The following is a 72,089-nucleotide window of genomic DNA, read 5'->3' on the forward strand; positions in this document are numbered from 1 at the left end:
CAGGATCCCAGGCTCTACTTAGCTGGCACTCATTGTCACTATTCATGAGATTGTCAGTCACTTTTATCTCAATCGATTCCCTTATAACACTGTCTCAATATCTGGGTGTCTGCGCTACAATCTTGGTTTTATTATAATTAATGGCTTATCTAGTTCTAGGCAGTGTTCAGCAATGGTGACTTCGGCATCTTTCTTAACTGGGTGTGCCTCTGATGTTCTTTGCACCTGATAGCCACTGGCCTATGTAGGACTTGCCATACTGACAAGGTATATTACAAAAGCATGGTATCCGTTATCTCAGGTCGTCTTTAACACTCCCCAACACTCCCCCGATCTTGCTGGATGTGCAAAAACACACGAGATGTTGTGTTGACGGTGCTCTGTTGGTCCTGTTCAGGCATACACTGACATCCACGTATTTCCTGTACAAAAACAGGTATTACGACCAAACTGAAGGTGCAGCGATGGGGAGCCCACTGTATCCCACCGGGACACAGCGCTATACCGATAACGCTGCGTCCCAGATGGCGCAGTGACTACAACAACTGCCTAGTTAGCAGAAGATCCAGGGTTCGAATCCTGGTCCTGTACACATTTTCGCTCGTCCTCGCAGATTCCGCTTAATATTCCGCTGCACGTGACAGCAGTGATCCCCCTTCAATTTACATACAGTGCTTCGCAGCTTCGAGATCGGCGTGTTGGCTGTTCATTCGAAGCAATAGACACCGTGCATTCAAATAATTGTTCTTATTATGCCACGTATACCTTGGTAAGTATTAGTTTTTTTCTGTATATCCATATGTCAATCTTATAAAATGTCACAGCCTAAATATCTGAAATGGGCTATCTGTTTTATCGGACTATTATTGAGAACTATTTTTGTTCGTTCTGGGTGAATACTTAAAAGGGCTACAGTTTTATTTATAGATATATTCAGATTGTACCTTGCACTTACCTCATTTAGTTTATGTAATATCATTTATAATTTTTCTTCACTATCTTGTATGATAACTTCATCATCCACTAATTACATCTTGTTAATACGAGGGTTGGAACTTAAACAATGGCAACTATTTACTCATAACCGATATAAAAGAGTTACATGTTTGCACCTGTGACTGTCCTTCAACGTAGTTACCAGCGTTGTGCAGAATCCTTTGCCAGCGATGTTAGCAGAGCCTGTTCTGTTGATGGTACGAAGGGAGCTGCCTACTGCCTGTCGAACCTCTGGAACAGTTCTGAAGCGAATGCCACGAAGTGTTTCCTTCATCTTTGGAATCAAATCAAAGTCACCATCACCTGACACCTTCCGAAAGAAGCGGCGACACGTTCTGCACAACCCACCCATCATTTTGCACGACAGTGAGTGGGCGCATACACCGCAATCTGTGACTGCTCTGCTCGGTCAATGTGACTGGGAAGTACTGTACCATCCACCATACTCCCCGGACTTAAGTCCTTGTGACTTTGATTTGATTCCGAAGATGTAGGAATCACTTAGTGGCATTCGCTTCAGAACTGTTCCAGACATTTGACAGGCAGTAGACCGCTCCATTCGCACCCTCAACAGAACACGCTCTGCTAACGGTATAACGCCTTCCACATCGCTGGCAACGGGTTCTACACAACGCTGGTGACTACTTTGAAAGACAGTCACAGTTGCAAACATGTAACTCTTTTGTATCGCTTGTGAATAAGTGGTTGCCACTATTTAAGTTCCAACCTTCCTAGTTTTATTACTCCCCATAGTTACTCTTGTTGGTCTTCTATATCTTATCTATTCCCCTGAACATGTCCTCTATATAACTACTGAATAATTTTGGTTACAAACTACAGCCTTGATTAAATCGTCGATTTGTTTGTATTTTTACCTCTTTACGTCTGCCCTGGCCTTGACACCAATTTTAATTAATTGCTTTATCTTCTATCCTTATCGAAGATAAAGTTGGGACTCAATGTCCCTCCAGGAAAATTTAACTAAATTTTAATTCTGTTGTTTACATATAGGCTTCCTGCGACATGCATTCCTCTTTTTGTTATTGTCGACCATAGCTTGGCTTGCTGAGTTCTTCCAAACGCTTTTTCATAATCATCAAATGCTAGGGGAGTATCCAGATGAAATTCTCGTCTCTTTCGAATTATTTGTTTGAGTGCAAAAATGTCGTCTATGCATGATCATCCCTTTGGGAGACTTGGTTGTTCGTCTATTAAAATTACATCCAAGATATGTTGCAGTCTTTCATTTATTATTTTGTTGTAGATTTTGTAAGCAGTTTTCAGAACACTTACGCCCTGTAACTAGATGTATTACTTCTTTCGCCTTTCTTATGCACTGAAATGTCCCTTGCCATTTTCCATTCTCATTTTTATCCTGCATATGTTAAAGGGTCCTGCAATTTTAGTTCTAAAAGAATTCCTCCGTGTTTAATCACTTCGGTATTTATCCAATAGAGTCCTGGTCAATTTGTTTTTATTTAATTTTTTTGACAACTGTCTTCAATTCCGTCACTTCAGTTTAGTGTATTCTTTGCAGTTATTCGTTTTTTACTTATTTTTTTGAATTGTATCATAGTTCTTTGTAGTGTGTCCTCCAACCACATGGTTTTATTATATTTAGATTTACGATATCTCTTTCTCCTTTTGTTTAGATGTTTCATTAACTTGTGCACTGTTTCTTGTCTTCCGTCGACATCACGTTCAACTGTGCTTATAAACGCCTCACACGAGGACCTGCGTGCTGATCTTACCTTAACTTTTGTCTCTTTTCTTTTCCGATGGTAATTTTCTTTAGTTTCTAATGATTATTTTTTGTAAATATTCATTATATGCTCTCTGTTTGTCGTTTATGGCTTTTTGTATCTTTTCGTTCCTAATTTTTAAACCTCTTTTCCCAATGGTCCTATGTTTCTCACGCAGCACTTCACTTTCTATCTGTTTTATGCGTTTTTAATGGTAGACCATCCTTCAGTTCTGCCTTCACTAGTTGGTATTTAACTGAGCACTTGCGTGAGCCTGTTCTGATGCATATTTTTTTAAGCTCTGCTCTTGAAACAGATATACCTTCAGTCTCGTGTTTAAATTGTTTCCTTAATTTTTATTTTTTATTGATTACTTTTTATAACTTAAGCACAGTTGCAATTTTGATTTGACAGGATATTAACCTGTATTTATATCTTTACTTCTATATAAACGAGTGTCTGCTGTTGACTGCTGATTGATTATTACATAATCTATTAGTGAACGGTAAGACCCGCGCACATCAAGTAAATTTGTGAAGATTTTTCTTCTTAAGGAAGGCGTTTTTAACCTTCAGTTCATTAAATACTACGAATTCCCTTAGTTTTGCTCCATTATGATTTAGAGTATTTTTCCTCATTAGAACCTATCAAATTAGGAGCTGCCAGTTTTCTAATTCTAGCATTTAAATCGTCCATTAAAATTACATAGTCGTTATTGTTTGTTTGTTTGTTTGTTTTATTCAGATATTTCTGAAATTCTTCGTAGTAATAATCTATTTCTTCCTTGTTCCCTTCCTCTGGTGCTAAGTTCCTACTACTGTTTGATGTCGCCTGCTGACTTTTAATCTTACTGTAAAGAATCTTTTATTTAGTAAAGAATATCTCTTACATTAGCCTCTATTTCCTGTCTCTTAAATTACTTCTCTCGTTGTATGCAAAGCACAACATAGTCTTCACCACGCGGGATTAGCCGAGCGCTAATCCGATCCAGCAGCAGGAACAGACAAGCCTCTCTTCGAACCATTCTCCCAGTTCCTGTGGGCACTGACTCACTGACCACTGCCGTGCAGGATTAGCCGAGCGCTATCAGGCGCTTTAGTCATGGACTGTGCGGTTGGTCCCGGCGGAGGTTCGAGTCCTCCCTCGGGCATGGGTGTGTGTGTGTTTGTCCTTAGGATAATTTCGGTTAAATAGTGTGTAAGCTCAGGGACTGATGACCTCAGCAGTTAAGTCCCATAAGATTTCACACACACACATAGTCTTCCAGTTCCTTTGTGCCCTTGACTCCATTTTGTTTCCGTGATCACGGAAACATTTATTTTACATACTTTCAGCATTCTGTTTAGTGGAATTTCATTTCATCCTAGTCTCTATACATTTCATGTGGACATATTTACACATAAGCGCCAAAGATACTGGTATAGGCATGCGTATTCAAATATAGAGAATTGTAAATAGGTAGAATACGGTGCTGAGGTCGGCAACGTCTATATAAGAAAACAAGTGCGTGGCGCAGTTGTTAGATTGCTTACTGCTGTTACAATGGAGGTTATCAAGATTTGGGTGAGTTTTAATGTGGTGTTGTTGTTGTGGTCTTCAGTCCTGAAACTGGTTTGATGCAGCTCTCCATGCTACTCTATCCTGTGCAAGCTTCTTCGTCTCCCAGTACCTACTGCAACCTACATCCTTCTGAATCTGCTTAGTGTAGTCATCTCTTGGTCTCCCTCTACGATTTTTACCCTCCACGCTGCCCTCCAATACTAAATTTGTGATCCCTTGATGCCTCAGAACATGTCCTACCAACCGATCCCTTCTTCTGGTCAAGTTGTGCCACAAACTTCTCTTCTCCCCAATCCGATTCAATACTTCCTCATTAGTTATGTGATCTACCCATCTAATCTTCAGCATTCTTCTGTAGCACCACATTTCGGAAGCTTCTATTCTCTTCTTGTCCAAACTATTTATCGTCCATGATTCACTTCCATACATGGCTACACTCCATACTAATATTTTCAGAATTGACTTCCTGACACTTAAATCTATACTCGATGTTAACAAACTTCTCTTCTTCAAAAACGCTTTCCTTGCCATTGCCAGTCTACATTTTATATCTACTTCGACCATCATCAGTTATTTTGATCCCCAAATAGCAAAACTCTTTTACTACTTTAAGTGTCTCACTTCCTAATCTAATTCCCTCAGCATCACCCGACTTATTCGACTACATTCCATTATCCTCGTGTTGCTTTTGTTGATGTTCATCTTATATCCTCCTTTCAAGACACTATCCATTGCGTTCAACTGCTCTTCCAAGTCCTTTGCTATCTCTGACAGAATTACGATGTCATCGGCGAACCTGAAAGTTTTTATTTCTTTTCCATGGACTTTAATACCTACTCCGTATTTTTCTTTTGTTTCCTTCACTGCTTGCTCAATATACAGATTGAATAACATCGGGGAGAGGCTAAAACCCTGTCTCACTCCCTTCCCAACCACTGCTTCCCTTTCATGTCCCTCGACTCTTATAACTGCCATCTGGTTTCTGTACAAATTGTAAATAGCATTTCGCTCCCTGTATTTTACCACTGCCACCTTCAGAATTTGAGAGTATTCCAGTCAACATTGTAAAAAGCTTTCTCTAAGTCTACAAATGCTAGAAACGTAGAGGTTTGCCCTTCCTTAATCTAGCTTCTAAGATAAGTCGTAAGGTCAGTATTGCCTCACGTGTTCCAACATTTCTACGGAATCCAAACTGATCTTCCCCGAGGTCGGCTTCTACTAGTTTTTCCATTCGTCTGTAAAGAACTCGCGTTAGTATTTTGCAGCTGTGACTTATTAAACTGATAGTTCGGTAATTTTCACATTTGTCAACACCTGCTTTCTTTGGGATTGGAATTATTATGTTCTTCTTGAAGTCTGAGAGTATTTCGCCTGTCTCATACATCTTGCTCCCCAGATGGTACTGTTTTGTCAGGACTGGCTCTCCCAAGGCCGTCAGTAGTTCCAATGGAATATTGTCTACTCCAGGGGCCGTGTTTCGACTCAGGTCTTTCAGTGCTCTGTCAAACTCTTCACGCAGTATCGTATCTCCCATTTCATCTTCATCTACATCCTCTTCCATTTCCATAATATTGTCCTCAAGTACATCTCCATATACTCCTTCCACCTTTCTGATTTCCCTTCTTTGGTTAGAACTGCGTTTCCATCTGAGCTCTTAATATTCATACAAGTGGTCCTCTTTTCTCCAAAGGTCTCTTTAATTTTCCTGTAGGCAGTATCTATCTTACCCCTACTAAGATAAGCCTCTACATCCTTACATTTGTCCTCTAGCCATCCCTGCTTAGCCATTTTGCACTTCCTGTCGATCTCATTTTTGAGGCGTTTGTATTCCTTTTTGCCTGCTTCGTTTACTGCATTTTTATATTTTCTCCTTTCATCAATTAAATTCAATATTTCTTCTGTTACCCAAGGATTTCTACTAGCCCTCGTCTCTTTACCTACTTGATCCTCTGCTGCCTTCACTACTCCATCCCTCAAAGCTACCCATTCTTCTTCTATTCTATTTCCCCCCCCCCTCCCCCCCCCCCCCATTCCTGTCAATTGCTCCCTTATGCTCTCCTTCAAACTCCGTACAACCTCTGGATCTTTTAGTTTATCCAGCTCCCCCCATTCCTGTCAATTGCTCCCTTATGCTCTCCTTGAAACTCCGTACAACCTCTGGATCTTTTAGTTTATCCAGGTCCCATCTCCTTAAATTCCCACCTTTTTGCAGTTTCTTCAGTTTTAATCTACAGGTCATAACCAATAGCTTGCAGTCAGAGTCCACATCTGCCCCTGGATATGTCTTACAATTTAAAACCTGGTTCCTAAATCTCTGTCGTACCATTATAAAATCTATCTGAAAATTGTCAGTATCTCCAGGCTTCTTCCATGTATACAGCCTTCTTTTATGATTCTTGAACCAAGTGTTACCTATGATTAAGTTGTGCTCTGTGCAAAATTCTACCAGGCGGCTTCCTCTTTCATTTCTTTGCCCCAGTCCATATTCACGTACTACGTTTCCTTCTCTCCCTTTTCCTACTACCGAATTCCAGTCACCCATGACTATTAAATTTTTGTCTCCCTTCACTATCTGAATAATTTCTTTTATTTGATCATATATTTCTTCACTTTTTTCGTCATCTACAGAGCTAGTTGGCATATCAACTTGTACTACTGTAGTAGTTGTGGGCTTCGTATCTATCTTGGCCACAATAATGCGTTCACTATGTTTTTTGTAGTAGCTTACCCTCATTCCTATTTTTTTTATTCATTATACCTACTCCTGCATTACCCCTATTTGAATTTGTGTTTATAACCCTGTAGTCACCTGACCAGAAGTCTTGTTCCTCCTGCCACCGAACGTCACTAATTCCCATTATATCTAACTTTAACCTATCCATTTCCCTTTTTAAATTTTCTAACCTACCTGCCCGATTAAGGGATCCGACATTCCACGCTCCGACCCGTAGAACGCCAGTTTTCTTTCTCCTGATCCTCTTGAGTAGTCCCCGCCCGGAGATCCGAATGGGGGACTATTTTACCTGTGGAATATTTTACCCAAGAGGACGCCATCATCATTTAATCATACAGTAAAGCTGCATGCCCTCGGGAAAAATTATGGCTGTAGTTTCCCCTTGCTTTCAGCCGTTCGCAGTAGCAGCACAGCAAGGCTGTTTTGGTTATTGTTACAAGGCCAGATCAGTCAATCATCCAGACTGTTGCCCCTGCAACTACTGAAAAGGTTGCTGCCCCTCTTCAGGAACCACACGTTTGTCTGGACTATCAACAGATACCCCTCCGTTGTGGTTGCACCTACGGTACGGCTATCTGTATCGCCGAGGCACGCAAGCCTCCCCACCAACGCAATGTGGTGTTATAATCGGCAAAAGAGCGATGGGAAACATTATCTCCGAGGTTGCGATGAAGTGTGGATTTTCCCGTACTCCCATTTCACGAGTGTACCATGTATATCACGACTACGGTAAATCATCAAATCTCCGACATCGCTGCGGCCGAATGAACATCCTGCAATAACGGGAGCAACGACGACTGAAGAGAATCGTTCAACATCACAGAACTGCAACTCTTCCGCACGTTTCTGCTGATTTCAGTGCTGGGCCATCAATAACTGTCAGCATGTGAACCATTCAGCGAAACATCATCGATAAGGGCAGTCGGTGCTGAAGGCCAATTCGTGTAGCCTTGATGACTCGTCTGCGCCCATCAACAACGACACTGGACTGTTAACGACTGGAAGCTTGTTGCCTGATCGGACGAATCTCGTTTCTAATCGTATCGAGCGGATGGACGTGTGCAGGTACAGACACAACCTCATGAATCCATGGACCCTGCATGTCAGCAGGGGACTGTTCAAGCTGGCGGAGGTTCTGTAATGATGTGGGGCGCGGGCAGTTGGAGTGATACTTGACTCCTGATACGTTTAGGTACGACTATGTCAGGTGACATTTACGTAAGCATCCTGTCTAATCACCTACACTCATTCATGTCCATTGTGCGCCTCGATGGACTTGGGCAATTCTAGCAGGACACTCCGACACCCCACATGTGCTACAGAGTGTCTCCGGGAACACTTCCGCTGCCAATCAAACTCTCTAGACATGAACATTATGGAACATATCTGGGATGCCCTGCAACATGCTGTTCAGAAGAGAGCTCCACCATCCACTCTTACGGATCGATGGATAGCCCTGCAGGATTCATGGTGTGAAAACCCTCAGCACTACCTCGGACATTATTCGAGTCCATGCTACGTCATGTTGCAGCACTTCTGCGTGCTCGCGGGTGCCCTGGACGACATCAGGCAGGTGTACCAATTTGGCTTTTCAGTGTAGTACATCCATTAATCCTTTTTTCGTGCCATTATTCATGCCTGGTTGTTTTCAAATACGCCGGCCTTGCTTCGAGGCTCATAGACAGACTTCTGAGTATATACATTTTTAGACGCATGGGTTACCAGCCCATAGCGAAGCCCCCAGCCCGGGGCGGCCAGGTAATTTTTCTTACAGGTGTTTTTTCTTCCAGCCTCTGACTAGTCAATGGCTATCGACTAGGCAGCAGAATTTTGAGGTTGCTTTTAAAATACCTCTTCCGCCAGTTAAGTCGGTCCACAGGACTCCTCTTCCGCCCTGTTTGGGTTCTTCGCTGTTAGATACAGAAACAGATATTGAGAAACACCCTTGACAGAAAAAAGCACGAGTTCACCAGTGTAGGTAGGCAGGAAAAAAAAGAACAGAAAAAAGATGCCGCACACAAGTAAGGTGAAGAAATGTGAGACCTCGTGTGGAACCTCATCCACTGACCATTCTGGCGTGGATGATCCTACCAATAGCATAGCTCCTGCCAGCATAGCTCAGATCCAAACCTCCAGATGTCAGACACTCAGATCGGAACTAAACGTTGTGTGTCGATGGAATATCAATCAAAACACCGATTTATTTTGCGCTGTGTGCTGGTAAACGATGATTAAATGTGACAACAGAACTACGGAGTATAGTGAAAGCGTATATGTGAAGGAGAGGAAAAACTCTGGTAACTGAGTTGGTAGTCCGCAGCTCGTGGTCGTGCGGTAGCGTTCTCGCTTCCCGCGCCCGCCGCTTCCCGGCTGGGTCAGGGATTTTCCCTGCCTCGTGATGACTGGGTGTCGTGTAATGTCCTTAGGTTAGTTAGGTTTAAGTGGTTCTAAGTTCTAGGGGACTGATGACCATATACGTTAAGGCCCATAGTGCTCAGAGCCATTTGAACCATTGTTTTTGAACCGAGTTTCTGGATTTCTGAATCCACTGATGACGATTTTTCTTTTGCGCGTGAAATTTTCATATGGTAGAACACTTTTATAACCTGTAAAACAACCTTTCGAAGTTTGTAGGAATGTCCTTTTGACACTCTGCTTTTGCTTCGTTAGCTGAAACTAGCAAATCTATAAAGTGAATTTGTATAGAAATGTGTGGTGTTATTTATACAAATGTAAGCTATAGGATTGCTACTCTCAAGTAACGAAGCGGAAGCAGGCTGCTTAAAACAGGTTGCAACAGGCACCGAAACGTCCTTTGACATGTCAGAAAAGCGTTCTACCATATAACAGATTCAGCGTAAACTGTAAAGAAATCATCAGGAGGTTACGAACTAAGGACGGTATGTCGGTGTTGCTGTCTACCAACTCCCCTATCACACTCGTTGCACAGAGATACACTTCTGCTGTATTCCGCAGGTCTGGTGTTAATTTTAATTGCCATTTACACATGTTCTACTAGACGACAGCACACAACACGAACTATATCGGTGATTTGGTTGCTACCACATCGACACGCAGTCATTCGTACCGATCTGAGTGTCTGACATCTGGAGGTTTCAGTGTCAATGAATCATCGAGAAACAGAAACCTCTCCGATGTTAAGGTGGTAATACATGAGGAGGGCTGCCTGTAGTAAAAAGTGAAATATAACCTCATACGAAAGATAGGTAAAAAGTCTAAACAATTTTTTAATGTACTAACATCTCGTTGCAGGAGGGTATAACACCGGGAAAATGGGTAAAGGGGAAATGACATCTTCATTACAGCCTGCATGTCTAGTTGTAGGTAGCGTTAACAGTTTTAAGTGTCAAAATTTGATTCTTCTGAAGAAGCGGTTTTTAAAGATGTCGAAACTTAGGTCAAGTGGTTTTCAATAACTCTTGCACTATTGCAACTGATTTTGCTGTTTTTTCACATTTTCCTACACGAAGGGTGTATTACAGTTACTGCCTCAACCCATGTTCACGATTTTAAATAAGTCCTTGTGCTGTGCTCTTAATTATTGTAGGCTGCAAGTTCACTCATTTCATTTGTTTCATTTGAGTACGTCTGTAATTGCACCCAGCCGCAGCCGGTACGCTGGTGTAAGTACGTATAAAACAATTATTCGCCTGCATTTGAAATTTTGCAGGCATTATTGGAGGGCTTTTCCATTCTTCTTCACTAACAAAAAACGAGCTTCTCGTTGGAGAATATAACACTGAAAACGAACTATTTCCAGGCCATTCACAGCGATTGGCTATCAAGAGAACAGTACCGCATGTTACACATCGTCGACCTTTCAGACGATCTCCACAGCTGTCGTAATTTGTGCCAGCTTTGAGAGATTTCCCAGCTCGTAATCGCTGCCCTTTCCAGGGACCCCAGCATGATCCAGAGGGTCCGGCCTCCTCCATCTGTCGCTTCAGCACTGATTCTGGACTCTATTTCTCACAAGTGCCAGGGCGCGCCGCGCCTGCTGGATTGCTCGCATCGGTGTTCGCCTCCGTCCCTCCGCCCCTCCCTCTTCCAATCCGCCGCCCCTAGCGGTGGATGAAAAACGCCCACTGCCGGCCTCGTCCCGGACACGGCTCCCAAAGACGGACAACAGCGGACTGGTAGCAGAAGCGGGGGGCGGTGCTGCCAGAAGATGGAGGGAAGACGCGGCGACGCGGAAGTAGGTTAAGATTGAAGGCTGCCGGGTCGGCGGAAAGCGCAGCTCGTCTCCCTCGACTCCCATTGAGAAGCTTTCCGCAGGCGTCGCCTTGCTTGTGTTTGCTGTTGTCTCAGATGCCAGTGCGATCTGCGGTATTGTGGAACTTCGCGAAAACTGCAAAATACACTGACGGGGATGGAAAGTGTTACGCCAAAGTACTGCTTTTGCTTGTGATGAGATCCACCAAATCTGAAACTTGATGCTGGGTTGTTAGGAGACAATTATTGCAGCCAAATAAAGTGGTATTTGGAAACTGTAGCAGTTTGTAGTGTAGTAGGGGAGAAAATTCAATTGGGCAGGACGGGCTGCGTGCGTGGGCGATTACGTGAAACGACTGAGAAATACGCTCTCTAGTCTCCCATTGATCGTCTTACGCACATTCAGATAAGGGGAACGTTGCGTTTTGTGGCTCTGAGTGGCTGGCGTTTGAGAACACAGATTGCAGGACGGCCTTGCGCGAAGAGTAAACATCTACAGAGAACGACGTACATAATGCGACAGTCTGCTGTGTTGAAACTCAGTAATTACGCTTCTGCTATTGTAACCGAATGAACGTGAAAATAGTATTACGTTTTACTAGCGAACAGTATAGTTTTGAAATTCCGGCCACAGATTCTGACCTGGAATTGCTTTACCTACCCTATCTTCGAGCGTTAACTTAACTGTACTAATTCCTTTCTGTGCGTAATTAAACTGAATGTCAAGAATAATTGTCAACGATACGCAGAATGGCTTCCTCATCAAACAATCACCCTAATGGCTAACTTTTACGTATTAAAAATCGGTCCTATTAGAAAAAAATGCTTCTACACTATTTATATGAGTTTTTTTTGTAAACGAAAACTCATTTTATCTGAGAAGGTTCATTCAGGCTCTACAACATAAGTCTCTTACCCTTGCAATGGACAACTCCTCTCTACTCTGCACACTGCAAGAATCTGAAGCGCTGATATCGGTATTCCTGAAATAAATCATTGCACAGAAAACTGCCTTATATTATTTTATGTCCACTTTCATGAATGAGTGGTCGTCGTTGTGGGATGTCAAGCAAGGGGCCTGGGCTCGATTCGCGGAAAGTGCGGTTCACTGCAAAGATTCACTACAGAGACTTGATCCAGGCGGCCGGGCTCCATGCAGTTGGGGATTCCGGACTAGCTACGCGAACTTCATTTCATTTCGTCTTATTTCATTTCACTTGTATAAATTATACTTCTTTTCTCTTTCCGTTTCGCTGTGCACGGAATGGTGCAAGCCGTGACAGTATACAGGTTTTACCAAATCTGTCTTTCACTTAACGTCTGAAGATAATCTTAAGGAAATATTTATAAATGACAAAAGGAAAGCATTCTGCAGTTATAAAGGATCGGTTTTAATAACTCAGAGATTTCTCGAACTACCATGAGCTTTAACTTTTTCTCAGCACTGTAACACACCATAAAAATTACGTTTAGACACAATATCTGTATTATGTAAAATTTACTATTTACCTTAATAATGCTATTCATTTAACAAACAGCGATGGGAGGAAGCTAATAAGAACGTCGAACGCGTGACTGATAATTCACCCTCGATACCAACACGTACTACCGTTAAACACAATGAAATTTTACACTACAATAATTACTTGGCTGTCGATTGTAGCAAGTACATTTTTTCAAGTGAGCCATCTCTCTATAAAATCCTCTTAAAAATCATCCTTTATCATTAACACTCAGTCACACATCATGGAACACCTCAAATGGAATTCATTCTCATGCGGCCATCGAAACTCCGTCTGACAGCTGTGTCATTTGCTCGCCCGAGCTCTACTCAATAATACAACCACTGGTAGCCAAAAAAATACGCATCACTCACGTGTCGAGTCATGCAAAGATGCTCATAGTGGTAAAAATTCCAAATAAATTGACTAATATTGTAAACAAACTATCATTTCTCATAATATATACATCTTTCATAACCACTCCTCCTAACATATGCGCCTTTCAATATTGTATTCCAACTGTGTGTGTCACTATTTTTCAGATTGCTTCTGATCACACCTGGTACACTCTCCACAAGGATAGCTTTCTCGATAGATAGAAAGTATCATCGCATCCTTAAAATTATTTAAAAGTCCATTAGCAATAGCAAAGCAGCCTATGAAACTTCGACCGATTCCCATCACAGTCAAGGGGATTGCTCACGGCTCTGTTCGGAATTCACTTGCTCGGCTCCGTGCAGCGACCTTTAGGCCAGCACACCATTACAGACACCTCGGCCGTCGCCCCAATCCAGCCCCCTGCAGACGTGCCTCAAGCTTGTCCAGCGCTTCCACCGTGGCGACAGCTCTGGTCTCCGGAGGATGTTAGTGGTTTCACCCGCTGTAACTGAATGGCGACTACAACCTCTGAATCCCAGGCTGCCTTTACGGATGCCTCCACGATCATGCCAGTTCGGCCCCTGGCGAAGCACTGCAATCTTGCCCACCACATCCACCATGGTGCCGACGCTCACCTCTGGAAGATGATGATGCTCCCATCTGCTGCAACTGATTGTCGACTCCAGTACCTTCAGTTCCAGCCTGTCACTACGGACACCTCGGCCACTGTGCCAGTCCGACCTCTGGCGCCGCGCCGCAGTCTTGTCCACTGTTTCCACAGCGGTGACGGCGCTGGTCTCGAGAAAATGTTGCTGGCTCCATTTACTACAGCTGTGTGCCCTCCCTCCCCTTCCCACCACCATCCGTGGTTGTGATCAGTTCGGTCACGGCAATCATGAGCCCTCGCCGGCTGCTCTTTTGCGGCACCAGTGCGACACTTCGCTCAGAATGGCCCTGGAGGCCGGGAAATCAACCGTGTCCTTGGATACGGCACAGTAGGTTCTTATCTTCGAATTTATGTAAGAAAATAACTTCTAATGGCTCAAAACACTCTTCCACCGACCACTTCAGTTAATATGCTACATTGTTCTGTGGGTGGTGTCATGGTGCTGCCTGCCTTTATTGTTAAATAAATGTCGTGTTACTAGGGCCTCCCGTCGGGCAGACCGTTCGCCGGGTGCAAGTCTTTCCATTTGACGCCACTTCGGAGACTTGCGCATTAGTGGGGATGAAATAATGATGATTGGGAGAACACAACACCAGTCCCTGAGTGGAGAAAATCTCCGACCAATTTGGGAATCGAACCTGGGCCTAAGGGACTGACATTCTGTCGCGCTGTCCATTCAGCTACCGGGGCGGACGCCTTTATTGCTAAAACTGTTACTATAAATACCCCTCTTATCATTTCCTGTATCACTCAAAGTAACTTATCATGACTTACCAAATATCATTAAAAAAAAGCACGCCATTCTACTGAATTCAACTGTTCTCATGTAAGGACATTTTTTTAAAAAAAAGTATAAATTTAACGCAATATCATCCCTTTGCTTCCAAAATTTGCCAAAAAGGTCTTTTCGGTATGTCACATCGTTTATGAATTAGTATTTCGAATGTTGTGACTTATCCTGCAGGTATGTGTGTCACTGTGTTTGTGATAGTCTGCCTCTAATTAAGCCACAAACGAAATGAAAAATATATTAATAAAAATGCAATAAAAAATACTGTTTCTGGATGTGACTGACTGATTTAATTAATTTCAAATGAAAAATAAACGCAAAACTCTTCAGTACATCCGGCATCGCATGGACAGCTTCGAAAGCGACGCGATACTATGCACTGCCACCGTATAAAATTTATTTACTCCAGACTGAGAGGAATGTGACTTACCATCTGATTTCGGAAATAATTTTAGTATTCTACTCACATTTCTCACGGTACGCAAAGAATGCGAAGTGACAATATACTAGTTTTTTCGCAGGACAAATCCGTAAATTCAGTGCGGATCGTTATTTAAATACAACACGTCTTAATAACAGTGAGAAGTAAAGGAAATATAGAGACTGCGACGTGAGACTGAGATTTAGAAGAACTTTTCTTTTTTTATTTTATTTTATTATTTTTTATTTTTTTACTGTACACTTATTTCAAAATCGCTTGTTAAAGACGACAGAATGAATTACAGTTCACTGTTTTTTCATACGGAAGGTGGAATATTTACCGACTTACTGATTTCAAAGATAGATATTTACTTTTCGTGCATTACTTTTAACGCCCAACATGTGACACAAATTGGCTTAGTATCTCACTCTCCGCCTTCGGCCTGTTACTACTGCTGACAAAGTTAAGCATGAAAACATCCAATAGGCAACAAAGAGACGCTTGATGCTCGAGATAGGACTGCGATTGGCTGCTACTCTATGGAACGTCACGCATAAATTCATGTCACTTGAAACATGTTGTAGTAAAGATTGTATGGTGCTTACACTATAAGGCGTCAGGCAAATCCAACACCTTCCATGAAAACCCTGACATGATAAGCAAATCCAGTAGTATGTCACATAGCTCCGAATAAATCGTGACATTAAATTAACCAAAGTAATACGAGTAACGAGTGAGCAAATGGAATACCACAGACTCACACAAGAATGCCTAAATGCATGTCATACCTCCCACTGTGAGACCGACGCAGTTCCGAGGGGAGAAACGAGGACAGAAGCCGAGTGCAGAACCGTGTTAAGCTAGAAGGCCATACGATAAGGGACAGACTGGACACCCATGTCGCCAGCTAACCACTAGGGCCACACCACTAGCAAGTTTTAGCGTGAGACTTTTTCGCGTCTTTGTTACGTCAAGGACAACCCGCCAGCCCATGTTAAAAGCCAGAGTCCTCCAGAAAAACACTACACATCTTACGATAACACAAAAAGGGCCACACCACCCGCAAGTTTTGGTGTGAGACTTTTTCGCGTCTCTGTTACATTAGGACCACCACCCAGCCCATGTTAAAAGATAGAGCCCTCCAGAAGAACAGTATAGATCTTACGATAACGCTAAAAGGACCACACTAGCTGCAGGTTTTAGCGTCAGACTTTTTCGCGTCTCTGTTACGTTGCAAACTTTAAAAATATTGCCCCACCACGAAAAGTATAACGTTTCTTATTGGATAGACAGAATTTTTATGGGCGGAGCTTAAGGTTAACATTGAGACCCTGATTGTTCAGATGAAAACACAGCCAGATAGTTTTTTTTAAACCAACTTCGGTAAATGTAGTAAGGAGAAGTTAGGAGAAGAGTTAGTTCCGAGACGGGCTAGCTGGATGGCTGCTGCGCCGGCCGCCGCCCCCCTGACGAACACCGACAAGGTAATGAACGCACGCGATGCCGCGTAACAGCGCATAAAGCTTCACTCAGAACTGCATAAGTCTCATCCGTTACACCTCCTTTTTGCGTAATACTAGTGTCGATCGTCAACTAAAGCTAATGGTTTTCACATTTGCCACTTGAAGTAAAAATCTGAAATGGGATTTTTCTGTTATATAGTTATTGAGAAGCCACATCAACCACTGTAATTTACGACAAGTTAGATAAGTTATTAAAGATAATTGAGGGTCACTGTAGACAATTTTGATAGTTTTTCTCTTTTGTGAAACTTAATTTAAACCTAGATTACAGATGTGATATGGCATAGGTCATCCTTCGATCCATTGTAGAACTTGGAAACCCATTCAGGGAATATTCGTTCACATTTTTGTTGAACGCAGTTGGTTTTTACAATCCTGCGTTAAAACACTTCCTTTTATAAATAGTGCAATTTATAAACAATGTTTTGTGAGTAGAATAAACTTTCCAATGGTCAATTTAACTGCTTATTTTACCAGCTTAGTAAAAATATGAAATCCTTGAACCCCTTCCACCAAATTTAGTTAGTATTAAGATTCTTTTACAGGAAGTGCAGTGGAGCTGACGCTGAGATCATTTAGAATTTGGTTATATCATCGCTAGTCTCACTGAACTCTTCTGAATTCTACATGTCATGTGTGGTCTGGCGTCTCCTTACCAGCAACAGGTCCCAGGTTCAAACTAGTCAATTCCCCAAAAAACACGCTCAGAGCGTCGTTGCGCGAAAGTGGTAGGGAGACACGATATAGAACAAACAGACACCACCATGAATGTTTAGAACACAACCAGATTAATAAGTGTAGCTGTTTGTTCTCGCTTGTAATGGAAGTTCAATTTGGTTGACAACGCATTAAATAACTTGGAATATTTAGATAATTAATTCACAGCCTAATTAACAAAATTTGATGGTATTCTTCTGCAGATAATCATTACAAAATTGGCCATTGCCTTAGGATTCGCGTAAGCTTTTTCGCTCGACATAGTTTATCGTTTATCAGTTCGTCAATAGTGCCTCTCCACTGCGAACACTGTAAATAATCTAATCACAAAAAGATTTACAAAAAAAATGGCTCTGAGCACTTTGGGACTTAACGTCTGAGGTTATCAGTCCCATAGGACTTAGAACTACTTAAACCTAACTAACCTAAGGACATCACACACATCCATGCCCGAGGTAGGATTCGAACCTGCGACCATACCGGTCATGCGGTTTCAGACTGTAACGCCTCGAACCGCTCGGCCACCCCGGCCTGCAAAAAGATTTGCAGCAAAACTGTTCTTCACTTTACACTGTGAAAACTGTTTACGACTCATATCATGAACAACCATTCCACTACTGCGATGCGTGCCCGTGCACCCGAAATATCCACCGCCTCGTAACTAAAAACTCGCAACACGCAATTGAACATAAGAAATATGTACAACATTTTCCAGGACCGAAAGTTGGTTCGAACATTGCGGTGCTTTACTAGATATGGTTATATGGAACAGGGTGTACAATTACCTTAATTCAATCTCTGGATTGACATACCTTGCCAAACGTGGCGGAGTCAGAAACACTGTGGAAAATTGAATTTTTCATATGAACAGTGCATTATTAAGATGATATTGCTGTGGGCGACAGAAAAGAATCCTCGAATCTAGGGAGAATGAAACTGTGGACTTATAGATCAGTAGCGTGATGCTTATTCACATAGTCTATGAGCCAAACGCTATATACATACAATAAAGGAAAGGTTACAGTGCACCGAGGAAATAGAAATATACACTGAAGTTAAAAAAGAGGGAAACACTGCGTTTAATGAACAAATAGAATTCCCAGCATAACGTGTATAGCCGGCCGCGGTGGTCTAGCGGTTCTAGGCGCTCAGTTCGGAACCGCGCGACTGCTACGGTCGCAGGCTCGAATCCTGCCTCGGGCATGGATGTGCGTGATGTCCTTAGGTTAGTTAGGTTTAAGTAGTTCTAAGTTCTAGGGGACTGATGTTAAGTCCCATAGTGCTCAGAGCCAACCATAATGTGTATACAGAATTTAATTAGAGTATTTGAGCAGATGGAATGGAGTAAATGTTGAAAATATGTACCCAGACATCTGAAATCAGATGTGTGTTATCATGAGAATCCTTATAACTTCGTGAAGCTTGTGAAAGTCTTAAATATGGGTTTTTAAGATTTAGACTTCATTTTATAGAATGACACATCATTACACGACCTAAGCAAGAACCATTTGTATGTGTGAGGTGCAATACATATGAGATAAGTACTTGAGTACCCTGCATTGCTGAGGTATAAATTTATTCTAAACTTCTGTTTACCCATCTCCTCTTCCCAGCCTATCTGTCAATATCGTACTCTTCCCCTCTGTATCCGTATCCTCTTTCTGTTCGTCTGGTCCTACCCCATTTGTCCTTCTGGTCCTTCCCCTTCTGACATCTCCTCCTCCATCGCCTATCTCATCCTCCACCTCCATCTCCTCCTCCACTTCTATCTCCTCCTCACCAACTTGAGTTCGATCTCCTCTCCCTCTCACATTGTCGATCTTACACTCCCCACCTCTCTGTCCACTTCCTCCGCCCTCTCTCACTATCCATCTCCTCCTTTCTCTCTCTCTGTTCATCTCCTCTTACCTCCTTCTCTGTCCATCTCTTCCTCCCCCTCTGTCCATCTCGTCACCAATCTCTCTGTTTACCTCTTCCGTCCCCTTCTCTTTGTCCATCTCATCTTTCCTTCTGATGTCTATCTCCTCCTCTTCCTTCTCTGCCCAATTACCCATCCCCTGTCTCGGTCCATTTCCTGCCCCCTCTGTCTTGCCCTTTTCAATCTGACCATCTCCCCTCTTGTCTCTCTACGTTATCACTCCAACCCCAATAGGGGATTGCTGGTTCTTATCCCCATAGCATTTCTTTACACACAGTACGCAGTATATGTAACAAGTTTGATTGAAACCTATCGAGGGGATCAAAAATGACTGTGAGCACTGTGGGACTTAACATCTGAGGTCATCAGTCTCGTAGAACTGAGAACTACTTCGAACCTGTGACCGTAGTGGTCGCGCGGTTTCCAGTCCAGGGGCTTCGGAGGAGGTTTCCACCCATGGATTTGCCCACATATGCTCATGTCACATAGACTGCACATGTATTTTACGTATTTAACACATATTTCTCTTCTATCTTGGCCGAATTTCGCCCTACGGTTTCGTTTTCCGAAAGCTCAATGTTTATGACGCCATATCTCATGAACATTGAGTCGTACGATGATATAATTTTGGAGGTACATTCAACGGCGTAAGAGATGATACTCTCCGCGAAACGTGCTGCTAATGGAGTTAGTAGCAAAGAAGCAATAAATTTAAATTTCATGGATGACGCGGCAGTTTTTCAAGCAATCCTGCGTTTACGACATCATATCTGCTGAAGTATTTGGCGTACAATGATATAGTTTCTTAGATACATTCAGCAGCATATGTCTATACTGGCTGCGAAATGGGTTGCGAATGGAGGTAAGAGCAAAGGAGTAACAAATTTAAACGTTATGGCTGTTGGTGCGTACAGCATGATACGTCTGAAAGTAAACACCCTGCAACAATCGCAGGAAGCGTCCAGGCCAGAGGACATTGCATGGGTGATCTCGTCCATCTGGAAAGCTCAGTCTGCAGCTATCCTTGGGAAGAGTGTCCACTGTACAAGCAGTGTGTATTTCCTTGGCACGACAGCATCTACCAGTAGGACAATGCAACGTGTCGTACAGCTTGCAGTGTTCTCGCGTGGCTGTTCGTGCCATGAGTCCTCTACCGCGACATCTAGCGCACATGACCTTGACACTGGAGTCGGCATGGCTGCAAATCCCTGTCGGTTCATTCCAAAATATCAGTGACTCTCTTCCTGTTTAATCTTTCTTTAGTGGGTATTTTAGTGACAATCGTCTCAATCTGTTTTTGGCCGGGCGCTGAAGACCTTGCCGTCGGGTACCCTTGCCACCATCTCCATCCATCTATCCTCTCTTCCTGCAGGTCTCGCAGCAGTGCGCGCTGCAAAACGTGGTTATTCGAACTTTCGACAGGAGGACACTCCAATATGAGTAGATAGTGTGTTGCAGTATATTATCACATAAACTGTACAGATGCGATGATAACCGCTCAACACACACTTTCGAACGTATTGTGACTTGTCGGACGATGTGTTCGCGCTTTTCTTGTAAGAGTGTAAGTCTGACATACGGTGCCTCTTGAAATACCAAACACCTCTACTACCTTGATTGCGGATGATGATGATGTTTGGTTTGTGGGTCGCTCAACTGCGTGGTCATTAGCGACCGTACAAAGTCAAAAATTTGACCCTGTCATCCTGATTTAGGTTTTCCGTGATTTCCATAAATCGTTCCAGGCAAATGCCGGGATGGTTTCTTTCAAAGAGCACGGCCGATTTCCTTCCCCGTCCTTCCCTAATCCACCGAGACCGATGACCTAGCTGTTTGGTCTCTTCCCCCAAAACAACCTAACCCAACCCATAATTTGACACAGTCCAATTTTTTTACAATTCAATCTAGCCACTGCCACGACTTATGATGATGATGATGAAATGATGAGGACAACACAAACGTACAGTCCCCGGGCAGAGAAAGTACCCGAAGCGGCCGAGAATGGAATGCGGGTCCCCACTATCCAGAGGGAGCAACGTTAGCCACTAGATCACGAGTTGTGGACAACCTTTCTTACGGAAACACCCACCACCATACGAGCCCCAACAATTTTCACACGTTTGAATTCACTCAGCTGCGAGATAACGCACTCTCAACTGCACGGAATACTGATCCATCGCGGCTGACAGTTGCAACGTGTTGAGGACATTGCACAGATGTCGTTCGTGATCAAATACAACTTTTAGACTTGGCCAGCATCTGCATTGATGCTAAAGCAAGCATTTCTCGCTGTGTTTACATATTTTTGTTCAACCTTTCTACTTGTTACATGGTTCGTTGCACAATATATTGAGATGAATCAAAATCAGTCTGTTCAATGTTGTGTGACGTTCGTCTGTGGTTCGTGACGTCGTATACGAAGGAAATTATTTATATATTTTATATATTTTTATTTTTATTTTTAATTTATCAGCATGCATCTTTCTCTCAGGGATATTGTCTCTTCTTATCACTTTTATTTACGGGCATAAGTAAATATGAAACGGGTTCTTGAAGGGCCTCAGTTATTCATGTACCAACTTTAGATTTTGATCGTGATGACTAAAATATAGTTGCCGTTAACTGAATTGAATGTAATTTTGTTAATTTCTATTTACAGATTGCAAAGAAAGGCTTGAGAGCATTTCGATTGTTGCCGTGGAGCGGCCAATATAAAACTTACTGAACTCATGGAATCTGTATAGTTTAAAAACATGAACTTTAACGTAAATTAATTATATGTTGCAATTAAAAAAGGTTCTTATAACTAAATCTCTCGCATTTACAGTTACTGTTAACACTGAAAAATAAATTAATACTTCGGCGCGTACTTTTGTGGTGACAACTATTACAAAGAAATTCATATTGTAATAACAATAACAAGTTTATTTTAGCAATTATTACGAATAACTTACATTAAATATGTGTAGCCGCTCAATGGCTGCCTTCCGTATAGCGAAATAATAAGTGTGCGTACCACAAAATACGTCCTTCCTCCTCGGCCGTACAATCGCGTATCCTTTCAATCGATTTTTATTTTCATAGACATTAAATAAAGATGCTATCGCAGCATATCAGTTGTTTCAAGAACATTAACTATATCTTTTACACTAATTATATTCATAAAATACGTAAACTACGATTTACAACCGCTAAAAATATCAATATTTATGTGACGTACCGTCACAATGGCCCCCTAGTGAAGGTATACGTAATAAAGTCCACTGTTTATGTACAGACTCACTAAGGTTCTATGTTTAGTTCAGTTTTGTGGACGGCCAAAAGTTTATGTTCGGCCCACCTATTTCAATTCACTGTTCAATACTCTGCTCATTACACAATTATGGTTGTCATACATAAATCACAATTGCAGGTGAGTACGTCTATCAGTCCCATCTGTCTTTCTGTTTTATTATGAATACGAACAATCAGGTATCGTGCAGACCCGAGGCACTTTGACTTACGCTCCCCCATTCGGCTACAGGCGTAAGGGAAAAAAACGGGAAAAAAACCCGCCCGGAGCCTTCGGATTGTTGTTGTTATTACGGTTAATTTTGATTTACATTGAATGTGTAGCACCTGCACACAAATTAACAGACAAATATATACATATACATTTACATTGCATAAAATCATCATAAAAACATGAAATTACATGACGTCCAACAGTCTTTTTCCTTTTCTTTTGTACAGATAGTTGTTTTAGTCTTTGTGTTTTTGACTCTTACAATTTTACATGGTAAAACATTTTTAGATGTGATCGAAGTAAACGTTGCCGACGGCGGTTTGTTGTTGGTCTGGCGGTGTGTCGCTGCTGGAGTAGACGATAGCGTATGTGACCGCTTGTAGCAGCCGGCGCCGGTTCGTTGGCCCAAGCGGTGACGTAGGCGCGAACAGCTGCCGGTCGGTGGGCGTGGCGCGGCGTCCGCTGCCCGGACAGGACAACCGCCGATCGCTCGCCGCGTCGCGCAACATGTAAACATTTCACCGAGCAGCAGTTCATCAGAATAATAAAGTAAATATACCTGCTATAAGTGTTGGAAGAAAATTCATTAATTTCCCAAACACTCCACAGTCACTCGTGTTCACTGTTTACGGAATGCATTGTAAGAATGTACAAACGTACGAGTTCCAGGTCTTTAAACAAGTTCTGGTACGAACTCACACATTTTACACAGATTTAACATAACTGTAGTTTTAAGCTAAGTGTTCACTTGATCGCAGTACGCATTGTCACGTTGGAGAGTGTTCAGTTGAGTACGTCGCGGTGACACTTCTAGCTTAATATCACTTGGCCTGCGTCGCTTCTAGCGTGCATGTGCCGGTCCAGAAACTACAGTTCGCTGTGCGCTACCTATAGCCTATTTTCACAGTCCACTCAGTTTATCATAGGTCTCACTTCTTTGCTGAAACATTTATCCACTCTGTGAATGTCTATCATGTTTCGCATCTAAATAGTTTTCTGGGAAAGGCACACCATTTGAGCTATTAATTTTTATTCTTTTGTTCACTAAACCTTCAGAACAGTCTTCAACTGTTAAACAAAAAAAAAGGTTCACATGGCTCTGAGTACTATGGGACTCAAAATCTATGGTCATAAGTCCCCTAGAACATAGAACTACTTAGACCTAACTAACCTAAGGACATCACACAACATCCGGTCATCACGAGGCAGAGAAAATCCCTGACCCCGCCGGGAATGGAACCCGGGCGTGGGAAGCGAGAACGCACGACCACGAGCTGCGGACCTGCTAAACTGTCACACATGTTGTGTTCTTGCACAGTTAACTGTTCACACTTTTTATGTCGTTCCAATTCATAGTTCAGTTCATCCGTTTTTTCACTATTTGTGCGTTCGGATAGTAACTTTTAAACGGGAACATGGTTTATAGCATTTTACTAGATTTACATAATAATTTTGCTTTCCATTTTACATGTAAATATTATATATATACAGATAGATATGGGACATTTTGAGTTCCTTCTAGGTCCGTTTATTACTTAGAATTCATTGATTGACCTAGTTGTCAACTCTTACTTAAAGTGTTGACCAGTTGGTCGTACTGGACCCGTGAGTTCAGTAGGTTTTATGACATGTGTATTATTTATTCATTCAACACTGATTCAGAAACTTTTGTCATTGTTGCGTTTGCAGCTACCTTGCTTACGCGCAGGTGTACCTGCAAGCGCCTTGAAGCTGGAGTCAGTGTGGAAGTTAAGAGATATTATTGTGTTTGAAAATTTTTTATTACGCGAATTCTCGCGTTTGTACAGCGATTTGCTGTTAATTTGCGCGTCCGACGACCATGCACAATGCTTCCTCCCTTTTCAAGTTTATCCTGTGCAGAGCGTCCTTATGCAGATTCATTTACTAATCTCTTTTCTGTCACGGCACTTGTTTAAGTGCAGTATTCTCCTTCTGTCAAAACTCACTCGTAGATACACTTAGCAACTACTCTATATCTAACAAGCGCAAGTATAAAATCAAGTAAACATTAAATAAATCTTACTAACTAAGCATACAACTTACATCTTTACATCTACATTTACACACTACACACTTTAGACTTAAACCCTTAAGTATCCCTGGGTACAAATGGTTTTATTATTTTCCACCGCAGAATTCTCTGAATTTCTCTCCCCACGGTTTGTCTTTTAGACCACGGCATTGAATAGGAGGCACGGCAGAAAGTTTGGTGAGGTTTTTCTTGCATGTCGAACTCATACTCTTTTATTATCCCCGGTTTTTTCTGAAAACACTTGTACAAACTGGTTCAGCACTTGGCTCAAATCAGATTGCTGTGGCAGGCTGAGGTACGAAGATTCGGCTACTTCTGATGCATTAGTTGCTTAATAATTGCATTTTCCCGTTCCCAAACGGGTTCCGGTTCGCTGCTGTCTTGATTTACAACACAGTTGTGATTCAACGCATCTGGAGCCTGTAAAGTTACCCGCACGTTCTCGCAGTAGTTCACATACGCGTCCTGATCAATTTGTCGGTTTAGATAGGTTAAGGCGCTTCTGGCTCGGGAGAGGTCAATTTTTGCCTTCAATTCCCTAAGCGCGTCAAGGCCCAGGATGCGAGGTATTGTGAGATTTTTGACCACCAGGAATGAGTACAGTATGGCTTCGTGTCCCAGGGCAATCTCTGCCTGCACCTGATTCTTTATTAGTTGCACCCTGCCCGTAGGGCATCTACTATCCTACAGTTTTCTACTGGCAGGCTCGGTAACTTTTTCACAGATCCACACACTTGAATAACTGCTCGTCAATACAAGATTCACTCGCCCCTGTATCCAATATTATTATTACTTCGACCTCAGTTATCCTTGCCACAAATGCAGCCTGCACATGTTCTTTTTCTTGTTGGTCCGCAGGTCGCGGATCAACTGTCAGTTCATCTTTCATCTCGCATCCGTCATTGTAGCGGAGCATATTCACCCCCACATTCTGTCTGCCCCCTACCCCCCTCTTTCATCTTGCTGACTGTCTGGGAAGAGCCTACAGAGGTCGGCCAGAGTTTGACGGCCTGTTACACTCTGCCGACACTTGATCAGACACATCGGTTATTCGAACATTATCAGTCACAATTGGTGACGTACACTGCGGTGCGTACACGTGTGACTGATTGTTCGGAGGCTGAGGTGGAGGCGGTGGCATCGGGATGACATTGATGTGATTAACAGGCACATGACCTGACGGCATGTTTTGATGTGCCTGCCAGTTTGCTGGCCTTGCCCGTTGCCACTGTTCATTGTAAGTTCTCAAATTTTTATTGACGAAGTTGTAGTTTCCTCCCCCTTCGCCTCGTCCCTTTCGATTGTAGTTTTCTCCACATCTTTTTGGTGAAAACGAGTTTGGCTTTCCATGCTGGTACGTATTGCATCCAGTACTGCACCAGTGACCATCCACAGTGGGCACACTATTCATAGTGTTTCCTTTCTTAGTTAAGTTTTCCCATTGTGAATATGCGTCACTCTTTGAATACCCGTTCTTACGAGGGCTATTATTGGATTGGTTTTTTCCTTTACCGTTCGCTTGTCCGTTGTTTGTACTCCCCTGATCTCCCTGCCTGGCATCTTCGTGTATTAAATCGAGGGAGTCTATGGTTGCCACAATCAACTCCAAGTCCGTGTCAAGGACGTGTACGAGCTTCTCTCTTATCGTTATGGGCAGTTAACCATTCAAAATTCTTAGAACGTCCCTGGCATGCATGGGTTCGTCCCAGTATCTGGTTTTGTTCAGATACGCTCCTGGAAATTGAAATAAGAACACCGTGAATTCATTGTCCCAGGAAGGGGAAACTTTATTGACACATTGCTGGGGTCAGATACATCACATGATCACACTGACAGAACCACAGGCACATAGACACAGGCAACAGAGCATGCACAATGTCGGCACTACTACAGTGTATATCCACCTTTCGCAGCAATGCAGGCTGCTATTCTCCCATGGAGACGATCGTAGAGATGCTGGATGTAGTCCTGTGGAACGGCTTGCCATGCCATTTCCACCTGGCGCCTCAGTTGGACCAGCGTTCGTGCTGGACGTGCAGACCGCGTGAGAGGACGCTTCATCCAGTCCCAAACATGCTCAATGGCGGACAGATCCGGAGATCTTGCTGGCCAGGGTAGTTGACTTACACCTTCTAGAGCACGTTGGGTGGCACGGGATACATGCGGACGTGCATTGTCCTGTTGGAACAGCAAGTTCCCTTCTCGGTCTAGGAATGGTAGAACGATGGGTTCGATGACGGTTTGGATGTACCGTGCACTATTCAGTGTCCCCTCGACGATCACCAGAGGTGTACTGCCAGTGTAGGAGATTGCTCCCCACACCATGATGCCGGGTGTTGGCCCTGTGTACCTCGGTCGTATGCAGTCCTGGTTGTGGCGCTCACCTGCACGGCGCCAAACACGCATACGACCATCATTGACACCAAGGCAGAAGCGACTCTCATCGCTGAAGACGACACGTCTCCATTCGTCCCTCCATTCACGCCTGTCGCCACACCACTGGAGGCGGGCTGCACGATGTGGGGGCGTGAGCGGAAGACGGCCTAACGGTGTGAGGGACCGTAGCCCAGCTTCATGGAGACGGTTGCGAATGGTCCTTGCCGATACCCCAGGAGCAACAGTGTCCCTAATTTGCTGGGAAGTGGCGGTGCGGTCCCCTACGGCACTGCGTAGGATCCTACGGTCTTGGCGTGCATCCGTGCGTCGCTGCGGTCCGGTCCCAGGTCGACGGGCACGTGCACCTTCCGCGGACCACTGGCGACAACATCGATGTACTGTGGAGACCTCACGCCCCACGTGTTGAGCAATTCGGCGGTACGTCCACCCGGCCTTCCGCATGCCCACTATACGCCCTCGCTCAAAGTCCGTCAACTGCACATACGGTTCACGTCCACGCTGTCGCGGCATGCTACCAGTGTTAAAGACTGCGATGGAGCTCCGTATGCCACGGCAAACTGGCTGATACTGACGGCGGCGGTGCACAAATGCTACGCAGCTAGCGCCATTCGACGGCCAACACCGCGGTTCCTGGTGTGTCCGCTGTGCCGTGCGTGTGATCGTTGCTTGTACAGCCCTCTCGCAGTGTCCGGAGCAAGTATGGTGGGTCTGACACACCGGTGTCAGTGTGTTCTTTTTTCCATTTCCAGGAGTGTATCTTTCAAAATATTTTCTCAAGTTACCTGAACGGGGATTGAATGGTTCCGGGTTATACACATGTTTCCGGAGACGCTCCTGAACAGACCTGGACTAGTATCTGGCAAGAAATTTACTGCTCCGCGATTTCCATCGCCCACAGTACCGCGTCGCCTGTGATGAAAGAGGTCACAAACTGAACCTTTTGGTGCTCAGTCCATGATGCCGGGAGTACATTCCGGAAACTTTTTATAAACATTACCGGATGGACATTCTTTTTCTCATTATTAAACGTCGGGAACTGCCTGTGTTTTAACAGTGTTTCCTCGTGCTTTACTTGCGCCACAGTTGGTAGCGCTACCTCTCCGTTCGCGGCGACAACGCCTGAACAATTGACTGGCGAGCACGGTTGCACTTTCTCGCAGTCAGCTTTTTCCACTCGGCGTACATTTATCGGCACATTCCCGTTCTGTACGTTGAGCGGTTTTATGACTACTTGGCCCGCGTTAATTGAGCTACAGCCTGTGATACGCAGTCCTCGACTCGCCGCTCGATCGGGTTGGAGATTTCATCAGTAGTTTTACCAATATCTTTCATCTGTGTTTCCAACACGCACTGAGCTTTGTCCAATTGAACTACGCGTTCGTCCAATTGCGTGACATTTTGTGGAATATCTTTGTTCTGGTGTACCAAGTCAGCCACTTGCTCTTGTACTACATCGATCTCCTGTGACAAATATGACACTAGCGCCCTGTCACACTGTTCAAACATTTCATTCATTTTGGCCAGGAACTGAGCATCACGCTCCTGTTCTCTGCTTTCGCGTTCAAGGCGCTCCTGTCTTTCTCTTTCCTCACATTCGAGACGTTCTTCCGCTATAATGTGCTTGGTTAATTAATGCCTGCTCCCGTTGATTGTCTCTCATGTCTAATTGTGCCATCAGCACAGCACAGAAAATCGGTCGTTGGTACAGGTACTTGTACAACATTCGCAGTCGACGCAATAGCATTCTCCTTCCCTGTGCCAGTAATCGAGTCGATTTCTTTGCTCAATTGAGCAAAGCCGACAGATCTTCCCCCTCTAACCGTTTGTCCTTACGTGTCTTCACCATTTCGACTAGTATTAATCCTGACTGGTAAGACACGAGTAATACTAGTCGAAATGGTGAAGACACGTAAGGACAAACTGAGACACGAGTCCCCCCCCATGAACCATGGACCTTGCCGTTGGTGGGGAGGCTTGCGTGCCTCAGCGATACAGATGGCCGTACCGTAGGTGCAACCACAACGGAGGGGTATCTGTTGAGAGGCCAGACAAACGTGTGGTTCCTGAAGAGGGGCAGCAGCCTTTTCAGTAGTTGCAGGGGCAACAGTCTGGATGATTGACTGATCTGGCCTTGCAACATTAACCAAAACGGCGTTGCTGTGCTGGTACTGCGAACGGCTGAAAGCAAGGGGAAACTACAGCCGTAATTTTTCCCGAGGACATGCAGCTTTACTGTATGATTAAATGATGATGGCATCCTCTTGGGTAAAATATTCCGGAGGTAAAATAGTCCCCCATTCGGATCTCCGGGCGGGGACTACTCAGGAGGATGTCGTTATCAGGAGAAAGAAAACTGGCGTTCTACGGATCGGAGCGTGGAATGTCAGATCCCTTAATCGGGCAGGTAGGTTAGAAAATTTAAAAAGGGAAATGGATAGGTTAAAGTTAGATATAGTGGGAATTAGTGAAGTTCGGTGGCAGGAGGAACAAGACTTCTGGTCAGGTGACTACAGGGTTATAAACACAAAATCAAATAGGGGTAATGCAGGAGTAGGTTTAATAATGAATAGGAAAATAGGAATGCGGGTAAGCTACTACAAACAGCATAGTGAACGCATTATTGTGGCCAAGATAGATACGAAGCCCACACCTACTACAGTAGTACAAGTTTATATGCCAACTAGCTCTGCAGATGACGAAGAAATTGAAGAAATGTACGATGAAATAAAAGAAATTATTCAGATAGTGAAGGGAGACGAAAATTTAATAGTAATGGGTGACTGGAATTCGAGTGTAGGAAAAGGGAGAGAAGGAAACATATTAGGTGAATATGGATTGGGGCTAAGAAATGAAAGAGGAAGCCGCCTAGTAGAATTTTGCACAGAGCACAACTTAATCATAGCTAACACTTGGTTTAAGAATCATGAAAGAAGGTTGTATACGTGGAAGAACCCTGGAGATACTAAAAGGTATCAGATAGATTATATAATGGTAAGACAGAGATTTAGGAACCAGGTTTTAAGTTGTAAGACATTTCCAGGGGCAGATGTGGACTCTGACCACAATCTATTGGTTATGACCTGTAGATTAAAACTGAAGAAACTGCAAAAATGTGAGAAATTAAAGAGATGGGACCTGGATAAACTGAAAGAACCAGAGGTTGTACAGAGTTTCAGAGAGAGCATAAGGGAACAATTGACAGGAATAGGGGAAAGAAATACAGTAGAAGAAGAATGGGTAGCTCTGAGGGATGTAGTAGTGAAGGCAGCAGAGGATAAAGTAGGTACAAAGACGAGGGCTGCTAGAAATCCTTGGGTAACAGAAGAAATATTGAATTTAATTGATGAAAGGAGAAAATATAAAAATGCAGTAAATGAAGCAGGCAAAAAGGAATACAAACGTCTCAAAAATGAGATCGACAGGAAGTGCAAAATGGCTAAACAGGGATGGCTAGAGGACAAATGTAAGGATGTAGAAGCTTATCTCACTAGGGGTAAGATAGATACTGCCTACAGGAAAATTAAAGAGACCTTTGGAGAGAAGAGAACCACGTGTATGAATATCAAGAGCTCAGATGGCAGCCCAGTTCTAAGCAAAGAAGGGAAGGCAGAAAGGTGGAAGGAGTATATAGAAGGTTTATACAAGGGCGATGTACTTGAGGACAATATTATGGAAATAGAAGAGGATGTAGATGAAGACGAAATGGGAGATACGATACTGCGTGAAGAGTTTGACAGAGCACTGAAAGACCTGAGTCGAAACAAGGCCCCCGGAGTAGACAACATTCCATTAGAACTACTGACGGCCTTGGAAGAGCCAGTCATGACAAAACTCTACCAGCTGGTGAGCAAGATGTATGAGACAGGCCAAATACCCTCAGACTTCAAGAAGAATATAATAATTCCAATCCCAAAGAAAGCAGGTGCTGACAGATGTGAAAATTACCGAACTATCAGTTTAATAAGCCACGGCTGCAAAATACTAACGCGAATTCTTTACAGACGAATGGAAAAACTGGTAGATGAAGACCTCGGGGAGGATCAGTTTGGATTCCGTCGAAATGTTGGAACACGTGAGGCAATACTGACCTTACGACTTATCTTAGAAGAAAGATTAAGAAAAGGCAAACCTACGTTTCTAGCATTTGTAGACTTAGAGAAAGCTTTTGACAATGTTGACTGGAATACTCTTTTTCAAATTCTAAAGGTGGCAGGGGTAAAATACAGGGAGCGAAAGGCTATTTATAATTTGTACACAAACCAGATGGCAGTAATAAGAGTCGAGGGGCATGAAAGGGAAGCAGTGGTTGGGAAAGGAGTGAGACAGGGTTGTAGCCTCTCCCCGATGTTATTCAATCTGTATATTGAGCAAGCAGTAAAGGAAACAAAAGAAAAATTTGGAGTAGGTATTAAAATTCATGGAGACGAAGTAAAAACTTTGAGGTTCGCCGATGACATTGTAATTCTGTCAGAGACGGCAAAGGACTTGGAAGAGCAATTGAACGGAATGGACAGTGTCTTGAAAGGAGGATATAAGATGAACATTAACAAAAGCAAAACGAGGATAATGGAATGTAGTCAAATTAAATCGGGTGATGCTGAGGGAATTAGATTAGGAAATGAGACACTTAAAGTAGTAAAGGAGTTTTGCTATTTAGGAAGTAAAATAACTGATGATGGTCGAAGTAGGGAGGATATAAAATGTAGACTGGCAATGGCAAGGAAAGCGTTTCTGAAGAAGAGAAATTTGTTAACATCGAGTATAGATTTATGTATCAGGAAGTCGTTTCTGAAAGTATTTGTTTGGAGTGTAGCCATGTATGGAAGTGAAACATGGACGATAACTAGTTTGGACAAGAAGAGAATAGAAGCTTTCGAAATGTGGTGCTACAGAAGAATACTGAAGATAAGGTGGATAGATCACGTAACTAATGAGGAGGTATTGAATAGGATTGGGGAGAAGAGAAGTTTGTGGCACAACTTGACTAGAAGAAGGGATCGGTTGGTAGGACATGTTTTGAGGCATCAAGGGATCACAAATTTAGCATTGGAGGGCAGTGTGGAGGGTAAAAATCGTAGAGGGAGACCGAGAGATCAGTACACTAAGCAGATTCAGAAGGATGTAGGTTGCAGTAGGTACTGGGAGATGAAGCAGCCTGCACAGGATAGAGTAGCATGGAGAGCTGCATCAAACCAGTCTCAGGACTGAAGACAACAACAACAAGACACGAGTACACACAAAATCTATTTCTCCCAAAAATGACATACACACAAAATATACTAATTACACAAACCACATACAAAATATTGAAATCAAGTAAAGCGAAGAAGCTACCTACTACTATTGCTACTGAAACTAACAGTTACACTTTCGCACTCGTTATATTTCCGTTGCACTGTGAAAAATTTTACTTCTGCTAAAGTATTATTTGCAAATCAACTGCACTAACATTTATTTGATTCAGATTGCTGATTGTGTGGCCTCAAATCCAGAACACTAATCACTGTCTCAGAATTCCAACACTGAGTTTCGTTCAGTAGTAGTAAATGAATCTGTTTCACTATCCCCTGACGTTACAACAAATTGCATAAACACTTTTGACAAATTTTAACTCAAGAAGATAAACACAGTGCATGGCCCCTGGATCCTTTCTTCCTTTAGTTTCCAGCCCACAAGCGCATGCACCCTTACATTTATTAGTTATTGTTGCTTGGTGTTGTCTTTATCTCAGTCGAGACAATGGTACGCATCTCATCAGCTTCATATCCATTTATCTTCACTGAATGGATCTCGTACAAGTTTTGTATTTTTGGTACATGGAAATAGATTACATATATGGCATTAATTTCACATACATATAATTACATATACAAAAATTTTTCTTTTAAATATAGTTTTCTAGACGGACAACCATATCTCAGTCATTTCTTCGTACTTAATATTGGTACATAAAATTTCGGGCCCTCACGTTGTTGGGCGCCACTTGTGGAGTCCATCTGGGATTCGTGACGTCGTATACAAAGGAAATTATTTATATATTTTATGTACTTTTATTTTTTATTTATCAGCATGCTTCTTTCTCTCAGAGATATTGTCTCTTATTATCATTTTTATTTACGTGCATAAGTAAATATGAAACGGGTGCTTGAAGGGCCTCAGTTATTCATGTACCAACTATAGATTTTGAACGTGATGACTAAAATATAGTTGCCGTTAACTGAATTGAATGTAATTTTGTTAATTTCTATTTACTGATTGCAAAGCAAGGCTTGAGAGAATTTCTATTGTTGCCGTGGAGCGGCCAAGATAAAACTTACTGAAATCATGGAATCTGCATAATTTAAAAACATGAACTTTAATGTAAATTAATTGTCTGTTGCAATTAAAAAAGGTACTTATAACGAAATCTCTCGCATTTACAGTTACTGTTAACACAGAAAAATAAGTTAATACTTCGGCTCGTAATTGCCGACCAGAGGCTGCATCGGAAGATGAGCTTCTCGCAGGGCAAATTACTGAATAAATGCTTATTAAAAATAATTAGTCACTTCGTCCATTTGAGGTGACAACTATTAGAAAGAAATTCATATTATAATAATAATAACAAGTTTATTTTAGCAATTATTACGAATAACGTACATAAAATATGTGTAGCCGCTCAATGGCTGCCTTACGTATATCAAAACAAAAAGTGTGTGTACCACAAAATACGTCCTTCTTCCTCGGCCGTACAATGGCATCTCCTTTCGATCCTTTTTTTATTTTCGTAGACGTTAAATAAAGATGCTATCGCTGCATAACAGTTGTTTCAAGAACATTAACTATATCTTTTATACTAATTCTATTCATAAAATACATAAACTACGATTTACAGCCGCTAAAAATGTCAATATTTATGTGACGTACCGTCACAGTTGGAAACCCGCTGTTACTATACCCATCGTGTTACATCCACAAATATAAGCTTTCCTGGAGAAAAGGGATGAAAGGAAGGTTTATTCTTTCCCGATTCCAGTGGGTTTTTGTCTTGGATTTCGTGAGATATTTGATTTATGTGACTGCAAATACATTTTGCAGTATATGATGCACCCTGTGTCTTTACTTTATTTCCATGGTTTAATTTAAACTTGAATTGCAAAGTTTTTGTAAAACATTTTCATGTTTCTTTTATACACAAGTCATAGAAGAACAACAAAAATAAAGTGCAAATAACAATCAAAATAAAAGTTACATGTTATACCACTAATATATCGAGTACGTACTGTTAACTGATCACAAATAGAAGTATTGAATTCAGTTGTACTTAGTTGCGTTTATTGCCTGTATCCTTACTGATTTATACTTTGCTTCATGTCTGTTAAATTGAAAATAAATAAAAAGTAATATAATCTTTGAACTAATCTATTCTGGGCTATTCTGATGTGCTAATGTTATCTGATGTGTCTCCGCCTAGTAGTAAAGTGTAGATTCACGGTATTCGCGCTCTCCAGGTCATTCTGAATATTCTTAATAGGCCTCGGATTCTTGGGAAGGCTATGTCATTTCTTTCTCTGTCTGCACAGAGAATAAACTAGTAATAAGATTTTTGTTTCCAACATATTGTTTCCTATTATTAAATGCTGATTGCTAACATCAGAAATAAAGAGCAAACTCTATAGAACAGAAAAATAAAGGGGAACAACACAAAACTTACTTTTTTTAACACGTACGAGCGTGTGCAAAATGAACGCAGCTTCTCGCCAGTGACGTAATGCGTAGAACGGAGTAAAATGTCGGTTCCAGATACCCTCATTGCTCACGAATATTTCCACTGCCGATGAACTTAAAAGTATTGCTTCTCAGAATGTCTTCATTATCTGACTAAAATTGTCTCTGCAAATCTATAGCTTTTGTATATATGTGTACCAGCTTTCTGCTTATTTCTATTTGAAACCGAAGATGTGAAATCAGAGAGCTCTGTATCTTGTTCTAGAGAACTTCTTATAGAGAGTGGCCAACGGTGAGATCGTACGTGATTGTCTGGCTAGCTGAACCGCTGCAATGCATTTTTTTCTTTTTTTTGCCACGGGTCTCTCTCGAGTTGTATTTTCACATTGCTTTCCGGAACTGGGTTATTATTTTGACGACTTTGTGAAACTATTAGATGTTATTTCAATTATTTGCAATTTTTTTGCGCTTTTTATGTCTTTGAACTTTACTTCTACAGCTTTTTGCACAGTATTTATGCGTGCGAACTTGAATTCAAGTTCAAACCAAAACGTATTTTGTGATTAAACTTGTACCGTTTCGAAGTAGTCGCAATATTAGTTGTACCACATGTACTGGACCGTCTGCAATCCGTTCCGCAGCCATTCGGAAACCATGCCAGACAGTGCTTCTTTCGGATATTCCACAAGAGGCGAAGATGTATTTCAAATGCTCGATTTGCAGTGAACGAGGGTAGCCTCAATGACAAAAGAGCCTTGTGGAGAACCGACGAAGTAGTCTTTCTTATCTGTGGGAAGTAAGTTGTTCTTGCTCTCCAGCTGCTTATAATACGAGTTGCAATAGATATATTACTGTGAGATGTGAGGTTTGACCGGTAAATTAACTGTGCGCAATTTTTTACAGTACACCTTATTCTTATAGACATAAAATTAAAATGTGATTGTGTGTCAAACGTGGACAGATTCTTCAAAACTACAAACCCGTCGTAAATACGTCTCTGTGAGCTATGATTCGTTTTTAACAGTACCTAAACCCTTTCAGAGATGCCTTTTGATTTATACAGTTAGTGATTACAAATGATTTCAGTATGTGCGTATCAGTTTATCATTACTGTTTCCACAGTTTTTCAGCTTTTAACTTTTTCTTTCTTTCTTTCTTTAGTATAGTTGCGCCAGTACATTTTTTGATACTGAGTTACCTCAGTTCTCCTTTTTTGTCTTTGCTTCTTTATTATAGAAACTTTTCACTGAGGGCCAGTGGGAGAAAATGAGAGTGATAGAGAGAGGGAACTGAAGTCTAATGCACACCAGTAAAGTTTCTCATACGGTATCAGAGCACAAAAGAAGGAAACTTACTACGCCATCAGCACATGACTCAAGACAATGAGTGCAGTAATCGCTCACCAGACACAGACGCAGAATGCCAGCAGCAGTATGAGGAACCTTCCATTTGCAGTGTGGAAGTCAGTGACGTAAGTACATCAAGAAGTTTCGTTGTTATGACTAGCTTCACGTTTTAAAAACGTCCACGTAGTTCTGTTATTTGTTGCCTATGTGTGTACCACCATACGTACGAGTACTTCTGGCGACTCAGTGAAATTTAAGAACCTGATGTCAACTGTAAACAGTATTGCTTCCAGTTATGTGGTGTGTGCTGGCGTACGCTGGCGCCATCACATCGCGCGGCATAGAGGTTACGAGAGTATCGATAGAGGCCAACAACAAGAATCGCTGGAAACGCGCCGCGAACGCCCTCTCAGCCGCCGGTGTTTAGGACGGCCGCTGTGGAGTGGAGGGCCAGTTTAGCCAGTTAGTCAGTTAGTTAGTTCGAGCCTGTTACGCCAGTTAGTTCGCGTCTGTACGCCGTGGAGTTCCAGCGTGTCAGCGAGATGGAGTCGCAGACTTAGCCTCTAGCACACACACAGGCAGCACATAGTAATCTTATTGTGAACATAGCGGACTTCTGCTTCAACGGCATTGAGGCTACATGAACTATACAGAAGAGAGCTTGTACCATAGAACAAGGAAACTTTAGCAACTCTTTCTTTAGGAATAAAGAACCCAGTTATTAATTGCGTGCAGTTTATGTTATACAACGAGGATGCAGGCCATCACCCAACTTGCTTCAAATGGTACAACTTTACAGAGACAACGAGACGACATAAAAGCGGCTAAAGAGAATACAACATGGTACATTACTTACAATCGCTAATGGAAACCACTGCACTGCTACCCCTGTGTTTAGATACTCTTGAATTAAGAGATTCTTCTCAGCACAGTTAAATTTTTCATAAATATAAAATATCTCACTGCTTTCCATTTTGATTTCTAGTTGGGATAGAAACCATATTCTTACTCTCCCAGTCAGTCTACGAGGCTGAAGTTTCTTTAACAAAAATTCGTGGTTTGGTGTGTCAAAGATTTTATTTGGATCCGGGAAAGTGCCTGTTACATATTCCTCTATGTCCGACGTTTCCGGAACTACAACTGTGAATGGAGACACCGCAAATGTTGTACACTTTCTAGGTCTGAATCCAAAATGTTCTTTACAGGCGCATCTTCTGCAAGTAATACATAAGAATGCTCTTTCATTAATTTTCATTATTTACGTGAAGGATGGCAATGTTGAGTCTGACCTGTAATTTCCTCCATTTGCAGTGCCATCTAATTTGCACACAGGGAGAACCTTTGTGTCTTCTAAATGTGGTGAGTTGTAATTGGATATCAGTGACATGTTACTAGCGTCCGACAAAGGCCTTCAGTCCAGTTTATGTATTCTACTGGCAAATTCACTGTTATTTAAACGTCTACGTGTTTTATTTTTAATACTGAACACTACATTACTGACTGCCTATTTCTAGGCAATAGCACAGACACTAATTCTAACGCAGAGTTATAGAGCGTCCAGTAGTCTGTGTTGGTAGAAGTTATGTTTTTAAGAAAGTCTGTAGCAGACAAATTTTCTCACTGATAAAACAATTCCTTACAAGAAGTTTCTAGGACCATGTAACACACCTACTTTTTTTCTGATTTTCATGTTTAGCTACATTTGGTCTCTTGTTAAGAGTCTCCTGTGTGGCAGTATGCCATACTGTTGGCACATACTTGCAGTCAAAATAAATTTCAGTTATTCTATCCAGCAAATCTGAATGTGTGTTTTCTTTAGGCACTTGTTTGTTGGACTTTATTTCCATGGTTTAATTTAAAGTTGAATTGCAAAGTTTTTGTAAAACATTTTTATGTTATTTTTATACACAAGTCATAGAAGAACAACAAAAATAATGTTGTGCAAATAACAATCAAAACAAAAATTATATTTCATACCACTAATATATCGAGTACGTACTGTTAACCGATCACAAATAGAAGTATTGCATTCAGTTGCACTTAGTTGCGTTTATTGCCTGTATTCTTATTGATTTATACTTTGCTTCATGTCTGTTAAATTGAAAATAAATAAAAAGTAATATAATCTTTGAACTAATCTATTCTGGGCTATTCCGATGTGCTGATGTTATCTGATGTGTCTCCGCGTAGTAGTCAAGTGTAGATTCACGGTATTCAGGTCATTCTGAATATTCTTAATAGGCCTCGGATTGTATGACGATTTTTTGTTGTCTCTAGTCACCCCACTACGATTTATTTACGGCCGTGTTCAGTCATAAGACCATTTTCACAATGCCATACACATAAAACGAAAAAGCAAACACCGACCGAAACAGCCCTTGAAGGTCCAACGGTACCGACCGACCACCGTGTGGTCCTCAGGCCATGGGCGTCACCGGATGCGGCTACGGAGGGCCGTGTTGTCAGTACTCGGCTGTCTCGGCTGTTGTTAGTTTTTGCGCCCGATACACTTAAAACGAAACCAACAGAAAATAGTGAAACTTCGAAATCGAAATAAAATTTACACAGAAATCGTAGCTATTAAATACGTACGAAAAATATCATTGCATTCATACTTTTTTAAGAACACTGAATGAAATGAAAATCGTAAGAGACATAAATACTCTCCATTGAACCACTGCGCCCCACGACAATAAGTACACTACTGATAGGTAAGTTACAAGTGCAATCTAACAGGACACAAAGTTAAACCAAAGATCGTACGGTCAAATAAAAATTGAAAATAATGTGAAATACAACGTAAAATTGACACAGAAAGGACCGCCGACAGTGGAAAAACAGTCTACTAGTCTACTAATCGAACAACGATTGTAGTTATAAACTCTTTTTGTAAATCACTTTCATGTTATTTTTATATACAAGTTATAAAAGAATAACAAATATAATGTTGTGCAAATAACAATAAAAATAAAAATTGTGTCATACCACCAATACCTCTTATTCAAATAAAACGTCGGAAAAATAGTATAAGCCATAATCTAAAATTAGGTTCATATTTCACACGCGTGTATATGTACCTTAGGAGACAAGCTGTCAGTCAGAGCGTAGTTTTATAACAATAAGGTTCAAATTGATTCCTATTCTTTAGTAGTTATGTTGTTCTTTTTGCCAAATAAATCTGTAGGTAGTTCCTCTGTTGTTCGGATCTATTTACCTTTCGTGTTGAAACGATCATAGAGCAAGGAGAAAGGCGCTTACTATGATTAATAAAAGATTTAGACGATATTTTGTATGTGCAGCAGAAGAATGCGAAACGATTTTCTACAATTAGTTCCGGCGGATAAAATTTAGATTAGTCGAGGGTTGATCTTAAAGTCTACAGTTGGACCAAACTGTTGCTTAAATCTGCTGTTTCTAGTTCATCTAGTTGGATTTTCATATTTTCATATAGCCCATATAACAAAAATAAGTTTTGGGACTGTAATACACTGATTAAAAAATTAACAAATCACTCGTAAGCTTTTTACTGCACTTGTGCGTGTGTTTTTAACTGGTAGTTCGTAGTGCATGTGCGTAGAGGGCACAAGTATAAACAATATTACATGTAGAATTACTATGTCTAGTAGAAAACTGTTTATCATTCAACAGAGTTTGAATATAACGTAATTTTTTTACAGAAATTCTAAGAAATATGAGCATACCCATGGACAATTGCCATAGCCTGATAGTAGATAGATACGTATCTTAGTTTATATTCTGGAGCCTCAAACGTGCCGCTAATACTTATTTACTGAACATATTTTGGCCTTATTTCGTATTCGATTAAAAATGGACCTTGAGATTCGGAGGACTCCCCCCCCCCTAAACAGCCATTTGGTGAGGCGTAAATTTATTCGAAGTTTTCACTCTTTAATCTCTCTAAAAATCCACAAATTACGCGCAGTCTTTACGGAACCCGACTTGTTACCGCTGAAACACAGTCAAAGCACTTATCTACCGTTCGTTTGCACCCTTTTGTTTACGCCAACAAAATTGACGTCCGCGCTTGGTATTGAATCCAGTCTTCACTCCTTCCATCCATAAAGTATCAACGAGAATGTATCTTGTTATTAACTTTATTCGAGACAACATAACTACTGTCTGTCATTGAACTATCTTGCGAATCATTTGTTTCCTCTCTTCTGTCTTTTACACTTCTTCAATGTATACTTCTTATTTCCTGTCTCCTTCTCTCTTATCTTGCACTCTTCTCTGTCTAATTATTTAGAAGTTTAATGTTATTCCGAAAATTTCATTGACTCATCATGGCACAACACAATTACACCGTCTTCGACAACCTGTTTTTAAGCTCATTACTAATATTTGCAAAATTACCTCAGTTTAATCACTTCACGCAACCTTTGCTCCTGTTTCTGAATCACACGACACAGTCCACGAATTTAATCAAAAAATTTCTTCTCCCCACTGTCACCCAAATCGTAACCTTGCTAACGCGTCTGTGTCAAAACTCTCATCATTCGACTCGTCTAACTTCAACCGTCTTCCTGTTCGTCTTTAATTTCTACTCTAGCGGGCCGTAGCACTTGTTTAAAAAAAAGCCGAAATTTACCGCATAAATTGCGATAACAGTACATAAATTTACAGCACTATATTTCATTCCAATACAAGCTACAGGATTTGTGTAGAAAAAAATTAGTAACACGTTTATTACATACGTAGATAAGAAAATGAAAAACGAGTGATATTATCTGTGCATGATGGAGAAGGTGGTTCTGAATTTTTTTTAATGAACCGTGGCTGTATTTATCAGGGTACAACAAATAAAAAAAGCCTTTGTGTTCTAATGAAATCAGGGATGAACTTGAGTTTCATGTTATGAACTTTAATTCAGCGCCATATTTATTATGATTCTGCATTTTTCGAATGTTAAGAAAACACGGAAAGCGCTTAGCCGTCTTTTTTCTTCTTCTTTCTCTAGCCACGTTATTAGAAGGTCTTGGAACTTTTATATTCTAAAAACAACAAGGCTTTTCAGGAGCCGTGTCCAACGCGATGTTTTCAAAGTATTCCATGAACAGATTGGCTACAACTGGAGCTAATGGGCTTCCTTTCGCAACGCCGTGCGTCTGGTTGAAATATTCTCCATGATACAAGAAAGACGATGACCTCAGAGTATGCTTGAATAAGTCCACGACACTGTCTTCAAATATCTGGGACAGCGGATCTATAGAGTCTTTAATGGGAACGCACATGAAAAATGACACTATATCAAAGCTGACCATAATATGCCTTCTCCAAGACGCAGGCTGTATTCTAGATGTGGTGCACACAATGACCAACGTGAAAAGCCTATTTGCTTTTTCCGTTACGTCGACGACACGTTCGTTGTCTGGCCTCATGGATGTGAAAATATGGGAGAATTCTTGGACCAATCAACAAGATCCATGACAACATCGAGTTCACGATGGAGATAGAAACAGATGCTGACTTGCCGTTCCTTGATGTCCTCGTCCGCCGCAAGGCAAATGGTTGACTCAGCTTCAGCGTTTACCGGAAACCCACCCAAACAGACCGATATCTGCACGCTAACAGCTGTCACCATCCGTCGCAGAAAAGTTCTGTTCTGAGAACCTTAGTGCATCGAGCCGAAACGGTCTCAGATTCTGAAACGGTGCCGAAATACGTAAGCTAGAAGACAGTGGCTCAGTAACAGGAAAGATAAGCCGGCTTCTAAAGACACATAAAATCGATTCGGTCTTTAGGGTTCCAGCAAAAATTCGGCAACTCTTGAGACCATTGAAAGGCGACGTAGGCCTCAGAACGCCAGGAGAATATAAAATACCATTGGGTGTGGACGTTTCTATATCGGACAGACTGTGGGTACCATTGAACAGCGCTGTGTAGAACATGAGAGATGTTTTCGCCTACGATACGCAGAGAAATCAGCCGTAGCAGGGCATGCATTAGAAAACGGCCATCGTATCGTATTCGACGAGACATCTATTATCACACGGACTAACAGTTTTTGGGATAGCATAATAAAAGAAGCGATCGAAATAGAACTTTGGGACAACGCACTCAATAAAGACGGCGGCCTGCAGCGTGAGACCTGGCCATCGGAAGGTTGACTCGGGCGCGGCGACAGCAAAACACAAACAATACCATATATGTCGCCGGAGCGGGTACCAGTCACGTCATAGAAAGCAACGCGGCTATATAAGGACGGCAGCAGCTACCAGAAGACATAGATATTAAAAAGGATGGGAGATAGCACCGATCCTTGCGGAGTGCCTGCCGACAATTGGCGAATGCCAGAACGCATTCCCCGTCGAGCCACTAGGAAAGTCCTACAACGGAGGAAGTCATCCACGATCTTGACATAAATATCCGGTATAGGGGTCTGTGTCAGCATCTTGTGTACGAGGTTGTCTTGCCAGATTTTGTCATAGGCGTTTTTCAAGTCCAGAAAAACGGTAGCTGTCGACTTGGCAGTGTTGAAGCCTTTGCTGATGTGTTCAGTGATCCGTAGGACCTGAAGTTCAGCAGAGAGGTGCGAAGTGAATCAAAACTATTCAGGACGGATCGTCCCAGCTGGTGCTAGAGGTTGGGAAAGTCGGTGAAGGATCACAGATTCAAGGATTTTTGCCATAGTGCTTAGGAGGCTGATGGGCCGGTTGTTGGTAGGGACTGTAGGGTCCTTGAACCTCTTGGGGATCGCAATCAGCTTGGCTTGTTTCCACTGAGGGGGGAAAAGGCCAGATGTGAGACAACAGTTTAAAGTCTTGGTGAACAAGATGAGTGGCGTGCGGGGAAGGTGGCAAGAATTTTCATTTAAAATTCCGTCCAAGTCAGGGGCCAACCGGCCCCGTTTCCGTCGAAGGATGCGCTGAATTTCTGCCATGGACGTAAGAAGGGGAGCAGACTGGGATGGGTGGTTGCGGAAAGCAGCAACAGCTGTCAGGACTTCATGTTCTTCCTGTAGTTCGTTCGGAGAAAGGTTCTGTACCAGAGGGCGGTTTTGGGCCTCGAACGCATCTGCCAGCGTTTCAACAATTTGCAGGGTATCATATGACAGTCACCACTTGACAATGGTCGAGTAGTACTCGGCCGAAAGCTCGTGGATTTTAAACCATTTGACTCGGCTGGAAGCCCGAGAAACCTTTATTACTTCACGACCGTCTGCTGAAAAAGAGGAGGACTTACTTACTATGAAGCCCCTTTCCCTACATCTCCATCGCAAACGTTTTACTGACTGTTTTAATGATACTGCACACTCATGATCTTTGTTTCGTATTGTTTAAGTGTCTTAAGATATTTATATTTAGCTACGTTTTGTCAACCATTATAGCATGATATGTCTGTTGCAGTTAACCCATTTAGTGTGAGAAAGATAATGCGTAAGGCACTTTCTTCTCTAAAGATTTTAATTTTCTTGTTCTGGACAATTCAATGCAATTTTCTCTCGTCTTGCAGTATAGTAGATAATTCGTGGATGATAACAAATGTCTGATACTACAAAAACGTGCTCGGTAACTTCGTACATCATCAATTTTTTGTTGTGTCACGAAACATTACTTAACGTCCTTAGCATGTTTACAGTGTTAGGTCTTCAATTGTTAGCATCCTACCTAGACAAAGAATAAATGCGATTAGGTTTCTAGAAAATTCTGATCCTACTTAAAAGTAATGAGCTGTGGGACCTTTATCCAGCCATTCGTCGACTAGACTGGAGTGGCAATAGAAGACAACTAAAAACGTGAAGCTTTAAATTTCGCCTTTAGGAAAAGTGGTTCACGCAGGAGAATCGTATAAATCTACCGTCGTTTGACCACCACAAAAACATCCGTACGCATGACGCAGAAATAGATATTCATGGCGTTGAAAAAACAATGAGAGACGAGAAAACAAATAGCCCGCCAATTTGGTTGAGATCCCTACTCTTCATCATTGGCCCCTCTTACTTGGTTAGCATTTTTGTCTAATCCAGTGATGAATATAAGCATCTTTCCTCGGGGGATAGGGGTCTGCGAGGGATATCATGTTTGATTTCAGGGGAAGGGGCGAGGGGGGGGAGCGGAGAATTTTATAGCCTTCAAATTTTAGTGATGCCACACTAAAAAAATAGCAACGATTCTAGTATTTAGAAGATTACCTTAATCCATGACATTTAATTAAATTATTCGTACGCACTAGGTAGATATAACCTAGGTTAATTTACTATGGTAAGGAGACTCCAAAGAGTAATATTATTGCATGCAATATATTTACTGTACATTAGTGCGTCGAGCCTTTTTTACAGCACGTTTCTTGATGACATTGTCAATGAAAGCTTCAATGGGTTCCTCAACTGCTTACGCATAAGCATGAGGTGTATCCAGACCCATCCGATTTCTTAATTTCTTCATAACCCTATCCATTGTGCTAATAGATCTTTCTACACTGAATAAATCAAACGGGAATGCACAGCACATATTCAGCTAAGGCGTTTAGTGCTTCACAGCCGATGTCGGTTCTTAAGATAAAAGAAGCAGCATCAGAAGACAAATCTTCTGATTTATTGCGAGCAACATACTTAAAAGAACGCAAGGCCGCAATAACAACTTCAACATTTTTAAGCCCTCACATCAAGCGCAGTTTTTTTACAATCATTTCCACTAAATTCTTGAAACGTTTCAAAACTTTGATAATACGCACTTACTTCTATCACTTTTACAGACTAGTCGTTCAGCCACCGCTCAGTTTCATCGATGGTAGTTTGCACAAATATCCTTACTTTTTATAGTTTATTCCTGTTCCCCGTCAACAGCACAACTTTAGCTTCTGTTGCGTCCACTTGCAGTTTTGGTACTCAACCAACGGATGTCAAAAGTTTCGATATTTTTAAAACAGGTTGTTCCAAAGCATATTTCATTTCACATAAGCGTTTTATTACAGCGTGTTCATTTCTACAGCGGGTGGCAGCAGCTGACAAAAACGTGCTCTGCAGTGAATATATGGAAACACGTACTCCCTTCTTCCTGATGACCATGTGCGCATCCCAATATCATAGCCACTGAAATTAGCTGCAGCGTCGAAGGAGAATGTAAGTAATTTGCCTTAAAAAGTTTTGATTTCCTTTGTTCACTGTCAATTACTGTAAATATAGATTGTGCTGTATTACTCTCCATTTTCGTCAGACGTAAAAGCGTTTCCTTCACTTCAAAAGACGGAAATGGTGCAACCTAAAGAACTGGCAAAACAGTTCACTTTTATTAGAAACACTTGTAGATTTGTTTGCTATTACAGAAAAGTAGCTATAATGAAGACGTGTTTCATCTTGATTGTCTAGAACCCCAACGATGCAATTTAATTATTCTGAAGCGGAATGCGTTTTGTAAATAAAAGCCGCCTTTCTCTTGCTGTAATTTATTTTAGTTATTCCAGATACTTTTCGTATTTTTACTTTAAGCGGAATCTAAAATGATAAAGTTTTGTTTTGATATGCGGTATTTGTAGATCATGAAACAGTTCACTTCTGGTTTTTTGCATAAGTAAGTGATTACTTACAGTTGTTCGAGTGTTTGGCTGGCAACTATTTTTCATCTCTTCTTGTCACCTGCTGGAGGTCGCACTATCATTTCACTTACGAAACATAAGCACATTTTCACGTTACGAACTTTTTTCTTCACAATTCTCATGTTCTTTGCGCTAATTGCTTTGGAGCGCTGTTATTCTTCTGTAGCTAGTTGTATCTATTTTACCAAAAACTGCGACTTAAAGTGGTAACTACTGCGTGTTCACTTTATATCTCTTCCTATATGGTTTGTTTATGTACATATTGCCAGCCTTACTAAGAATATGTTGAAAACTAACAACTGCTCCTTTCTGTTCTACTTATATCTGTGAGTGTGTGTATGTGTGTGTGTGTGTGTGTGTGTGTGTGTGTGTGTGTGTGTGTGTCTAAGAGAGACAGAGGTTGGGTATCTGTATGGTCTTTTGTTTTTCTTGTGTGTGTGTGTGTGTGTGTGTGTGTGTGTGTGTGTGGCTGGGTGGTTAGTCAGGATCAAGATGAGTTGTAGAAAGTTGTATATGAATTGTAGTAAACGTGAGAGTGCTTGAAACTATTGGTGTTCAGCTGAATTGAGTTTTGGTTTAAATGTTTCATGGAGGGGTTCACGGAAGTGTGATTGGAAGAAGCTTGGATGGTGCTGTGATAATAAAGTATTACTTTCTTATTTTATCTATTAAGGTAAACTTCCCCATTTGGGGAACTCTCGGCCTTCAGTGCCACACAATCCTTTCATTTTTCATCTCGTGTTCAACGCATTGCTCCGGATTGCGATTTATGGAAGGGTCAGAAATAAAACATTTTTCATTCGAAGACTGAGGACGAGTAACTGAAGATTCAGCAAAGCAATCACTGCCACATTCACTAGCATTTCTTTCAATAGTATCCCTTTCACCTACGTCTTCTGCAATACGCTATGTTTTATTAGAGAAGAAAGCAATCAATTCTGTTGTTTCGGCACTAACATTTCTTTTTATATGACGAATAGACGAAGACTCGCAGGAACATTCACAGTCACATCACTCTTTCCTAATAAGCTGTTGACTGACTAACAAAAAATGGTTCAAATGGCTCTGAGCATTATGGGACTCAACTGCTGTGGTTATCAGTCCGCTAGAACTTAGAACTACTTAAACGTAACTAACCTAAGGACATCACACACATCCATGCCCGAGGCAGGATTCGCACGGTTCCGGACTGCGCGCCTAGAACCGCGAGACCACCGCGACCGGGGACTGACTAACAGTTAAAATAGTTACATACAAGAAGTTTGAAATTTATTACAACAATGGAAGCTTACTGTTGTCGTAGTGTGTAGCGGGCAACATCCTTTGCGCATCGATAGATCCTTTTCGCACGTAGCAGTGTATGTAGAGTTATCACGACTTGCTCAGTGTTGATTTCAGACTTCGTAAATAGCGGTTGCCGGCAGATTTGAAATTTATCAAAACAATATAAGCTTATTAGCTATTACATTACAGCAGCACAGGCGACGATTTAAATTAATACATTATTATGACTTTTAATGTAACGTACAAATAGAAATGAAGTTTTCGTGGGGAGGAGGGGGGGGGGGAATTTTTAACTTCAAGGTGGAGGGGGGGGGGGGGGTTCCTCCGCCCCTCCCCAGCCCACCATTGAATTCATCACTGGGCGAATCTCTTGCCCAGCGGAAAGTTCCAAGTTACTGGAAAAAAAGAAGATGACTCCCAATATCCGAAAAGTGTTAGGAAATTACAGTCCAATATGCCTGACGTCGATTACCTGCAGATTTCTTGAGCAAATTAGAATCTAAAATATAAAAACAAAATTCCTTGAGGTAGAAAACTTTCTGTCCATAGATTATCACGGATTTAGAAAGCATCGTCCCTGGGAAACTCGGCTTTCCATTTCTCGCGCGTTATTCTGCGACCCACGGACGTACGCCAAGAGGCAGATTCCATGATTTCGGAAAAGCGTCTAACGCAGAGTCACGCGTTCTTGAAGGTCCGAACGCAAGGAATAGTTTCTCAGATATGCGAGTGGCTCGAAGACTTTTTGTGTAGTAGCACCCAGTACATTGTCCTGAACAGTGAGTGTTCATCACAGACAAAGGTATCGCTAGGAGTGCCCCGGGAAATGGTGATAGGACCGCTCTGTATATAAAAAAATGTGATCTGACGGATCGGACGAGCAGCAGTATACGATTGTTTACTGATGACACTGTAGTGTACGGGAGGGTGCCATTGTTGGGTCTCAATAGTAGGATACAGAATGATTAGCAGAAATTGTATTTGCTGTGTTGGATAGCCGCATTCCTCAAATGTGAAAAAATGTAGGTTACTGGAGATAAATAGGAATCAACAATACTGCAGCTTTCGAATACAGTATTAATGGTATGCCGCTTGAGACAGTCACGTCGGTGAAACAGTGAGGCGCAACGTTTACAAACGATATGAAACGCAACGAGCACGTAAGATCGGTTGTAAGAAAGGAAATTGTGCGACTTTGATTCCAGGGCAATAGATCTCATCTTCAAAGGACACAGGTATAGGACAGCGCATATCTCTTGTAAGGTCTATTGAGACAAGATACGAGAAATCAGGGCTTCTTCGGAAGCATGACAGCCGTTCTTCGCTCACAACGTTAGCGAACTGAACACCAAAGGGAATGCTTAGAAGTGTACATGGAACCCCACGACCCGTGTGGTGGCTTCCGGAGCATGTATCTAGATCAACAAAACTTAAATTGTCAGTTTTTGGGTACAGTGAGCTGTATTTTCTATCTGTAACCAGAAGATATGATGTTTGTGATGTCATAACGGACACTATGTTCATAAAAAAATGGGCTACAATTTCGTAACGAATGAAATAAGCCGCTCAGGAATCCCATTAACATGTGCTGTGAGACCAGTCTTAAAATGACTAATGGTACTTCTCCCCCTTTCGTTATATTTCGATTGCTCATTTCTCAGTCACAAATTTAAGCAAGCCCATGGAAATAAGACAGGGTGAAAGAAGAGACTTACAGCTGAATAAGGGAAGGATAAGAGCGGTGAACTCGGATCTGTTAAGTTGCTCGTACTAACCTTTGAAGCGGTGTTTATAGTAATTCAGTAGATATTACACGGTGAGACTGTAGGAAAGATACATGCCTTGACGGGGAAACTATTAGTGATTCTGAGCGAAAAACTTTGTAAGGACATATTTCCTGTTCTGAGTGGTTTTCAACACAGTACACATTTAATATACATTGTTATTTATTCGCTGTTTTATTCCAACATCTTTATTGTTTAGAAAGTACCACAGTACTGTTGAGACGAACAATTTGATATTTCACACTCTGGTGAACTACCTATAATACAGCCCTTGCGTGACACGCGACATTTTCAATATTCACACGATCTCTTGTCGCAAACTATTAGGCGTAGAAGAGAAAAAGGAATAGGATTCTTTTTGTAGGAAATTTAATGTAGCTTGGTTTTGTGTTGCATTGTTGTTGTTGTTGTTTTCAGTCCTGAGACTGGATTGATGCTGCTCTCCTATCCTGTGCAAGTTCCTTCATCTCCCAGTATTACTGCAACTTACATTCTTCTGAATCTGCTTAGTGTATTCATCTCTTGGGCTGCCTCTACGATTTTTACCCTCCACGCTGCCCTCCAATGCTAAATTTATGATCCATTGATGCCTCAGAACATGTCCTACCAACCGGTCCCTTCTTCTTGTCAAGAGTGCCACAGATTCCTCTTCTCCCCGATTCTATTCCATACCTCCTCATTAGTTATGTGATCTACCCATCTAATCTTCAGCATTCTTCTGTGGCACCACATTTCAAAAGCTTCTATTCTCTTCTTGTCTAAACTACTTATCGCCCATGTTTCACTTCCGTACATGGCTACACTCCATACAAATACTTTCAGAAATGACTTCCTGACACTTAAATCTATACTCGATGTTAACCTACTTCTCTTCTTCAGAAACGCATTCCTTATCATAGCCAGTCTACATTTTATATCCTCTCTACTTCGACCATCATCAGTTATTTTGCTCCCCAAATAGCAAAACTCCTTTACTACTCTAAGTGTCTCATTTACTAATCTATCTCCCTCAGCATCACCCGACTTAATTCGACTACATTCCATGATCCGCGTTTTGCTTATGTTGATGTTCATCTTATATCCTCCTTTCAAGACACTGTCCATTCCGTTCAACTGCTCTTCCAAGTCCTTTGCTGTCTCTGCCAGAATTACAATGTCATCGGCGAACATCAAAGTTTTTATTTCATCTCCATGGACTTTAATACCTACTCCGAATTTTTCTTTTGTTTCCTTTACTGCTTGCTCAATATACAGATTGAGTAACATCGGGAACAGGCTACAACCCTGTCTCACTTCCTTCCCAACCGCTGCTTCGCTTTCATGCCCCTCGACTCTTATAACTGCCATTAGGTTTCTGTACAAATCGTAAATAGCCTTTCGCTCTCTGTATTTTACCCCTGCCACCTTTAGAATTTGAAAGAGAGCATTCCACTCTACATTGTCAAAAGCTTTCTCTAAGTCTACAAATGCTAGAAATGTAGGTTTGCCTATCCTTAATCTATTTTCTAAGGTAAGTCGTAGGATTAGTATTGCCTCACGTGTTCCAACATTTCTGCGGAATCCAAACTGAACTTCGCCGAGGTCGGCTTCTACCAGTTTTCCATTAGTATGTAAAGAATTCGCGTTAGTATTTTGCATCCATGACTTATTAAACTGGTAGTTCGGTAATTTTTACATCTGTCAACACGTGCTTTCTTTGTGATTGGAATTATTATATTATTCTTGAAGTCTGAGGGTATTTCGCCTGTCTGATACATTTGGCTCACCAGATGGTAGAGTTTTGTCAGGACTGGCTCTCCCAAGCCCGTCAGTAGTTCCAATGGAATGTTGACTACTCCAGGGACCTTGTTTCGACTCAGGTCTTTCAGTGCTCTGTGAAGCTCTTCACGCAGTATCGTATCTCCCATTTCATCTTCATGTACATCCTCTTCCATTTCCATAATATTGTCCTCAAATACATCGCTCTTGTATAAACCCTCTATATACTGCTTCCACCTTTCTGCTTTCCCCTCTTTGCTTAGAACTGGGTTTCCATCTGAGCTCTTAATATTCATACAAGTGGTCCTCTTTTCTCCAAAGGTCTCTTTAATTTTCCTGTAGGCAGTACCTATCTTACCCCTAGTGAGATGAGCCTCTACATTCTTACATTTGCCCTCTAGCCATCCCTTCTTAGCCATTTTGCACTTCCTGTCGATCACATTTTTGAGACTTTTGTATTCCTTTCTGCCTTCTTCATTTACTGCGTTTTTATATTTTCTCCTTTCATCAATTAAATTCAATATTTCTTCTGTTACCCAAGGATTTCTACCAGTCCTCGTCTTTTTACTTACTTGATCCTCTGCTGCCTTCACTACTTCATCCCTCAGAGCTACCCATTCTTCTTCTACTGTATTTCTTTCCCCATTCCTATCAGTTGTTCCCTCATGCTCTCATTGATACACTGTACAACCTCTGGTTTAGTCAGTTTATCCAGGTCCCATCTCCTGAATTTCCCACTTTTTATGCAGTTTTTTCAGTTTTAATCTACAGTTCATAACCAATGGATTGTGGTCAGAGTCCACATCTGCCCCTGGAAATGTCTTACAATTCAAACCCTGGTTCCTAAACCTATGTCTTACCATTATATAATCTATCCTGTACCTCCTAGTATCTCCAGGATTCTTTCATGTATACGCTATGATTAAGTTGTGATCTGTGCAAAATTTCACGAGACAGTTTCCTCTTTAATTTCTCTCCCCCAATCCATATTCATCTACTATGTTTCCTTCTCTCCCTTTTCCTACTCTCGAATTCCAGTCACCCATGACTATTAAATTTTCGTCTCCCTTCACTACCTGAATATTTTCTTTTATCTCATCATACATTTCATCAATTTCTTCATCATCTGCAAAACTAGTTGGCATATCAACTTGTACTACTGTAGTGGGTATGTGCTTCGTCTCTATATTGGCCACAATAATGCTTTCACTATGCTGTTGGTCGTAGCTTACCCGCACTCCTATTTTTTTATTCACTATACCTGCTCCTGCATTACCCCTATTTGATTTTGTATTTATAACCCAGTATTCACCTGACCAAAAGTCTTGTTCCTCCTGCCACCGAACTTCACTAATTCCCACTATATCTAACTTTAACCTATCCATTTCCCTTCTTAAATTTTCTAACCTACCTGCCCGGTTAAGGGATCTGATATTCCACGCTCCGATCCGTAGAACGCCAGTTTTCTTTCTCCTGATAACGACGTGCTCTATAGTAGTCCCCGCCCGGAGATCCGAATGGGGGACTATTTTACCTGTGAAATATTTTACCCAAGAGGACGCCATCATCATTTAACCATACAGTAAAGCTGCATGCCCTCGGGAAAAATTATGGCTGTAGTTTTCCCTTGCTTTCAGCCGTTCGCAGTACCAGCACAGCAAGGTCGTTTTGTTAGTGTTGCAAGGCCAGATCAGTCAATCATCCAGACTGTTACCCCTGCACTTACTGAAAAGGCTGCTGCCCCTCTTCAGGATCCACACGTTTGTCTGGCCTCTCAACAGATACGCCTCCGTTGTGGTTGCACATACGGTACGGCCATCTCTATCGCTGAGGCACGCAAGCCTCCCCATCAACGGCAAGTTCCATGGTTGATGCGCCCTAAATACGGAGAAATGTAAGTTAATGAAGATGAGTAGGTAGACCAAAGCTGTAATGTTCGGATACAGTATTACTAGTGTCCAACTTGATACAGTCAAGTCGGTTAAATATCTGTGTGTAACGTTGCAAAGCGATATGATGTGGAACGAGCGTGTGAAAACGGTGGCAGAGAAGGCAAATGGTCGACTTCGGTTTATTGGGGGGATCTTAGGAAAGAGTGGTTCACCTGTAAAGGAGATCGGATATAGGACGCTGGTGTGACCTATTCTTGAGTACTACTCGAGTGTTTGGCATCCGTAGGACGGTAGGAAGGCATCGAAACAATTCAGAGGCGTGCTACTACATTTGTTACCGGTAGGTTCGAACAAAGCTTAAGTGTTACCGAGATACTTCTGGAACTTAAATGGGAATGAGGGAAGGCGGCATACTTTTCGGGAAACACTACTAAGAATATTTAGAGAACCGGCATTGGAAACCGACTGCCGAACGATTCTGCTCTCGCTGAGATATATCGCACGAAGGGATCACGGCGATAACATACGGGGAAAGTATGGTTAATACCGATGCGCACAGACAATCGTTTTTCCCTCGCTCTGTTTGCGAGTGGAATGGGAGGGGAAGCGACAAGTAGCGGTACAGGGTACCCTCCGCTACGCACATAACGTTGGCTTGCGGAGTATCTATGCATATGTAGATGTTTTCGCTGGAGGTTGCGGTTTTCGTGCTATTAAAGGTAAACTTACAAAAATGATATTAAACGTATTCTATTTGGGAATCCATTTGGAATAGGGGATATGCCCATGCAAAGTTTTTTCTTCAGAATAACTAATACTATCATTCATCAAAGCATGCACCTTTCCTCCTGACTCACCTTGTGTAATGTCCTGAGTTATTTTTCAATAATTAGTCATAATAACTTGTAATTAAAGCCCCTTTTCACTACATAACAATTGCAACCAAACAATACTTCATTATCCGGTACACAATTTTACAGTTTTTCCCCTTGTTAGTGTCACATTGCAGCATTTTTCCTGATAGTTACGTATTCTTAAAAACAGTTTGAGACAAAGATCGTTTCTCATGTGCACGGGCGATTGCTAATTGTAACCCTTTGAGTTACTTGATTCAGTCGTAGATTCATTCAGAACCTACTGTTGCATCACCCACTCCTGAAGTTTTTCACTAATATCTTTCTTTTTATCTCATTATAACTGCTTACCATCCATCGATATTTAACTCACTGAAAATATCTCAGTATCCAAAATAGCGAAGGACGTTATATTAAATGTATCTACGTTGGGCAACTGGTGCATAACATTCTTAGTACTGGCTGACACAATTTCACGATGAATTTACAACTGATAACGACTTACAAGTTGCATCTTCTGAAGTGCATAATGCCATGCAGCACAGGAACTTTTTAAAAATCTTGAGAATGGGTTTAGGTAGCAACTGTAATACACTGTTCGTGTAGGAAAAGCTGAAAAAACAGCAAAATCAGTTGCAATAGCGCAAAATTTCTTGAAAACCACTTGACCTAAGTTTCGAAATCTTTAAAATCCGCTTCCTCAGAGGAATCAAATTTTGACACCTAAAACTGTTAACGCTACATGCAACTAGACATGCAGGCTGTAATGAAAATGTCGTTTTCCCATTTACCTATTTTCCTGGTGTTATGGCCTCCTGCAACGAGATGTTAGTACATAAAAAAATGTTTGGACTTTCTACCTTTCTTTCTTATGAGATTATATTACAGTTTCACTACAGACAGCCCTCCTCATGGACGTTGGAATGTTCTCCGTTTCTCGATGATCAACTGACACAGAACTCTCCAGATGTCAGACACTCAGCTCGGTACCAAACGTTGGGTGTCGATGGAGTGGCAACCAAACCACCGATTTAGTTCTTGCTGTGTGGTTTCATACACTAGAACACGTGTAAAAACATGTGTAAATCGTAATTAAAATTAACACCAGACCTGCAGAGTACAGGAGAAGTGTATCTCTGTGGTAAACCGCAACGCAATCATACTAAAGGCCCTTAGTTCGAAACCTCCTGATGATTTTTGGTTGATTGACCATTCATACAATGTAACACAGGTATTTACATTCAAGTTTAAAGGTATTAAAATATAAAACTGAATGAAAAGTCGGACGGCAACCCATCACACAGCCCATACGATTACTATTATGTCAATGACAAACTCACGTAAGCGTGTCGGCTTCCGGACACACTACTTCCTGGATAACATTTAAAATTTTCCAGGGGCATCGTCCACTGCTTGACATGGGCCCACAGGAAGAATTTCAATCTGTGACGGGATGACAGTTCATTCTGATTTTAAGACAGACTTCACGTTCATCATTGATGATGGTTTCTACCAACTGAATAAGGCTGCGGACTTTGCCTGGCTACGACCACTGTTACTCTGTGAAACTCAGTAACAGCTCCCTATGTCATATGACATAGCATTATGCACACCAGAAGATGCTACTTGTACGTCGCGAAACTGTTTGTGCAAGCCTCCAATCGACTTCAATAAATACGACTATTGACGACTATTGGACTTTTCATTCACTTTTGTAACTTAACTTGAAAACACATGTGTTAAACTGTATGAATGGCCAATCATTTACGTATAATTACCTTAGCTGTGGCTGCTCTAGTTTCAAAATTACCTGAGATAGCAGTTGAACTTTCTAGCACTTACAATTCTCTCTACTTCTCCCCGCACCCAGCTTCCGTACTCGACTCTTTACTCCTGTTCTCTCTCTTGAATACGCCATATCCTAGAGGACGACGGTTCAAATCCCCGGTCGGCCGTCCAGATTTAGGTTTTCAGTAATCTACCGAAGTTCAAACGTGTGTGAAACCTTATGGGACTTAACTGCTAAGGTAAGCAGTCCCTAAGCTTACACACTAATTAACCTAAATTATCCTAAGGACAAACAAACACACCCATCCTCGAGGAAGGACTCGAACCTCCACAGGGACGAGCCTCACAGTTCATTACTGCAGCGTCTAAGACCTCTTGGCTAATCACGCGCGGTGATCTAAGTTCATCAAGGCGAATTCCACGATGCTTCCTTTGAAATGGCGTGGTCGACTTCCTTCTCCCACCATTCCCCAATTCCAGCTTTTCGTACCTTTATCAAGGCCTAGATGTCGAAGGGACGTTAAATCCCAATCTTCCTTCATTCCTTCTCTCTTGGAAATGCAACCGCGCTCAGCTTGTAAAACTCTTCACGATAATGCCCAACGACTCTGTCTTCCGAAAGAACTTCGTACCACAGTTGATATGGTACCCTTACAAGCTGGATCAGATTATCTCTTTTTGCAAGCAAGAGACTCAATTAAATAAAGTTATGGGCATTTACATTTTGCTATTATGAATAGCCAGTAGCAAGCATAACTGATAACGTTCCATACCTTCACTGATTATATCTTCTAGAATCCTTAGGCGTTTTCCTCACTTTATTCGAGATATATTAAGAAACTTTACCAAAAATATGGTTGGTGAATACGAAAAAACACTTCCGCCCTCCGTTACGAACGATGGCACAGATCCATGAAATCAACTGAAAGGCTTAAGTACAGATCACGACTTAAGTTCGCATCGGTTGCTTGCAAAGTGGGCCGCGAGGATTCTGTGACGTCACTAGGGGGCCCAGCTGCTGCAGTATTCAGCAGCAATTCGCGCGAGAGCCTGTTGACTCGTAGCCGAGAGCGCCCCTCTCACTGCCCCTCACGGGGCGCTCCAGTCTTTTTCGCCCGGCTCTCCATCCCTGTCCTGGCGACTGATGGTGATTAGGTAGCGAGCACCACAGGTGGCTTCCACTTGAGAAAAGTGTAAAGATGTAATTTGGTTCTCACTGCGCAGATTCGTTCTTCTAGACTAGGTGAACTGGGCCCAGAATGGATTGGTCGCTATCTTCTGTGACTTTGAGGCTGCCATTCAGGAAACATTTTTGCTACTGTGTAGGGTGAAATTACTGTCTTCAGGTTTTGCCGTTGTACCGGTGCCGATGAACGATGGGAAAGGTTGCCTATACTGTTAACATGGAGCACGGGAGACGATTATTGACGTGATCTATCTCAATTATGGAAATATACCAAGCGCGATGTAGATCACTCTCTTTTCTCAAAACAGAAGTGATTTTCGGAAACTGTAATTCGGTTTCCAAACGAGTTGGGTATTGCCAGAACATTCATGCTGTGAATACCGAATCCATACAACTTGCTTATAAAGTATTAATTAGGGTTCAAGTATGGAAAGCAGTCTTACACTGTCAAGAAATTCCATTGTTGTCATTAATATCTTTTCTTGTAACTTATTCATCCCTGCATTAGTTACCCTTCAAGTAATAATTATGTGAGTTTATATTAAGTCAGTCATTCCCTAATGTATTCGTCAAGGTCCTTTAGCTTGTTCACATCGGTTTGGAGAATACTTTTTCAAAATAAATAAATGTGAATAGAGAAACTTAATAAAATCGAGTAGTCTTCCCAAATCCCAACATCATCTGAGTACAATGAAAAAAAAAAGAATTTTCAAACAAAACACCCTAAACTTTTTCTCCCTTACAAGACAGTAAATAGGCGGGTATTAATTAATTGCTACCAAAAGAAGTCATTAAATTAGATAATAATATGATAGTATAGAAAATAATAAAATCTTAAATATCCTACAAAAGGAAGCAATAACAAAAACATTCATTGAGTTAAAGAATAAATATATGTGGTAAAGAATTAGAGTAGGTAGAAAACGTCGGAAAAAATTTCCCTGACGGTAGGTGTATTGCCTCGAAAACGTTATTCAGCAAAAGGTGTTTCGTTCAGAACTAAAACACAGTGTAAAACTGAAAAGGCAACCATATTTTTTTTTAAATCATGGAAAAGTATACAATTTGCATCTCCCGAAACAGCAAGAGGAAATTCACATATGTATATCAGAAACAAAAGAATTTCTACCGTTACGTGGTTGACATAGAAATGATACACATTGCTTCCCGTCATTGAGATAAGATAAAAACATGAACGTGCTGTGTGTACTGTTCCGTAATATTTTAATTTTGCATTAGGATATCACAATTCTCACAATCAAAAACCTTACACAAGTCACAAAATATTTCAAACTGTAGTAATTTCTGATTTACTGATTCTAATAAGTCAAGTGTCAAGGCAAATACAGTCTGTTCAGGAGACAGTCCTTTTGGAAATCTAAACGTATTTTCTACTGAGTATGTCTTTCTGTACTAATTGTGTGAATAGAGCTACAAAGTTCAATGGGATTGAGGTATCAGTGGAACCGTGGAAACAGTGCAACTTAATGGTTGTAGTTCTGTGCTAATTAATCGATTACCTATCGCGTATTATCTTGTATCTTATCACAAAGAAAAAGAACTCCATTTGTCACATATGTTGTTCCGCTAAAGTCTGTACTTCCTTCAACGTGGCCAAAATATCTTATAGTAGCAGTTGGAGTACTATTTAACTGTACATTGTCTGTACATACGATGAAGGAGAAAAATACCAACACCAATAAATAATTAATGTAGAGTAAAGAAATTACGTAAGTACATTTGTCTAGGTAACACATTTAAGTGATTGACGTTGCAGGATCACAGATTTCTGTAAGCGCGAGAAATGCCATTGCAAATGTGAAATGTTGGTACATTAATAATGGGATACCCGCCAATATATTGAATGCAGGCATGCAAATGTATTTACGCTGTATCGTACAGGTGACAGATGTCAGTTTAGGGAACGGAGTTCTATGTCTGTTGCCCTTGGTCGGCCAATACGGGGATGGTTAAGGCTGGTTGTGGATGATGCTGTAGTTGTCGTCCGATGATGTCCCATATGTGCTCAACTGAAGACAGATCTGATGATCGAGTAGGTCAAGGCGACAAGTAGATAGGCTGTAGAGCACGTTGGATTACAGCGGCGGAATATGGGTGAAAGTTATACTGCTGGGAAACACCCCTTGGATTGCTCTTCCTTAATGGCAGTACAATAGGCAGAATCAGCAGACTGACATACCTGCAGTCAGGGTAAGTGAAATAACTACGAGAGTGTTCCAGCTGTCATTAGAAATCGCACCCCAGACCATAAATCCAGGTGTAGTTCCAGTGTGCCTAGGCGGCAGACAGGCGTTCACCTGGCCCCTTCTAACCAACAGACAGGCACCACTGGCAGCGAAAAAGAACAGGCTTTCATCAGAAAACACAACAGACCTCCACTCCGTCCTCCAATGTGCTCTTGCTTGATACCACTGAAGTCACAAACGGAGGTGGTTTGGGGTCCTTGAAATGCCTCGGAGCTGTCCTTAAAGGAATCGATCTGCTACGGTGTCACTGTGATGCTAACTCCTGCTCGAATTGCTGCTGCAGACGCAGTGCAACACGCCAGAGCCTTAAGCCGTTCGGACATGGACCGTGCATCGGAACGTTGAGCGTTGAGCCTTCCGAGTTTCTGACGTCATAACGTGGAATAGCACGTTCGGGACTCTTCAGTACAGAGTTGTGAGGCGTCATATTGGCGTTCATTTCAAGCCTATGTGTAAATATGCCGTTTCTGAGCACCAGCAAATTGAGAATCATTGGAAAACCCGTTGTTAGTTGTGTGATTCGTTCCAATAAAATTATTAGAAACATCACATTTGTGGCAAAAGAATTATTGTAACCTGCGTGTTATGAGAGTAGGCTATTTGAAGATTGCGATACACTGAAGATCCACCAAAAACGCATTGTTCTTGGTATAATTTGTTATAATTAAATTTCAATTAGTAACATAATTATCTACGATTAACGCTTTTAGCAAGCTGTAATACAGTATGAGTAAGTAGATAACCGGAGTTAGGGGCTTAGAGTAATGGTTAGCGTCTCTATCCAAGAAGAAGATTTTGTTGGGGTGGTGGTTCGCGTCTTAACACTTCCAAATTTTTTTTCCTAACATTCTCGTTTATTAAGTTCTGATACTTTATTATTAGTTTAATATAAGTATACGCTATAATATTTGATGTTATGTAAATATAAGTTCACCTTTTTTTGAGGGGTGACTTTGTTCGATTGGCTTAATCTACACGACAGCTTGCGCTACTTGTATAAAGTTATTTTGCTCCTTTTTCTTTTACGCTTCGTAATTCACATGTTGCAAAGATTCTGCTACTGTGTAGGAACAGTGATCAAGTAAGCCTGACCTTGAGATTTTACTAAAATGTGAGAATGATGAAATAATGTTTATCGTATGCAGAGAAGTATTCCAAATTTGTACCGCGCTGATTGTAATGGAACTTTTATAAGCCTGTGTCCTTATTGATTGGACATGGTACTTTTCATTCCGTGGACGATGGAGGAAATGTGCGTTTTAATAGAGCTAACGTGGGAATTTTACGCACGCCCGTTGAGTAAACAGTGTGATTTACGAACTAGAAACATCCTACAATTGCCGCTGGAGTGCGTTGAGTTCGCGTATACCACGTTGGAGCCCACGTACCGTATGCACAAGTCGCATCGTTCCTGAGCGTTCAGCAGCACGTTGAACTTGGCACGCTCAGCGTTAACGTTCGACAACACGGTCCGTGTGCCGACGGCTTTAGGCCGCACACGACAGGCTTCGCCGTCGGTAGGGACACGGGGCCGTCAAGAGCCTGGTCGTCTTGCGACCGTACTTTCCCGTGACCACTGCTACCAGAAGTCAGGTACAATTGCTTCATTGCTGTTTCTTCTTTCCGTAGTACCGCAGAAGAAACATCGAGCTACTCTTATCCCTGTCACATGACCTCGTTCAAACGCAGCTTCTTCGTCGTCTTAAAGGCAATCTTAACTAACATCAGCCCACAACGTCCAATCTCAAAGGTAACTAACGCTCATGACCGCTACGGTGAGTACTTAACGGAAACCTGATTTGCACCTTCATGGTGGCGATGCTAGCTCCATTCGTATGCGACTGTGGAACCACGCGACTGCTACGGTCGCAGGTTCGAATCCTGCCTCGGCCATTGATGTGTGTGATGTCCTTAGGTTAGTTAGGTTTAAGTAGCAGGGGACTGATGACCTCAGAAGTTAAGTCCCATAGTGGTCAGAGCCATTTACCGATGTTTTTATGAGACTGGCGCTGAATTCGAAAAGGCGTCACCTTTCAGATTTAGGAACACGCCTACCAACTTTCGTTATTTCGCACAACTCTTGTTTCTTGTTCGGATGTTTTTTTCGGTCAAGTTATTATAAATTAATTGCGTTTTTATTAGATGGCTAATGTCAGAAACAATGTCAGAAACTAGTGTAGGGTTTTGGTGAGGTTTCCAATAAGAGACAGACTGATTAAAGAGGAATGTTTGGATCGCTATATATTATAAACAAATTGGCCGGCCGTCGATGGAGAGGATGGACCAAAATGTGGAAACACCATGCGAAATTCATTTTTGAACATAAATACTCATGTCAGCAAGCCTGCAGGTTGCACTGTTGAATTTTATCATGAATGGCACCTGTTCAATGCCCTCTATACGTTGGAAGTGTCAGTCGTGGCCAGAACAGTGTTCTGTGCACTTGTGAGTGCAATATGTCACAGCTTATTGTATTCGAACTTGGGCAAATTGTTGGTGCTCAATGTGGGCGGGTGGGGGTGGGGGGGTGGGGGAGGTTGGAGGAGGATGCTTTCGTAAACAAAGTAGCTGCAGTATTTAGTGTTTCGAGAGGTCCGGTATTGAAGATTTATATGCCCTATAGGAGAAGAGGGAAAACACTGTACGCTAAGTCACAGCTCGGACGAAATTGTTCTTGAGTGACCATGACGCACAGTCATTGAAGAGGAAAAATGACAATATCACTGCAGAACTGAATGCCGCACTCGTGAACCCCGCCAGCAACAAAACAAAACTAGGGGAGCTCCATAAGCAAGGAATTCATGGTGCAAACGCTCGTAACAACAAACGTGATGCCGATTCCAAAAAACCTGTACTATGGAGCAATGGAAGAACGTCATTGGGTCGGATGAGTCTTGTTCCATACAACCAACATGTTGGCCGTCATTATCTCCAAAGAGTGAAACGTGACTTGGGTTTATTGATGACTCGTTCAGCCATATTGAACGATCCCAAGAGCCCAATGGCTAATGTTCAAGATCGCATTATTGCCAAGGGTTATGTGACCGTTTGGTCTGAGCACATCAATGGCATGGTACATTGTTTGCTCCCTAGTGATGACGTTGTCTTCCAAGACGATCGCACCCACGTTCTCACAGCTCACATCTTCCACGACTGTTTCTGTGAGCAAGACGAACTGTCGCAACTCCCCTGACCACCACAGTTACTAAGTCTCTAAATTATTGAGTCTTTGTGGTCTATTTTAGAGGGAAAGTGGTGTGATTGCTATCCACCTCGCTCACCTTTCCCTGAACTTGTTATTTTCTTCAGCAACAATGGTACAAGATTCCTTCAAAAACCGTAAAGAACTTGTATTCATCCATACCGAGATTACTGGAAATTTTTTTGAAAGCCAACTGGTTTCTACATCGTATTAGGTATGGTAATGTGTATTATTTTTGGTGTTTCCATGGCTCTGTCCACTCCCTGTAGTTCGTGCTGCCTGTACACAGCTGAGGCGGTCTCTAATCCCAACTACGTATCGCCTAACACGATCCCAGTGGACAAAATTTAGTATTTCACTGTCTCATAGAAGTACTGACCGGCATCAAAAATTTTAAATGCTGTCATAATATACTTAGCAACAGATATAGTGCTACGTTAATCGTTTAACGCAGTAAGACAAGCATTAAACTTACAAACTGTATATGTTTCTTCAGTAGCGTAACTCACCGCGCACAGATTACCCAACTCTATTTGAGGAAGAGAGCACTTATTGACTTCCGACAAAGTTAACATATACTGTCAAAATTTTAGGAAACATTTGGTCGCTGATAGCCTCCACAAGGTAACGAAATGGACAAAGTTTATCGCTTGTATTGTATTGTATTGTATCGTATGAAACTGGGGACCTAGAAACGACGGAGAGGCATCGTCGCCGCCGTAGCCCTCAGTGGTTCACAATCCCACAACAGGCTACAGCAGTCCACTCACCCCACCGCCACCCCATACCAAACCCAGAGTTGTGCGGTTCGGCCCCCAGTGGACCCCCCACCCCCCACCTCCTCCCTCGGAAACGTCTCATACCACACGAGTGTAACCCCAATGTTGGCGGGGTGGAGTAATTATGGTGTACGCGTACGTGTAGAAAGTGTTTGCGCAGCAATCGCCGACATAGTGTAACTGAAGCGGAATAAGCAGAACCAATCCGCATTCACCGAGGCAGATGGAAAACAGCCTTAAAAACCATCCACAGACTGGCCGGCACACCGAACCTCGACACGAATCCGCCGGGCGAATTCGTTCTGGGACTGGCACGCTTTCCCGACCGGAAAGCAGTGTGTTAGTCTCCGCACGGCTAACCAGGCAGTCAAGTTTATTGCTTACTACACGTGAGGCAATACTGACCCTACCACTTATCTTAGAAGCTAGATTAAGTGCAAACCTGCGTCTCTAGCATTTGTAGACTTAGAGAAAGCTTTTGACAATCTTGACTGGAATACTCTCTTTCAAATTCTGAAGGTGGCAGGGGTGAAATATAGGGAGCGAAAGGCTATTTACAATTTGTACAGAAACCAGATGGCAGTTATAAGAGTCGAGGGCCATGAAAGGGAAGCAGTGGTTGGGAAGGGAGTGAGACAGGGTTGTAGTCTCTCCCCGATGTTATTCAATCTGTATATTGAGCAAGCAGTAAAGGAAACAAAAGAAAAATTTGGATTAGGTACTAAAATCCATGGAGAAGAAACAAAAACTTTGAGGTTCGCCGATGACATCGTAATTCTGTCAGAGACAGCAAAGGACTTGGAAGAGCAGTTGAACAAAATGGTTCAAATGGTTCTGAGCACTATGGGATTCAACTGCTGTGGTCATCAGTCCCCTAGTACTTAGAACTACGTAAACCTAACTAACCTAAGGACATCACACACATCCATACCCAAGGCAGGATTCGAACCTGCGACTGTAGCAGTCGCACGTTTCCGGACTGCGCGCCTAGAACCGCGAGACCACCGCGGACGGCTGCAGTTGAACGGAATGGATAGTGTCTTGAAAGGAGGATATAAGATGAACATCAACATAAGCAAAACGAGGATAATGGAATGTATGTGGAATTAAGTCGGGCAATGCTGAGGGAATTAGATTAGGAAATGAGACACTTAAAGTAGTAAAGGAGTTTTGCTATTTGGGGAGCAAAATAACTGATGATGGTTGGAGTAGAGAAGATATAAAATGTAGACTGGCAATGACAAGGAATGCGTTTCTGAAGAAGAGGAATTGGTTAACATCGAGTATAGATTTAAGTGTCAAGAAGTCATTTCTGAAAGTATTTGTATGGACTGTAGCCATGTACGGAAGTGAAACATGGGCGATAAGTAGTTTGGACAAGAAGAGAATAGAAGCTTTCGAAATGTGGTGCTACAGAAGACTGCTGAAGATTAGATGGATAGATCGCGTAACTAATGAGGAAGTACGGAATAGGATTGGGGAGAAGAGAAGTTTGTGGCACAACTTGACTAGAAGAAGGGATCGGTTGGTAGGACATGTTCTGAGGCATCAAGGGATCACCAATGTAGTATTGGAGGGCAGCGTAGAGGGTAAAAATCGTAGAAGGAGACCAAGAGATGACTACATTAAACATATTCAGAAGGATGTAGGTTGCATTGGGTTCTAGGAGATGAAGAAGCTTGCACAGGATAGAGTAGCATGGAGAGCTGCATCAAACCAGTCTCAGGACTGAAGACCACAACGATAACAACTACAACAACAATTATGTTGTCCGTGCAGTAAAACTGCTACCTTTGGTGTGATTTTTTAACTTATTGCTTCTTTACTACCAATTCTGTTCGTATCACTTTTGCAGACAGTATCCATATATACCTCCAAAATTCTCTTATTTTACTACACCTAGTGTAGGTGAAATGACGTCATTAACATTGAGACGTGTGAAATATTAGCGTTTGCTTAAAGCGGAGCACAGATCACCCTGATTATACGCAACGGGGGCTTCTTAAGGAGGGCACTTACATACTGCACCTAAATTTTAAAATTTTAAAAATTTTTGTCGCTTGAATGCTTAACGTCATATATTTAACACGTAAACTCATTTGTAAAGTATTCAGAAGTTATAAGGTGTCTTTTTAAATGGGCGCTCGATTCTTCAAAGAATCATCAGTTTGCTGGTATACATTATAAAACATTGATGATGAAGACAACACAGCACCCAACCTTGGACGGAGAAAAATCCCCGATCCGACCTGACGACAAGTCCAGAGACTACCAGTAGCAGACTAGGCAATCCCCCCCCCCCCCCCTCCCTCGAACCCCCAGGACAGGCTGCCGTTAGTGCCACAAAACAAACGACTACGTGGCGAGTGGTTTCGAGATCGGGGAGCCTGGACTGTTGATGAATGGTGTCACACTGTGATCAGCAATGAATTGCAGTACAGTATTATACTAGATGACCATTGTTGACGATTATGGCAGTGACCAGGTCAGAAATTCAATTCTCCCAGTGATTTGGAGAGGCAGTGGTGTTGATCCTGTCGAATGGTCTGGGGAACCATAGAGTGTGACTTCATGTCACGGCTGGTGGTGACTGAGGGAATTCTGATGACACAACAGTATGTCGGGGATATCCTGCGTTGACATTATTTACGTCCCATGTGGCAGTATCGTGGTGCCATTTTTCGACGGGACAGTGCCCCTCCACACACATGACAAGTTTCTCTACGAAATACCTGTGTGATGATGAGGCGCGCTCGTGATCAGCAAGATCCCATGGTCTTCCCCGATTGAAACATGTGTGGGATCATCTCGGATGGCGACTCCGTTCCAATACTAGTATCCAGCATATCATGGAACATTTACACCTTTTGTGGACCAACCTGCCATAGGAGACGAGGCAACGGCTTTGTGTCAGCTTCCCCAATCGAATCACTGTACGCATCCAGGCCACAGGAGGGTTACCGTAAAACTAATAAATGGGTTCACACTGCGAAGTCCTTTGTAACCTTGACCCCGATTTTGCAGTCACTGGAATAAACGCATACTGTCTCAAACCCCTAAAGTTACATTTCTTTTCCTTCTTCCCTTCTAGATGCTCCACTTTTTTTGGCAAGGCAGTATGTACAAAATTGTGGTGCTGATTCTAAAAATCATTATTATACAATTCTAATTCAACCAGTACATTTTTATGATTTTGACTACCTTTCTTGTTACGAAAATGTTTGCTTCCATAACTGAAATGGAAAGACAGAATTTTCTTCAACGTCCTTGACCATTACGCGAAGTGCAACTTCATGAATGGACATCCCCTGTTACACTGCGGTTGTCTCTAAACAGTTGATTACATAACAAAATAACAATTTCCTTGTACGTACGTGTACAACCGAGCCTACTCTACTTCAGATTAACTGTTGACACGACTAGGACTTCTAGAACTGAGGATCAGCCGACATTGCATGCGGTGTATAGTTAAACGCTGTATCAGTCGCAGTGTGGTGTTGAAACAACTCCAGATCAAACAGACTATACGCAAGCTCTACACTTCTCGATTAAAGGTTATCGTAGTTCCTACTGGATCTGTAATTTTATTGATATTAATAATAATAATAGTAATAAAAATAACGGTAATAACCGTAGTAGTAATACCACAGTAACCCTGCGTAAACTACACAAAAAGAAGAAGATAACCACATTCTTCGTTCGATACTGAACGTTCCTTTCGTTGCACACTTCGATTACTCAAAGAGGGAAATAATTATCTTCCATCATCTGCCGTGAAGAAACCTCGTTTTGGATGTTCAAATGGTTCAAATGGCTCTGAGCACTAAGAGACTTAACTTCTGAGGTCATCAGTCCCCTAGAACTTAGAACTACTTAAAGACTAACTAACCTAAGGACATCACACACATCCATGCCCTCGGCAGGATTCAAACCTGCGACCGTAGCGGTCGCGCGGTTCCAGACTTTAGCGCCTAGAACCGCACGGCCACTCCGGCCGGCCTTTTTGGATGTCTTTGCCGCTCAGTTTGCTTGAAAAAATGATATATTGTAGAAGACTAATTTCTTGAGTAATTCTTAAAGCTAACGGTAAAATGACAGCTGGCACTAAACTACACTCTTGGAAATTGAAATAAGAACACCATGAATTCATTGTCCCAGGAATTGGAAACTTTATTGACACATTCCTGGGGTCAGATACATCACATGATCACACTGACAGAACCACAGGCACATAGACACAGGCAACAGAGCATGCACAGTGTCGGCACTAGTACAGTGTATATCCACCTTTCGCAGCAATGCAGGCTGCTATTCTCCCATGGAGACGATCGTAGAGATGCTGGATGTAGTCCTGTGGAACGGCTTGCCATGCCATTTCCACCTGGCGCCTCATTTGGACCAGCGTTCGTGCTGGACGTGCAGACCGCGTGAGACGACGCTTCATCCAGTCCCAAACATGCTCAATGGGGGACAGATCCGGAGATCTTGCTGGCCAGGGTAGTTGACTTACACCTTCTAGAGCACGTTGGGTGGCACGGGATACATGCGGACGTGCATTGTCCTGTTGGAACAGCAAGTTCCCTTGCCGGTCTAGGAATGGTAGAACGATGGGTTCGATGACGGTTTGGATGTACCGTGCACTATTCAGTGTCCCCTCGACGATCACCAGAGGTGTACGGCCAGTGTAGGAGATCGCTCCCCACACCATGATGCCGGGTGTTGGCCCTGTGTGCCTGGTTGTATGCAGTCCTGATTGTGGCGCTCACCTGCACGGCGCCAAACACGCATACGACCTTCATTGGCACCAAGGCAGAAGCGACTCTCATCGCTGAAGACGACACGTCTCCATTCGTCCCTCCATTCACGCCTGTCACGACACCACTAGAGGCGGGTTGCACGATGTTGGGGCGTGAGCGGAAGAGGGCCTAACGGTGTGCGGGACCGTAGCCCAGCTTCATGGAGACGGTTGAGAATGGTCCTCGCCGATACTCCAAGAGCAACAGTGTCCCTAATTTGCTGGGAAGTGGCGGTGCGGTCCCCTACGGCACTGCGTAGGATCCTACGGTCTTGGCGTGCATCCGTGCGTCGCTGCGGTCCGGTCCCAGGTCGACGGGCACGTGCACCTTCCGCCGACCACTGGCGACAACATCGATGTACTGTGGAGACCTCACGCCCCACGTGTTGAGCAATTCGGCGGTCCGTCCACCCGGCCTCCCGCATGCCCACTATACGCCCTCGCTCAAAGTCCGTCAACTGCACATACGGTTCACGTCCACTCTGTCGCGGCATGCTACCAGTGTTAAAGACTGCGATGGAGCTCCGTATGCCACGGCAAACTGGCTGACACTGACGGCGGCGGTGCACAAATGCTGCGCAGCTAGCGCTATTCGACGGCCAACACCGTGGTTCCTGGTGTGTCCGCTGTGCCGTGCGTGTGATCATTGCTTGTACAGCCCTCTCGCAGTGTCCGGAGCAAGTATGGTGGGTCTGACACACTGGTGTCAATGTGTTTTTTTTTCCATTTCCAGGAGTGTATTTGTGGATACTTTCTGTGCGACACCTCGGTCTATTAACGTCTTGTGAGAATAAACTGCACTATCCGTTCTTCTTCTTCTTTTTCTCATTTGTTTGTGTCTTACGAAAAATTGTATTTTTCCTAGAGAAATGGGACAGATTTTTTAAAACATACACTTCACTGCGGAACAGTAGACCAGATTTTCTATTATTATGGTTTCATCTCAGTACTGAATACTGAAGTAGTTTCACACATGCAGGAATGACGACAGAAAGTAAGATCAACGAAGGGAAGGGAGTGACCTTCGTTTTAGAGGTGGCACACCTCATCCTCACTGGTGGGTGAGACTTGCGGTCTGTACCTTGTGGTGGACTAAGAGCCAGTGGCAGTTTACAACTGTATCGACAGTGAAACTGCATATCATCTCGGTCATATCGTGTATCACTATGGTAAACTTATTTGTCCTGAGTCGGCCGTCTAACATCTGGCAAATCCATCACGCACCGTCATACCTGTGAGTCAGATTGGTTTGGCCAGACCAGCGAGCTGGTGCACCTCACATTGAAATGTGTCGTGATTTCAGGACTCTGATAGGGAAGTGTTCTGATAATCAGAACACCAGACCGCGTAGTTTGCAAATTTTCGAGGACGCGTCTGAACATTACAGCTGCCACAACGCACAGCTCCTTGGCCACAGCGCGCCGTTTTCTATTGCCGGTTGAATCAAAGTGAAAGAATAAAATAATGCTGTACCACTGTAGAGTTGTTAAATGAAATTCACAGCTCGTTGTTCTCAGGGGAACCGTAGTTTATGCTGTACCTGGTCGTAGTTGATTCCATTTGAATAGAGTTGGGCCTCACAGTGGATTCATGTAAACAAAGTCAGGTTGCATTGTACTATAGATTAATTCAGGCACAATTTGTATAGGTTTCACCCCAGAGTATGCTTTGTCAAATAAACACCATCCTTTTTCTGATCTGTGTTTGTAATTTTTGTGCAAGATTTATCATATAGTTGTAATTACAAAAGGATTACTAAAACTTGTTATTATTTTGTAAACTTAAATACTCTACTGTTCCTGATGCATACCCCTTAACTATTCACTGTTTTTATTTTATTGTGGTGCATGTGTACAACAGCAATTTAAAGTTCAGTCTTTCGAAATTAATTAGGGTCCTGAAAGTGACCACGGTCATAGTCAACATAATCGCCGTGAGTCAATTCACTAACTGATACATAAAAATTAAGAGTGTATCTGACGATTTGAAACTTAGTGAGAAGATTATACTTTTCTTTATGCAAAAATAATAACATTAAGCATCACTCAGACATACCTATTTATGATGAAAGCAAGTAAAAGGCTTGCAAGTTGTGACGATTGTATTATAAAAGTATTGATTTACTTTTGGGTCTCAACTGTCATTACCTTCATTGCTGTATGAGAACAGCCCTCCTCCATCACGCTTGTGACAGAAGTTTTATCCTTAACTGTGTGCTGCCGAGACAACTCGTATCAAATTAGAACCTTCTGGGCTTCTTTCAGCACTCTCTGAAGTTAGTAACTATGACGTAGCTCTCCCTTTGCGCAACTTGATGCTAGTGAAGAACAAACATTTGAAGTCTGAAATTTGATAGACAAACCTCCTATCGTTCTCTGCCAACGTACACTAACAGTTCGGGACATAGGCATGAGAAATAAGACAACCTCCTACGTACACTTCATTGACAAGTTGTGTGACTCAGGACACAGTTCGATTTGCATTTCTGGGACTAATATTATTGTTGATATATATTTTTCTATGATTAAAAGAAGAAAAGGTTTGATTAATGTTTATTTAACATTCAACTGACGATGAGGTAATTAGAGACGGAGCGAAAACACGGTTTGTGCTGTACAAGGATGGGGAGCGACATGCACCGCGGTCATTTGGTGGGAAGCATTCTGGTATTTGCCTCGAGGGCAACAGTAACTGGTTGTCATCAACATCTCCGAGTATCTTAAATTGAAGAGAAAGGACAAAAATTAAGAAAAGAAAGACATCTCAAAAATCAGCGTTGTTGACGTGATGTACCGATCCAACGTTGTTGTGAGTGGTATGTCCTTTGATGTATCAGTGACAAGCCGTAATGACTTGGACCCCCAGCACAAACCGGTACACTCCTGTTCCACAGCTTCACAGATGCGCTCATCAGGACAGAGGTCAAGTGCTGAGAAACGTGGATGTTTTGCCATAAAGCAATTCAAGAAATCGACGAGCTGGTGCATAACCCTGCTCAACATATGGGTATCCACAAGGCTGTTATGGACTGTTGCAAGTGATCTTGCAGCGTTTCATTTGTCTCTTAGGGACGGAGAAAAGCATACCGACGGTCCCATTTCACCTATATGTGACGATATTATCATTCTTCCCACTGTAACATACACCCAAGGACGACGTATCTTTTCTGCTGGTTTTAAACGGACGTATACCAACTTACATTATACCTCACCAGTCCAAGCGATCACCCTTCATCCACGTAGAATCTGACGGATACATCCAAGCTTATATTCCTGTCTCTGGTGTGTGGCTAGCGATGACCGGTGACACTTGTGCGAATTTTTAATTCTATATCAAAAGGCGAGGATTTGTTTCTGGGTAGCGCACATCTTGTGTGGAGTACTGAACCTTAATCAGCTCTATTGTGCACTTTCACAGCTCATCCACTTACCATGAGCTCTTGATCACTGCGGCAAAACCGTCAAAAAAGTAGACTCTCTTCGACTTAGTTTACTCAGTAATTTATGATTTGGTCCTGTCAAGTTAGGTTCTTGTACGTAAACGGCTATCTCTGTAGAAATATTAAAATATAATTTCGTTGTACAGTCTCAAATTTGCCTAAATTTCGAAATAACATGTATTCATTTTATAAAAGAAACCAGTAGAGCTAACATTTTTATTTATCTACTACTAGCGAACCCGGCAACGCTTCGCAATACCTAATGTGTACGAGAATTGGATATATGTTCTAATCTCTTTCTTTCCCCCCCTCCCCCCTTCCTCTCTATCCCTTTCCTCCTCGCCCCTCCTCTCGTCCATCTCCTCCTGCCCCTACCTCTGTCCATCACCTTCTTTCGCGCTCTCTACATATCTCTTGTCCCACACTTCCTTTATCCATCTCATCCTTATTTCTCTGTCCATATCCTACTTTCCCTTTGTTATACAGGTAGACAGATATTCAGCGATCACAGACCCTGCAGACCACTCGCTGCTTCCACAAACTGCCTCCATTTTTTCCTGTTTTGTGCCCAGTTCCTCCAGGTGTCTTCAATTCCCAGTGCTGCCAGGTCCTTCGCCAGGTCGTCCATCCAGCGCTGCCTTGGTCGTCCAATGAGCCGTTTGGTGTTTGGTTTCCCCGATAGTGCCATTTTCGCTTGTCTTCCATCTGGCATACCGGCTACATGGCCCACCTACTGTATTCTTTTGCTCTTAATCTTCTTTAGGATAGTTGGTTGTCGTATCAAAAGGTAGATTTCCTCGGTTTTCCTCCTCCATTCTCCGTTATCTAATACTGGTCCCCATATCCTCCTCATTCCTCTTCCTTCAAATATTAATAGTGTTTCCCTTTCTCGCTTAGTCATGCTCCATTTTTCTGAACCGTACATTACAGCTGGGCATATCACTGTGTTGTAGATTTTCATCTTAGTGTTCACTGAGATCGATTTAGAGCCGAGCGTCTCTCTGAGGGAATGCATGTACTTCGTTCCCACTGCTATTCTTTCCATGATGTCCAATTTTATGTTGTCTGTAGTAAACCAAGATCTCAAGTATTTGAACTGGTCTACTCTCTTGAACCTCTTGCCATCTATCTCAAGAAATTGTACGTGCTATTGTCTTCATTCGAATTGCATGAACTCTGTCTTGTTTCGATTCCCTTTGAGCCCTACATTCTGTGCATTATTGTTCATTTTCTGGTACATTCGTTTCAACTAGTGCTTTGATTCACTTAGTAGTACTATGTCATCTGCATATACGAGACAACTGAAGTTACCGTCCA

Source organism: Schistocerca gregaria, chromosome 1 (assembly GCF_023897955.1).
Source record: "Schistocerca gregaria isolate iqSchGreg1 chromosome 1, iqSchGreg1.2, whole genome shotgun sequence".
In the NCBI taxonomy this organism is placed as follows: domain Eukaryota; kingdom Metazoa; phylum Arthropoda; class Insecta; order Orthoptera; family Acrididae; genus Schistocerca; species Schistocerca gregaria.